Source organism: Chenopodium quinoa, unplaced genomic scaffold (genome assembly GCF_001683475.1).
Source record: "Chenopodium quinoa cultivar QQ74 unplaced genomic scaffold, ASM168347v1, whole genome shotgun sequence".
Taxonomy (NCBI): domain Eukaryota; kingdom Viridiplantae; phylum Streptophyta; class Magnoliopsida; order Caryophyllales; family Amaranthaceae; genus Chenopodium; species Chenopodium quinoa.
The window spans coordinates 15,366,765-15,432,089 of record NW_018742204.1 but is presented as its reverse complement, the minus strand read 5'-3'; the positions used below and the strand labels follow the sequence as shown (position 1 = coordinate 15,432,089).

Sequence of the window (65,325 nt, the reverse complement as noted above, 5' to 3'; positions counted from 1 at the left end):
ATATATTATAAGCCCAATTCCGATGAATATTGAGGAAGTTATGGCCAATTTACCAAACTGGGCCCGGTTTGAGCTTTATGTACGGCCCAATGATCTAGGGGAGGGCCTAGGGGTGGTAATCGAGTTGAGCAGTTCGCGAGCAACTCGAGATCGACTCGGTCAACGCTCGGTCAAAACTCGACTCAAGTTGACTCGACTCGAACTCGACTCGACTCGAAACCTTAACGAGCACGAGTCGAGCAAGGTCTTGCTCGACTCGATAAGCTCGCGAGCAGCTCGATAATATTTTATAATTAAAATATTTTTAAAAAAATTATAAAAAAAAAGTCCCATAAACAATTTTTACAAATATATATGTATACAATAAAAATTTAAAAAAAAAGAAAAAAAAAGGAGTAATATTCACCTTTCCATTAAACAAAAAAATGAAAATAATAATAATAATAACAATAATAATACACCTCCAGCCATTCCAAAGAAAACAAAAACCCTAGTCCTCTTCTAGCCGCTACTACACCGCACTCACCCTTCTAATTTTTTCTCAATTTTTTTTTAAATCTGAAGTAAAGCTCGCAGAGGATATGAATTATTGAGGAAGGAAGAAGAGATCAACATCAATTTGAAGGCAATTTTGACAAAGAAAAAGCTTTTAATATATGGCAGGTTTGTTTTATTACTCTCTTTTCTTGTAGATCTGTAGTTGTTCTTTTAGTTTTGTTATATATTGATAAAATTTATTCATATAGTTGGACAATTTTTAATGTTCTTGAGAATTTACGTGATTAATTTGGGGGATTTTTTGCCAAAGTTTTTAGTGATTAAATCCGTTTATCCAATTAATTTGGGCATTTTTAGTGTTTGCTTATTATGAAATCAAAATCAGTCCACCATTTTCACTAATGTCATTAATATTAAATATTTAAGTTACAATAATAATAAAAAACAACAAAAAAATTAAATTAAATGAGCTGAGTTATCGAGCTTAGCGAGTTACGACCTGAGCAATCGAGTTTTGAGTCAATGAGCTGATTCGAGCCATTGCACCTTAACGAGTAACGAGCATTTTCGAGCTCGAGTCGAGCTAAAAAAAAAAATTCGATCACGAGTCGAGCACGAACTTAACGAGCTTACAAGTCACGATCACGAGTCGAGCACGAGCTTCAGTTTTCGATCACGAGTCGAGCACCCCCTAACTTGTGATCGACTCGCTCGATAAGCACCCCTAGGAGGCCCTAATATGATTTATCATTCCTAATGTAATTAGAAATGTTTTAGTCTTCTAGAATCTTCTAGAAGGTTCTTTTCATTCCTAATTCCATTAGCATTGATAAATTGACTTTTGTTGACTTTTCAGAGTTTTAATCAAAATCAAATAGCATTTTCGAAGAAATTATATTATTTTATCCTCCAGTACGGTAAACTTATCGGATTTTCGAAAACGCGTTGGTATCAGGCTTGGCGCCTAATCCCAGGCCTTGGCGCCTGGCGCTAGCCATTGGCGCCTGGCGCTAAGGCTGGTGCCTGGTGCCAGCTAGCCAGGGTTGGCGCCAGCTCTGTTTCCTGAGCGTCAGACTCTGTTTTTCTCTATAATTATCTTTTTTGTTAAATTATCTTTTTTGGCTGATTTTCCCTATAAATATCGTATTTAAAACTCCGTTTTCATTCATCATATACATCTATCATTCACCAATTCTCACCATTAATCATCTACATCCATCATTCATCAACAATCATTAATTATTTAGCATTATCTAAATCATTCATCTCTCTTAAAACATTCGATTCTATCTTTTAAAACTTTGCTTTTTCATACAAAATTCCGCATTCACAAGATCTAGAAACACCTAGCCATATTCGAAGTTGCCTTCGCCCTAGATGTGAAAGGGTTTTAATTTCTGAGGGTTTGGTCCCAAATCTCTATTTCAATTATTTAATTTAATTGTTTGTTTATTATTTTCCTTGAAATTACTAACATGTGTATTTTGTTATTAGAAAGAGGTACGAGGCATCAAAGTAAGTACTTTAATGGTTTTAATTGATATTATGATGTAGATATCATGTTTATATTGTTATTATGATATTCCTAGTATCATGTATAGGGTAATTTTAATATTAAATATGATTCCTGCGATGCCTTTTATTTTCTTCCTAATATTTATGATTGTTAGTATCATGTTAGGGTTAAAGATTTGATTCTAATTGCTTAGTGACATGCTAGGGTTTGTTATTAATCTTGTTAGTATCATGCCTAGGATCTTGCTATTTTTATTATGCTTTAATATTAACATGATTATTATTATGGTTAATATGATTGTTATTATGATGATTATTTCATTGTTATAATTTTATGATCATGATTATATTTTATACTTTGATTATTATGTTGCTTGATTTATATTGTTATTGCTTGATCACCTTTTAGGCATGTTTAAAGGGAATCTATACTTGTAATCACGCTTAATAAGATATTTAATAATCTTGTTTAGGGTTAATTGTGATTATAATTCAAGTGATCGCCAATAATAGATTTATTTGTGCATTAATATTCAACCAACATAGATAAACAGGTTTAGGGTTAATCCTATTGATTGCATGTTAATTAAAAAGTGCACCTGAATACGATCAGAATAAAGTAGATGCCTATTATTAGGGCAGGTTCAATCTCTTTTAGGTTGGATTTGTACCTTCATCCCCGAACCCCCTATTTGGTTCAAGACCTTATGGAGTTGACGATCTCTTGGATCGTTAAGGGGTGTAACCTTCATCCTATGAACGGTTTACAAGTTCCTTAAAAAACTTGTTGGCGACTCTTTTGCTCTATCTTCTTCCCTTTTGGACGCCACCGTACTTTAGTGTATGATCACAGTGGGGTTCGAGCTAGTGGGATTTTAAAGGCTTGAAATTATTCCCTACACAAACCTTTGACACTTGTCACATTTTCTAACCATTTCCATGGCATCTGATTCAAGAGTTGTCCAGAAGTAATGCCATCTGGCTCTGACAGCTAAAGACCTACCGCCTATATGGGAGGCACAGAACCCCGCATGTAGGTCTTTGAGAATCTCCTTCCCCTTCTATGGGGTAACACACTTCAACAGAGGCTTAAGGAAACCAGCCTTGAAGAGTTCTCCGTTTCTCATCTCGAAGGTTGCAGCTCGCTTTTTCAGGATGGCCGCCTCCTGGGGTGAATCCGGAAGCGTTCCATCAGTAAGGTAAGCCCGAATGCCATCCATCCAGGTGGAACTTCGGTCAAGAATTCCAATGGGCTCTTCATGTATACTTCTTTTTTCTAGGACTTCCTAAAAGACTGACCGAGGTGTGTCACAGCAGGCGGAGGAGGCTAACTTGGACAATGCATCCGCCTGATTGTTGTCTGACCTAGGAACTTGACTCAAGTGGAATTCTTCAAGTGTCCCGGCCTCTTCTTTGACCACTTGAAGATATTTGATCATAGCCGGATGAGTTGCTTCACAGATTCCCTCATACTGGCTAAAAACCAATTGCGAATCAGAGTAGGCGTCAATTTTCGTTGCCCCAGCCGCCTTACACATACGGATTCCGGCTAGTAGGGCCTCATACTCCGCCTCATTGTTTGAGGCCTGAAACTTAAATTGTAGTGCATACTCAAATTTATCTCCTTCAGGAGACTCATAGATGACGCCTGCACCACAACCATTTTTCTTAGGGTTCCCATCTACATACACTTTCCAAACCTGATTGGGATTATCCGGGGGAACCGGACGTGTCATTTCAACAATGAAGTCGGCGAACACCTGACCCTTCACTGCCTTCCTTGGTTCGTAAGTGATTTCAAGACTTTGCATTTCAATAGCCCATTTTAACATTCTACCGGATGACTCCAAGGTAGACATTGGCCGCTTGAGAGGTTGATCTGTATATATAACAACCGGATGTGCCAAGAAGTAGGGTTTCAACTTCTTGGATTCCATATAAAGAGCAAGGCCAAAATTTTCAACCATGGGGTACCGAAGCTCAGCATTCCTAAGAACATGGCTAACGAAATAGACAGGGAACTGGATGTCGTCTCTTTCAGCAAGGAGAACGGCGCTGAGGGCATGATCAGAGACAGTTAGATACATGAATAACATCTCTTTGGGCAGAGGGCTGACTAGCCTTGGCAAAGAGTGCAAGTGTTCTTTCAATTTCTGGAAGGCCGCCTCAGCATCATCTTCCCATTCAAACCTAGTCTTCTTCTTGATTGCTTGGAAGAAGTAAAGGCATTTGTCACCTGACCGGCTGAGAAATCTTCCTAAGGCCGCCAGGCAACCAGTTAACTTCTGAACCTCTTTAACAGTGCGGGGTGACTTCATGTCGATTACCGCCTGTATCTTCTCAGGGTTAGCCTCTATTCCCCTTTGATCAATTAAAAATCCAAGAAACTTCCCAGACTCAACACCAAAAACACATTTCTTGGGATTTAACATAACCCTATGCCGCCTGACTGTGGTGAAGGTTTCTCGGAGATCAGCAAGGTGATCCGCCTGGAGCTTTGATTTGACTATCATATCATCAATGTACGCCTCTACATTCCTTCTAATTTGATTTATGAAAACCGTTTTAATCATTCGTTGGAAAGTAACAGGCACATTTTTCAAACACACTGGCATCACCGTATAACAGAATAACCCCTGATCAGTGACGAAAGCCGTCTTCTCTTGATCTTTTTTCCACAGGGGGATCTGGTGGAAACCTGAGTATGAATCCATGAAACTTATCAAGGCATGGCCGGCTGTAGAGTCAACAAGGTTGTCGATCTTTGGAAGAGGGTAGCTGTCCTTTGGACATGCCTTATTGAGATTTGTATAGTCAACACACATGCACCAGGTACAATTCGGATTCTTCACAAGCATAACATTCGCAACCCAATCAGGGAAGTTACATGGCCGAATAAACCCAGCGTCTAACAATTTTTTGACTTCGGCGCCTGCCGCCTGACTTCTTTCTTCGCTGTGGTTTCTTTTCTTCTGTCGGATTGGCTTTCTCTTTGGATCTACGGTGAGCTTGTGGACAGCGAGATCCGGACTGACGTCTGGCATCTCTTCCACTTCAAAGGCAAAGACGTCTTTGAATTATTTCAACAGAAGGTGTAAGTCTACACCTAACTTAGCATAAGCAGCCGTCCCAACCTTTACAATTCGATCCGGATGACTTTCATCCAGAGCGAGATCAATATGCTCACCAGCCGGCTGCGGATGGAGCTCATCTGACCGCTCTCCGGTCAGTGATTGCTATTTCTTTTCTTTCTTCACCTCCACCAGCTGAGCAACTTTTCTTTTCTTTCCGGATGCTGGTGGGGCTTGGCTGGTATCCTTGACATCTTCAAGGTCTATTGGTTCTTGCCCCTGACCATCTGGGGCCACTGTATCCTTGACATCCGAGAGATAGCACTCCCGGGCCGTCTTCTGATCTCCGTTCAAAGAACCAACAGAGCCATCATCCTTTTCATACTTGATCAGCATGAGTGAAGGGATAATTACCGCCTTGTCTTCGTTGAGGGTGGGCCGACCTAAAATAATGTTATAGGCGGTCAACTCTTCAACGACCAAGAACTTGACGACCAGATGTCGTCCCTCTCCTTTTTCTCCCAGCCGGATGGGTAAGTCAATTCGACCGGCTGGGTACACCATTCCACCCCCAAAACCAACCCGGGGGTGGGATACCGGGTGCATGCTGATGGGCTTGTACTTCAGCTTTTGCAAGCACTTGTAACTGATGATATCTGAGGAGCTGCCGGTGTCTATAAGTATTCGTCCGACCAGCTGGTGGGCGACTTTACATTCAATGACGACTGGATCGTCGTGCGGGCGGTGGACCTGCCCCTGTCCTTCTCAGTAATTAGGACATCAGGGAAGGTGCTGCTAGCAGACGCCTGCTCCTCATCAACAGCCGAGTCCATCTACCTCAAATGGCTCTTGGTGCCCCGAATAGTAGGGCCTCCACAGGAGAATCCACCTGCTATGGTGTAGACCGTATCTTTATCAGTGTCCGTGCTACTAGTAGGCCGGACGATCTTTGACGACTGTCCAGGATTCTTCCCTTTGGACTTGGAGATGTAAGACTTCAACATCCGCTTGTCCGCTAAACGATCCAACGCCCTTTGAAGACAAAAGCAGTCGTTGGTATCATGGCAAACTTCTTCGTGAAATTGGCAAAAATTTGTTCTTGTTCCTCTTCTGGAGGGAACTCTTCATAGGATTCGGCTTCTCAAGGGTTAGCCGATCCTTAATCTCCATAAAAATGGAGTTGAAATCTTTGTTAAACTCGTACTTGGGGACGTACGGCTTAAACTCCTTCTTTTTCTTCCGGGACGGTTGATCAGAGTCATCCACCGCCCAGACTTCCTTTCTCTTCTTGTTCTCTTCCTTCTTTTTTTTTGGCTGGTTAGGCCGGCTGTCTTTTGGTTTGTCGGACTTCTTAGAGTCCGACATATTGCCAGACGAGCAAAGGTCGGTCGCCTGTATAAAGCTTTCGGCCTCCCTCAATGCTGCCTGTAGGGTGAATGCCCTTTTCCTGACCAGGTCGAACTTAAACGTTGACCCGTCTTTCAGACCTTTGAAAAAGTCTGTGAAAGCTACATCGTCAGACAACCCCTGGATTTGAATCCGGTTCAGGTTAAACCGCCTGACGTACGAGCGAAGGCCCTCTTTCTCACCCTGCTTAATGGTGCTCAAGTCAAGACTTGTTTTCTTTGCAGGGATGTTCATTGAGAAGTTGGAAGAGAACTAGAAGGCTAGCTTCCTGAAGCTATCAATGGATCCGGCTGGCAGACTGCCAAACCATTGCTGGGAAATGCCCTTCAATGTGGCCGGGAAACAATGGCACCAAGTGGCATTGTCCAACCCCTGCAAATACATGAGGTTGGTGTACGCCATGAGGTGGTCTTCTGGGTTGGCAGTACCATCATAAGTACCCACCAACACATTCTTAACCTTAGCAGGTTGAACCGCCTCGGTTATCTCCCTAGTGAACGCAGAAGGTTGATCACCAAGTCTAAGAAGACGGAGCTGCAACTCCAGAGGCTGGACGTATGCCGCCTAACCTCCAAAGAGGGTCGTCTGCATGAACTGAAGGTCATACTGACCATACTGCGCCCGAGACGCATGCGGGGCGCGTCCGATCAGTTGGGGACCAAGCTGAGCGGACTTGCCACCGGTTCCACTCTCATGTAAGGACAGGAGGATCTTAGTCCAGTCAAGTGAAGTCGTGCGGCTACCTTCTCCCTTGGATGGGGAGTTGGCTGCCTATCCTTGACTGACTTCTTCTTCGCAGGGGGAGAAGCCTTTCTAGCCGCTTGGCTCTTGCCAGAACCAACCTTGTGCTTGCTGATCATTTCTTTGATTTCACCCTTGAAGGAGTTCATGAACTTCATGAGCTCATCCCGAGTGACTGGGGTGTCTCCCCTGCTTTTAGGGGCTTTCCCTCCTGACCTTCCAGGGGGCCTTTTGCTTAGACCCGCCTGGTCGGTGTTCCGTTCCAGCTGGTCTCTAGAACGTCTGTACTTGGAGATGAAGGAGCCGTCCTTGGCTACATACGTCTCCACATCATCATCATCATTATCATCAGTTTCATCCTCAGTGACGACCTCTGGCTGAGGACGGCTGATTGGTTGAGGAATACCAAAGCTTCCCGGTCGAGGATTTTCCTGAGTTACCGGCTGGATAACCGGTGGTAAATTGGTAGGATCAGGTTGTGGTATAGACTCTTGAACCATCTTGAGGTACTCTCTCCATAGACGGCGCCAAATGTTTTGGGTGTTTTTGGTCCCTCGGGAGAGTTACAACTCGAAGATTGGTCCGGTGCGGCCTGTACCTGCAAAACAACGGAGACTCCTGTTGGTTGGAGTTCCGCCTCCGACGATCAAGTTAGAACGTGTAGGAGTGAGTAAAAAGTGCGGAAAAAGATAAAGATAAGATCTTTACAGATCCCGAGATCAGGTGCTTTCTCTGATGTGAGAGAAATGCAGGTGATGTAATAAAAATGATTCCAATTCTCCCTCATAATGGGGAATCTCTCTCTATTTATAAGGTCATGGGAAAATGTGCCCTTATTCTAGGTCATGTGACCTAGATTTGGTAGGCTATGACAAGTTATGGGGAATCAGGCCTGAAAGTTGCCATTCCATGACATGGCAGTGGGGTCCACGTGTCAGTATTCGGTTGGTTGGGCAGACAAGTGTCCTAATGCTGGGCGGACACGTGTCGTATTCTCAGGCCGCCACGTGGCAAGGTAATTTTACCCAAAACAATATCGATCTTAACTACTATGAAATTCGACCCCTTTTTTGAGTTTATAAGATGCATTAGTTCATGGCTCAGAAGGATGTTGTCCTCCATGTATCTTCCTAGGATGAAGGCATGCTGATTCTCCATGATCAAATTCGGGAGAATTACCTTTAGCCTATTTCCCAGACATTTAGAGATGCACTTATAGATTGTGTTGCATAGGTTGATCGGTCTGAATTGGTTAGCAAGCTCCGGGACCTTGACTTTTGGAATAAGAACCATGAGAGATTGGTTCCATTCTTTGAGCATGTTTCCAGACCTTAGGAACTTATGTACACTTTCCAGCACTAGTTGTCCCACCTCCTTCCAGTAGGCATGGAAGAAATCAGCAGTGAACCCATCCGGCCCCGGGGATTTGGAGCTATGGATGTTAAACAAAGCCTTTTTAATTTCCTGGTCTGTGAAGGGCTTGTCAAGCCATTCCCTATCCGGACCTGAGAGGTTAGGAATATGCAAATCCCTAAGAGTAAGTCAATATTCTCACCGTGGTTGTCATGAGAAGTTGACTTATAAATGCCTTTAATTGAGGTGAGGATCATTTCTTCCACCTCCTTTTGCCCTTCCACCCAAGTATCATTCTTATTTCTCAGGGTCACTATTTTGTTGTGCAGTTGACACTGTTTTACTTTCCTGTACATTGTAGGGGTGGGGAAGTCACCATACTTGATCCGGTTTGACTTCATACGTTGCTTCCAAAAGTCAAAGCTAAGCTGGTTCTCTGGGATTAACTGATTTATGAGTTGGATGTATCCCTCCCCTTCTTGAACTGAGTTAATATTCATGTATGTGTCATGTAGATCTTTGGTGACTTTTCTCCAATTTACACCCTGAAGTTTTTTGTTTTCGATGCACCAATATTGCATGCTAGTTAAAACATAGACGACCCATTGACTTCTACCTTCCATTCCCTTTCCACAATCTCCTTGATCTCTGTAAAGCGGAGGCACCAACTTTCAATTTGGTAAGGCCTATTAGAAGCATGGCTGTCTCTCTATGATATGTAAGTGATAGCTGCATGATCAGAACAGACAATAGGTTCATGAACTACTATTCCATCCGGGGAACGAAGAAACCATTCCTCCGTGATGTAAGCCCGATCCAATCTTTCCAGAATAAGATCATTCCCCTCTCTTTTGTTGCTCCAAGTAAACCTTGGTCTTGAGAATGGAACTTTCGTGATATTGCTACTAAATCTCCAATCGAGGAAGAAATTAATCCCTCTTATTTGATTCGAACCTCCCACTTTGTCGCTTCCACTTTCTACTTGGTTAAAATCCCCCATTACTAACACATTTTTGAACTCCTACAATATCCATTGAAGTTGTTCCCAAACAATTTTCCTATTTTCTACTTGAGGCTCGCCATAAATAAACAAGACGTACTTAAAACTTCCATTAGCTTCATAGCTTTTACAAAAGATAATTTTTTAGTGGCATACAAACAATCCACTACATTACTAGACCAACCTAGAACTAGGAGCCCCCCACTACTTTCTTCCGAATTGCAACCAAAAATTGAAGTAGGATTCAACATACATAACTTACTAGACGCACTAACAAAGTCCATTTTTGTTTCCAAAATAAACAAAGGTAATTTCGAACGGTAGAGCCGCACTAGATAAGGAATTGCAAGGGAGTGTGAGTCATTTAAGCCCCTGCAATTCCACGCCACAACTCTCATATTCCACTTGGGAGCTGTTCCGGTGCAGCCGCCTCACCATTTGAAGAGATCTTTACTGATTCAAAGATAGAAATTTGCAAGTCAATGTCCATGTCATCCATAACCACCCTTAGAGCCGAAGTCACCTCTTCCCTCTTTTGCCTTTTGAATGACTCTGAAGATGAAGATGAGAACTCTTGTTGCCTTTTGTTCTTTGCCCTTTTATGAATATCCTTATCTATCTCAACCCCTAGCTCCCGAGCCATATCCGGATCTGAAAGGGCCTTTGAGGCAAATTTCCCCTTTCTCGGACCACCTATGAAGCCTTTTGATTCTCTTTCGATCACCCCAAGTTTTGTCCGACTCACTATATCGGAATGAATCATCATCACAAGAATGCGGAAGGTGCCCTATTGCTTCCCTTATCCTTTTCTTTGTTGTTAGCACTATCATCATAGTTAAACAGATCAGTGAAATTGAAAGAGCTAAGATGAGATACCGGAGAGTTTTGTGGATCATATTATGTGAGGGGGAGGTTTGGCAACCCTCCTAGATCTTCCGGTGAGAGTTGCAAGAAAGGGTGCATAGTAGCTCTTCACACGTGATGTAATTCCCGAATTTCTTCCCTTCTAGCATTTCGGATAACCAAAGCAAGAGCTTCCATAATATTAGCATATTCCTCATCCAAAATTTTTCCTTCAACATTTCTCCTAGTCGACACAATGGTCGAATTAGAGAAGCTAAAATGCTCGCCAAAGTTAGTTCCGTGAGCATCACTTATGCGAACGCAGCCCCTATACCCAACTGCATCCACCTGCTGACGATCAACCCAAACCGGCGAAGCGGCCCATTTTGAAATCCGAAGAGTATGAAAGATGGTTCCCGGCCCACCACCTTGATCCCTTCGCTGTTGTGTGGATGAAGACTCCCCCACCTCATAAGTTGAGCCCACAAAGTTGGGCCTCGGTGGGGGTGGTGGGCTGTGCAATGGTGACGGAGGCAGCCACCCCCCCGTAGCCCGAGGGGGGCGCCAGACAACATAGCTGTCGTCAGGCGCTACAATCCATAGTGTGGCGCTACAGCTCAGACCTTGGCGCCAATATTGGAGCTTCGGTCCGAGACTATTTTCGGTGTTATTAGTCAACTGTAGGGAATAATTCCAAGCCTTAAATCCCACTAGCTTGAAACTCACTGTGATCATACACTAAAGTACGGTGGCGTCCAAAAGGGAAGAAGATAGAGAAAAAGAGTCGCCAACAAGTTTTTTAGGAATTTGTAAACCATTCACAGGGTGAAGGTTACACCCCTTAACGATCCAAGAGATCGTCAACTCCATAAGGTCATGAACCAAATAAGGGTTCGGGGATGAAGGTACAAATCCAACCTAAAAGAGATTGAACCTGCCCTAATAATAGGCCTCTACTTTATTCTGATCGTATTCATGTGCGCTATCTGATTAACATGCAATCAATAGGATTAACCCTAAACCTGTTTATCTATGTTGGTTGAATATTAATGCACAAACAAATCTATTATTGGCGATCACTTGAATTATAATCACAATTAACCCTAAACAAGATTATTAATTATCTTATTAAGCGTGATTACAAGTACCAATTCCCTTTAACATGCATAAAAGGTGTGGTCAAGCAACAAATATAATATCAAGGAACATAATAAATAATCAACATCATGAATAATAGTTATAATAATTATAATAATAATAATATCATCATAAATCATAACAATTATAATCATAATCATATTCATGTTAATATTAAAGCATAATAATAATAGCAAGATCCTAGGCATGATACTAACAAGATTAATAACAAACCCTAGCATGTCACTAAGCAATAAAAATCAAATATTTAGCCCTAACATGATACTAACAGGAATAAATATTAGGAAGAATATAGGAAGCATCGTAACAATCATATTAAATATTAAAATTACCCTAGACATGATACTAGGAATATCATAATAACAATATAAACATGATTTTTACATCATAACATCAATTAATTAAAGTACTTACTTTGATGCTTCGTATCTCTTTCTAATAACAAAATACACACGTTAGTAACTTCAAGAAAAATATAAACAAAACAATTAAAAAAAATAATTGAAAGAGAGATTTGGGACCAAACCCTCAGAAATTAAACCTTTCACGTCTAGGGCGAAGGAAACTTCGAATATGGCTAGGTGTTTCTAGATCTTGTGAATGCGGAATTTTGTATGAAAAAGCAAAGTAAGAAGAAAGAATTGAAAGATTAAGAGAATGCTAATTAAAACCAATTGTAAGTGAATGATGGATGTAGATGATGAGAATCGGTGAATGATTAGTGACAATAGGTCAATGAAAACGGAGTTTTTAATACGATATTTATAGAGAAATCAGCCAAAAAAGATAAATTAAACTAACAAAACTGAGTCTGACGCGAAGAAAACAGAGCTGGCGCCAACCCTGGCTAGCTGGCGCCAGGCACCAACACTAGCGCCAATGGCTAGCGCCAGGCGCCAATGGCTAGCGCCAGGCCTGGTTCCAGGCGCCAAGCCTGATTTTAACGCGTTTTCGAAAATCAGATAAGTTTGCCGTACTGGAGGATAAAATCATATAATTTCCTCAAAAATGCTATTTGATTTTGATTAAAACTCTGAAAAGTCAACAAAAGTCAATTTATCAATGCTAATTGAATTAGGAATGAAAAGAACCTTCTAGAAGAATCTAGAAAACTAAAACCATTCCTAATTGCATTAGGAATGATAAATCATATTAGGCCCTCCCCTAGATCATTAGGCCGTATATAAAGCTCAAACCGGGCCCACTTTAGTAAATTGGCCATAACTTCCTCAATATTCATCGGAATTGGGCTTATAATATATCGTTGGAAAGATCTTTGCAAGCCCCATCCAACTACACCACTATTGGACCCATATCATGGAGCAACCAAACTGGATTGGCTGTGTCCTTAAAATAAGTTTTCAAAAATAGAGAGAAGAGAAAAGAATTAAAACTTTCCGCAACACTAGACTTTCCACACTTTCGCTTCATTCGATTATGATTCGACGTGAAAGGTACTCATCACTGGGTTTGGTTTTGGGGATACACAAATGGGTGTCTACACTAAGCAACATACATTGTCAACAAAATACCGTCTTAGCATCACGGCCTAAGTGCATTCGTTGATTGTGTCAGATGATGTAATATTCCTTAGCCTCCTGGCCTAAAAACATTCATCATGAATACATTATTTTCAAGATGAGCAATTCAATATGACAAGAAGAAAATCCATGTGATTCATTTCGCTTTGCTCAACGAGGAAGTTCAAAACTTCTTCCTATTTTCATGTCTCTTCTTTTGGGGAAGTTCAAAAACAAAAACTTTTTCAAAATATTTATCGAGGAAATTTAAAAAACTCTCACTTCATTTTTCACTTCTTTCTTTTTCGGCAAAAAGTCAGTACCCTCAACTCTTGACAAAAAATGATGGAAATTTTTTCTTTTGCATTTTCATTTCCTTGTGTCTGCACACACTTTCAAACTATACACACACAATCACAAGTCATACACATGTCATGTCAAGTCAAGCTTGGTCTAGTCAGTTGGTCAAGTCAATCACAATTTATGCGAGTCCTTTGACAAATCCCATTGCGCAGGTCTCATGTTCAGCCCACATTCGAGGAAAAGCATACCATCTACAGCCTATGGTCGAGGATAAGCGAACCATCAACGGCCCACGCTCGGGATAAGCAAACCATTTACAGCCCACGTTCGGGGATAAGCGAACCATCATCATCCCACGTTCGGAGATAAGCGAACCATCTACATCCCACGTTCGGGGAAAAATGAACCATTATGTAATACCCCGTATTTTCATACGTATTTTCTAATTAATTAATTAGGAATTATTTTATAAAAAGGGTATTTTAGTAAATTTATTATTTGGAGCCAAAATGATATTGAATTTTGGCGCCAAAAGTATTTTGAAATCTAACTATTATTTTAGATAAGATTTATTATGCATTTATCTTATTTTAAAAAATCGGATTATTTATATATTTCGGATATTTTAATTAAAGAAAAATTATATTTTAGTAATTATATTAAATGGCTGAAAACTCCCATTTATTTAGCTAGGAAATTCAGATTTTCCATGTATAGAAAATCTAATTTTTTTAGGGAAAAATTGAAAAGAATAATCCCACCTTTGCTCCATCTACTCAAAACAGGCCAACCTTTGCATATTCTGGGAACAATCCCACCTTTCACCCATATTTTCTCAAAACAAGCCTTTTTACCTATAACTTGCTTAACAGGTTAAATTTTTATTTATTTTTTAAACCTCTCTCTAAAAAATAAAATAAAAATAAATAAAGTTAAAAACAAAAAACCACCTTATCTCTCCTCCCCCTTCCCTCCCTGGTTCCCCACCATGGCCACCAGCCACCACTCTCTCACCTTACCCCACCTCCGTATCCCCATCTCCCCGCTTCCCCTTCCCCAAAAAACAGCAAGTCACACCACTGACCCACCACCTAAACTACCTCCATCCATTTCACCACAAACCCACCACCAACGACACCTCTTATCAACCACGAAACCCCACCCCCTTAAACCCACAAGCACCACTGCATCACAACCGCTACGTACACCACTATTGTCTTCCACCTCAAAACACCAACCACAACCTTGGCCCCGAAACCCCACCCGACGCCTCATATTCGGCATACCACCCTTCTTTGATGCGTACTCCACCAACCTCACATTATCATTCCTATTAATGGCAAGCAAGGAAGATTGTAGCTTTTATCCACAATTCTAACACACAATACCCAAAAATATTCAATTACAAACTTAAATTAAACAATAAAGGAACAATAAAATCCTCAAATTTTTCAATTACCCACAAAAATTCACATCTACCCGATTTCACAATCAACAAAAATAAATCAAATGTTGGGTAATAAATTAACCATGAACAACAATAATTATCAAGGGAAGGGGAAGATGAGGGTGGTCGTTCAGGTGGCGGGCTTGTTTTAGACCGAAAGGTGAGGCTAGGCCGCGGACGGTGGTAGTCGTTCAAGCAAAGGCGGCTCAGTGGTTGGAATAGGTGTCGTTCAAGGGCTGGGCTGAAGTTGGGGAAAATATTATTTTTTAATTTGCTTTTTTTTTTATTTTTTATTATTAAAAAATATTAGGCCAATTAGTTAGTGACACGTGGCATATCACTTACTAAAACCGGTTAACAATATAAAAAACAAATCAAGGGCTTGTTTTGAGAAAATAAGGGTGAAAGGTGGGATTGTTCCCAGAACACGCAAAGGTTGGCCTGTTTTGAGCAGATGGAGAAAAGGTGGGATTATTCTTTTCAGTTTTTCCTTTTTTTAGTTATTTATTGGTGAATAACTGGTATTTAATTAATTAATTAGTCTATATTATTTACTGTAGGGAATAATTTCAAGCCTTTAAAATCCCACTAGCTTGAACCCCACTGTGATCATACACTAAAGTACGGTGGCGTCCAAAAGGGAAGAAGATAGAGCAAAAGAGTCGCCAACAAGTTTTTAAGGAACTTGTAAACCGTTCACGAGGTGAAGGTTACACCCCTTAACGATCCAAGAGATCAACAACTCCATAAGGTCGTGAACCAAATAAGGGTCCGGGGATGAAGGTACAAATCCAACCTAAAAGAGATTGAACCTGCCCTAATAATAGGCCTCTACTTTATTCTGATCGTATTCATGTGCGCTTTCTGATTAACATACAATCAATAGATTAACCCTAAACCTGTTTAATCTATGTTGGTTGAATATTAATGCACAAATAAACTATTATTGGCGATTACTTGAATTTATAATCACAATTAACCCTAAACAAGATTATTAATTATCTTATTAAGCGTGATTACAAGTACCAATTCTCTTTAAACATGTAATAAAAGGTGTGATCAAGCAATAAAGAATAAATAATGTAACAAGCAACATAATCAATAATAATCATGAAGAATAATAATAATCATAATCATAAATAAAATAATCATCATCAAAATAATAATAAATTATATCAATTATAATCATAATCATGTTCATGTTAATATTAAAGCATAATAAAAATATCAAGATCCTAGGCATGATACTAACAAGATTAATAACAAACCCTAGCATGTCACTAAGCAATAAAAATCAAATCTTTAACCCTAACATGATACTAACATGAATAAATATTAGGAAGAACATAGAAGGCATCATAGGAATCATATTTAATATTAAAAATAACCTAGACATGATACTAGGAATTTCATAATAACAATATAAACATGATATCTACATCATTAATCAATTAATCAATTAAAGTACTTACTTTGATGCCTCGTACCTCTTTCTAATAACAAAATACACACGTTAGTAACTTCAAGGAAAATAATGATCAAAACAATTAAATTAAATAATTGAAATAGAGATTTGCGACAAAACCCTCAGAAATTAAACCTTTCACGTCTAGGGCGAAGGGAACTTCGAATATGGATAGGTGTTTCTTGATCTTGAGAATGCGGAATTTTGTATGAAAACAAAGTAAGAAGAAAGATGAATGTTTTAAAAAATGCTAATTAAACTTGTGAATGAAGAGAATTGGTGAATGATAGATGTATATGATGAATGATTGTAGGTGAATGAGTTGTAGATGAAGAGAACTAGTTAATTGATGAATTGGTGAATGAAAACGGAGTTTTTGATACGATATTTATAAAGAAAATCATCCAAAAAAAGATAATTTAACAAAACAGAGTCTGACGATCGCAAAACAGGATTGGTGCCAACCCTGGCTAGCTGGCGCTAAGCACCAGTGGCTAGCGCCTGGCGCCAAGCCTGGTTCCAGGCGCCAAGGCCTGGGGTTGGACGCCAGTCTTGATTTCAACGCGTTTTCGAAAATCTGATAAGTTTACCGTACTGGAGGATAAAATAATATAATTTCTTCGAAAATGCTATTTGATCTTGATTAAAACTCTGAAAAGTCAACAAAGTGAACTTATCAATGCTAATTGAATTAGGAATGAAAAGAACCTTCTAGAAGATTCTAGACGATCAAAACCATTCCTAATCGCATTAGGAATGATAAATCATATTAGGCCCTCCCCTAGATCATTGGGCCGTACATAAAGCTCAAACCGGGCCCAGTTTGGTAAATTGGCCATAACTTCCTCAATATTCATCGGAATTGGGCTTATAATATATCGTTGGAAAGGTCTTTGCAAACCCCATCCAACTACACCACTATTGGACCCATATCATGGACCAACCAAACTGGATTGGCTGTTTTCTTAAAATAAAGTTTTCAAAAACAGAAAGAAGAGAAAAGAAACAAAAACTTTCCGCAACACTAGACCTTTCCACACTTTCGTTTCATTCGATTATGATTCGACGTGAAAAGTACTCATCACCGGGTTTGGTTTTGGGGAGACACAAATGGGTGTCTACAGAAGCCCCCACTTTGACTGAGTTTGGAGAAACGCAAGTTTCGAAAACAAAAGTCAAAGTAACGATAGGGATGGAGAATGATTCAGAACGTTCTGCGATCCTAAATCACTCTTGTAACGCCGATATCTGCAAAACTAGCATTAGTTAAACAGATAAAAGAGTTAAGAAACGCGTATCTTGCACCGTCGAGCACACGTCTCTGAAAGTAACCGATTGTTTTGATGACCTCCTGCAAGCTAGAGAATGCCATCCCGCTTGAAAACTGCTACGCCCGTAACTGCTTCCAAAAAATTTAGAAGATTGCTTCGCCTGAAACTATCCTCCTCCGCAATGATAATATTCCACGTCCAAGGGAATATCATCGAAGACTATTTCTCTCGAAACAACCTCCATCCGCATTGATAATATTCCGCGTCCAAGGGAATACTATCGAAGATTGCTTCTCTTGAAACAATCTTCAGCTGTTTGTGACAACTCTCCACAATCCAGGGAACGCCACCTTATTGTTTCGATGTTCACTCGTCTCTGAACAAAGAGCTTCTTTTTGATATGTTCACGCGTCTCTGAACGAAGAGCTTGATAATAGGATGCCCACGCGTCTCTGAGCAAAAGAGCTTGTAGGAAATGTTCACGCGTCTCTGAACAAAAGAGCTTGATAATATGCCCACGCGTCTCTGGAGCAAAGAGCTTTTATGGAGATGTTCACGCGTCTCTGAACAAAAGAGCTTTGATTGATATGCCCACGCGTCTCTGGAGCAATAGAGCTTGAAAGAAATGTCCACGCGTCTCTGAACAAAAGAGCTTGAAAAGGATTGTCCACGCGTCTCTGAACAAAAGAGCTTGAATGAAATGTCCACGCGTCTCTGAACAAAAGAGCTTTAGATGGAAATGTTCACGCGTCTCTAAACAATAGAGCTTCGGTGCTTGAATGTTTGTTGCGATAATGTTCTGAAGAAAAATTTCCGAAGACCAACGTTTGTCGATCTCTAAGGATTTCCTGAACTTTATTCCGCTAAAACCAGTATGTCGGTGTCTCCGTGATTAGGCGCTTTAAGCTAAGTGAGACGATCTTTCATCAAGTCGATCACTTATTGCAATTGTAATCAAACTGACTACTTAATCATGTAAAAATTGCTTATAGGGGCTAACTAGCGTACCAAGGAACCCGAAATTGCTGTATGAAGTCAAAATCACCTTTCTGAGAGGCTTCGAGCTCTGTCGTTGCTGAAATATTTCTGGCGCCAGGCGCTGGAGTAAGGTCTTCCCTGTTCTGCTGCACCTGTATTTATTTTTTACTATAGAACTTTGCCAATTTCTTTAATTATCTTAGGGTTGACCTAAGGCTTAATGTAGCTTGACTCATCGACTTGACACGACTTAAGGTATAAACTTGACTCGCTGATTGACTGACTCGAGGTTGAATCGACTCGAAGTGTAATGACACATGTGTTAGAATCAAATCAAAGTGATATGGAACGAAATGACTTGTGTGTGCATTGTAATGTAATCGTGCGACTCAAAAATGCAGAAAAGCAAAAAAATTTCCGTCATTTTTGTGGAGGGTACCGACTTTTTCCCGGAAAAGAAAGACGTGAAAAAGAAGAAGCGAAGTTTGAAGGTGCATGTTGAATGAGCTTAGTCAAATGTCATTTGATACTATCTCTCAAGGTGCAAGGATTAATCCATCCTAGGCTATCTCAATGGTTGACTCAATGATGAAAGTATTTGGGTATCTTAGGCACGGAGGCTAAGTACTTCATGCTTCGTGATGCAATGACAATTATGGTTGATGTTGATATGATAAGGTATGCTTCAACGTTGTGTTAAGATTTCATGACAAAGGGTTCCTAAAGGGAAGTATATTTGGTCATGTATCTGTGCAGTGTGTGGTAGTGACACTAAAGCTAGGCCACAAGAGCTAAGTGTGTGGAAAAACATATTGTTAGAAGAGCCAAATAATGGTGACTCTTAGGCTAGGTAATCTAATGATGTAAGGACCAAGCCCCCAAGTCTAGCTCTAAGTGAAAAGGGATGAGCATTGGAGATTCCTTGATATGATCATAGTGCAAGTGTGTGAATGTGAATATGAATGCATGTTTATTACGGCCGCACCTCGATGTGAGGTTGCCTACGTATCCGTTAGGAATCAGGCCGAACGTAGCTCTAGCCGAACCTCGCACAAGTGTGTATACCTCAAAAAGGTCTTTTAAGGGTTATAACATGGTTAGGCTAAAGGTTATAGAAGAAGAAGGGGATAAAGGCTCAAGACCCTAGATAAGCCCCCAGGGTGTGCAACTTCGCTTTTGAATCTTTGTATTTTCATGCTTGAATTTCTATTCTTTTTTAGCTCTTTTTTGCTTTAGCATTTATTTTACTTTTGCAAGTGTGGGCAATCTCGATCATGCGGTCTATCACTCACTTGGCATTCATATTTCTCAGGCACGGTACCGAGCACTCGATAAGAGACGCAATCTGAGACATGTTCTTATCAAAGATACTTTCATATCAAAGACATTGGAACACTTGCCCTTTTGTACACTTTTATTTATTATTATTATTTTTTTTGCTTATTTTTGCTATTTTGATTTTCTGAAATCACTCAAGCTTTGTTCTTTGAAAATTGCATGAGTTGCACACCATCCCATCCCAAGGTTAGTAGATGTAGGTTGAAAAAAGAAGGGTTTATCGTTAGACGAGGCTCAAAGTGGTTATGAAGAAAGGATTGTATAATTAGAAAGGCGAAAGGAGATATGATGTGGCTACAAGGGTGCCTCAAATCATTAGTATACCTTGTGCTTAAGTCGACTTGGATTTTTTTTTTTTGTTGTGATGATCATATGCAAGGAAATAAATGCTCATTTTATTAAAAAAGAAAAAGAAAAAAATCCTATAAAATTAATCTAAAAGAAAAGAAAAGGTGCCTATGCTAGACTTATTGGGGAAAGGAAAAAATGAAAAAGAAATAGAAAAAGGGGTCACGAAATCTTGTCGTTGAAGCTCGCCTCTTGTCTTGTGTTGTTTCATCATTACCCTCATTTTTTTTTCGTAAATCACATGACTCAAACTCAATTCAACACACATGGATGGAAGAAGTGAAGAAAAATTGGAATAGAATGTGAAGAAAAGTGATGGAGGGATATGAAGGATTAGGAGTAGAATGTACTCCCCAACTCAAATGACGGAAAAGACCGACTTGTGCATGAACCTAAGACATGGTCATGGTGATGTATACTCAAAGTGTGTGCTAAGATCAGTGAGTGTATGTGACATGTTAAGACTCGTGTCATGACCATGTGGCTAGACTATGTGACCAAGACTCGATTAATGACTTGACAAGGTGTTATTGACAGCGGAAATTAACCGAATTAAACAGAAAACTGATTAATTAGACATTAGGTGATGACTCGACAAATAATCCAAACTGTCGGCCAAGCGACAGGACTGGCGCCGCAGTATGGTGGTTGGCGCCAGACAATTTAATAAATGTCTGGCGCTACACACTATAATGTGGCGCTACAGCTCAAACTTTGGCGCCAATATTGGAGCTTCGGTCTGGGACTGTTTTTGGTATTATTAGTCAACCGGGGTATGCCTAAAGTCGTACTAGGTCAATTCTGATTAAAAAAACTTTATTGACTCAAATTAATTAATTAATTGATTACATAGGCAAAGTTCTTTAAGTCATTAATTTTAGTCTCAACACAAATCAACAAACGGTTAAGAGAAACATAGAATATATATGCACAACAAATAATGCACAATTAGTCAAGTAGGCACAATATGATGCAATGCGTTCGCAACCTAACCATGGCTCTAGTTCTCTAAAGTTCGGGATATGGTTTAGTCAATAGAGGGTCCATAATTAATTGTCCGGATGCACCGCGCGAAAGCCTAACCGTGAAGGGTTGGCGCGAGTGGATGGGACACCGCGAGTTTTAGAAAAAACTCACTTCCATGGTTTGGTGAATTCAACATCTCGGATGTACCCTTTGTTGCCAGGAGCGTTCAATCGGGTAGATGGAGCATGAATTCCCAGAGGGTTATGTCCATATGTAGAACACATATGGGTTTCAGAAAAGTGAGAAAAAATTCAATCAGGAAGTAGGATCGAGCAAACAATACGAAAAACCGGTCGAAATTAGAACGCATATTTCTGGCTCGGTATTGGGGGAAATTGGCGCCAGCAAACAGAGACTGGCGCCAACTTTTAACTGTAGCGCCTGGCGCCAATACTGGCGTCTGGCGCTACGGCTAAAAGTGTTGCGCCAAGCTCTGGCCCCTGACGCTACTTCCCACATGCCTCAGCAGCTTTCTGTGCTCAATAAAATCTTCCAGTTTCGCGCGGTGTTATTTCAGTCCTAGTTGTGAAAGACGTTTCTCAAATTTCCTACGTGTAAAATCCTATATTTTTGACTCATTACGGATGGTCTTTCCAATGAGAACCTTTTTATGCATATGAAAATAATGTTAATCAGAATTACGCACATGAAATACTTAGAACTTTTCGAGTCTCATCCACTCATTCTAAATCATTGCCGAAACAAATTCAGGAATTAAAATAGAAATCCTCCCCAGTGGAGTCGCTAAAAACTATAGGGAATAGTTTCAAGCCTTTAAAATCCCACTAGCTTGAACCCCACTGTGATCATACACTAAAGTACGGTGGCGTCCAAAAGGGAAGAAGATAGAGCAAAAGAGTCGCCAACAAGTTTTTAAGGAACTTGTAAACCGTTCACGAGGTGAAGGTTACACCCCTTAACAATCCAAGAGATCAACAACTCCATAAGGTCATGAACCAAATAAGGGTCCGGGGATGAAGGTACAAATCCAACCTAAAAGAGATTGAACCTGCCCTAATAATAGGCCTCTACTTTATTCTGATCGTATTCATGTGCGCTTTCTGATTAACATACAATCAATAGATTAACCCTAAACCTGTTTAATCTATGTTGGTTGAATATTAATGCACAAATAAACTATTATTTGCGATCACTTGAATTTATAATCACAATTAACCCTAAACAAGATTATTAATTATCTTATTAAGCGTGATTACAAGTACCAATTCCCTTTAAACATGTAATAAAAGGTGTGATCAAGCAATAAAGAATAAATAATGTATCAAGCAACATAATCAATAATAATCATGAAGAATAATAATAATCATAATCATAAATAAAATAATCATCATCAAAATAATAATAAATTATAGCAATTATAATCATAATCATGTTCATGTTAATATTAAAGCATAATAAAAATATCAAGATCCTAGGCATGATACTAACAAGATTAATAACAAACCCTAGCATGTCACTAAGCAATAAAAATCAAATCTTTAACCCTAACATGATACTAACATGAATAAATATTAGGAAGAACATAGAAGGCATCATAGGAATCATATTTAATATTAAAAATAACCTAGACATGATACTAGGAATATCATAATAACAATATAAACATGATATCTACATCATAAATCAATTAATCAATTAAAGTACTTACTTTGATGCCTCGTACCTCTTTCTAATAACAAAATACACACGTTAGTAAATTCAAGGAAAATAATAATCAAAACAATTAAATTAAATAATTGAAATAGTGATTTGGGACCAAACCCTCAGAAATTAAACCTTTCACGTCTAGGGCGAAGGCAACTTCGAATATGGCTAGGTGTTTCTTGATCTTGAGAATGCAGAATTTTGTATGAAGACAAAGTAAGAAGAAAGATGAATGTTTTAAAGAATGCTAATTAAACTTGTGAATGAAGTGAATTGGTGAATGATAGATGTAGATGATGAATGATTGTAGGTGAATGAATTGTAGATGAAGAGAACTAGTTAATTGATGAATTGGTGAATGAAAATGGAGTTTTTGATACGATATTTATAGAGAAAATCAGCCAAAAAAAGATAATTTAACAAAACAGAGTTTGACGATCGCAAAACAGGATTGGCGCCAACCCTGGCTAGCTAGCGCCAAGCACCAGTGGCTAGCGCCAGGCGCCAATGGCTAGCGCCTGGCGCCAAGGCCTGGGGTTGGACGCCAGTCTTGATTTCAATGCGTTTTCGAAAATCTGATAAGTTTACCGTACTGGAGGATAAAATAATATAATTTCTTCGAAAATGCTATTTGATCTTGATTAAAACTCTGAAAAGTCAACAAAGTGAACTTATCAATGCTAATTGAATTAGGAATGAAAAGAACCTTCTAGAAGATTCTAGAATATCAAAACCATTCCTAATCGCATTAGGAATGATAAATCATATTAGGCCCTCCCCTAGATCATTGGGCCGTACATAAAGCTCAAACCGGGCCCAGTTTGGTAAATTGGCCATAACTTCCTCAATATTCATCGGAATTGGGCTTATAATATATCGTTGGAAAGGTCTTTGCAAACCCCATCCAACTACACCACTATTGGACCCATATCATGGACCAACCAAACTGGATTGGCTGTTTTCTTAAAATAAAGTTTTCAAAAACAGAAAGAATAGAAAAGAAACAAAAACTTTCCGCAACACTAGACCTTTCCACACTTTCGTTTCATTCGATTATGATTCGACGTGAAAGATACTCATCACCGGGTTTGGTTTTGGGGAGACACAAAAGGGTGTCTACATTTACACAATTATATTTATTCCTTAAACCGAGCAAAAATCTTCCTAAATACTACTAAGGGAATTCGAAAATCTGAGCTATGGAAAGCTCAAGATTTTCGGCCCTCTTGTATTATTTTGGGGAAAATTATTTTGGTAAATTGTAATTTTAATTATCTCCCAAAAATCTATTATTTTCCTTAATTTTATTTTTCCATCTTCTTAATATTTGATCAGAATATTTTCCTACCTTTTATTCCTCTTAATTACTCCCCAAGTAATTCCAATTTCCATATTATTTTTCATGACAAACATACGTACCTTCCATATTTCATTACACACAATCACCTTAATATTGAAACTTTCCATATTTCTTTCATTCACTTCTCCAAGTAATTCATAGACTCTACTTGCCATAATTCTTCATACATTTTCCTACCATAATTCATGCTCATTCTAGCCTATAAATACCCCTTTAATTCATGATCAAACACTCACTCTAATTCTCATAATTCTCTCTTATTTCTCTCTCAAATTCGTTTCTTATTTCTTTCTATTTGCTCCTCCTTGTGCACCACCTCCTCCGTGCACCACCACCTCTCCGGCACCACTTGCCGCCGCCCTCCACCCGACACCGTCTGCTGCCGCCGGTAGCCCCTTGCCGCCACCTCCTCTTTCTCTTCTTCTTGGTTTATTATCTTTTCTTCTTCTTTTCTCTTATTCAATTAATTATAATTATTATTATTATGGGGAATTTATAAAAATTATTATGAGTAGTTTTAATTATATAAAATTATTTTTTTTAATGATGTTTATGAGAAATTAATTTAAAAGGTTCATGTACATATAGTTGGGGGGTTTTAATTAACAATTGTGATTATTTTTTAACCTTATATTGATTAAGGTTGTATTTATTTGTAGGGTGTGTTCGATCAAGATTTTTGAGGTTCCTTTTGTGTGATTTTGCTAAGTAAGGATCAAGGTATGTTAGGTGGCTAGATACCTTGAAAGTGATTTGTTTAAATAAGCATGTTTGAATGATTTTATGATGATTGAATTAAATTATGATTTATGACATAAAAGTATGCTTAAATAATTGGTTTTAATGAGTAAATTTGAGTATTGATTTTATATCATGATTTGAATAATTAAAATTATTATTCATGTTTAAAAGGTTTGATTTTGAAAGCATGTGGAATTTAATAAAAAAGAGTTTGAATTATTATTAAAAGTTGGAATTATTGGATTTAAAGAGGATTTATTGAATTATTGTTATTAAAGCATTATAAGCATGTTAGTAATCCCACTATGCGGATTTGGTTTATTTGATAAGACTTTAGACTTTAGACTTTGTATGACCAAGTCTTTCCTCAAGAATAGCCTTGTAACATAAGGAAACTAGCTTAGGGGGTGTGCGCACTTGGGTGAGGAATTGGTTTTAAAGGAATTGGATTTTATTGAGAAATTGGTTTTATTGAATTGACTATTGATATTGGTTATTGAAATTGGTTTTGGAATTTTGAGTTGGAATTATTGGTTTAATTATTGGAAAGGATGGAATTGATTTCAAAAGCATGTTTGCTGCTAATAAATTGAGTTTAATTATCTTGCACTTATCGTACTTAACATAGTTTGCTAATCCGTATTTCTTATTTTGTTTTGGTTCGCCCTGTTTACCTTAATGGCAAGCAGTGTTGACTAATTTCAAGTAGAGTCAATAATTGAGCATATGGAGTCCCGGGAATAGTTTCACCTAGATTAGGAAATGTTGGTCTTTATGTTTATTTTTGAGTACTCATGACAATGGTTACTATTTATAGTCTATTATTAATAAAAGAAGAGTATTGTAGTTTTCCGCTGCAAAGTATTAGTTTTGTTTAGTAAGTTTGAGCATCCTTGCGTAATCACGCGCCGGTAATACGTTTAAATGTATCTTTACGGAATAATTATATGTATTATACTAGTATTTCCGTAGAGGGAGATTTTGGGGTATAACACATCATCATTCATCAAATACTCAATTATCATCATTCAATAGGCTGCGCAAGGCGGAGTATCTCACGATAGCTTTTCCTGAGGCGAGGAAGTTATTTTTATTCAATAGGCTGCTCAAGGTGGAGTAGCTCACGATAGCTTTTCCTGAGACAAGGAAGTTATCTTCATTCAATAGGCTGCTCGAGGCGGAAAAGCTCACAATAGCTTTTCCTGAGGCGATGAAGTTATCTTCATTAAATAGGCTGCTCAAGGCGGGGTAGCTCACGATAGTTTTTCCTGGGGCAAGGAAGCTATCTCTAATCAGACAAGTTTATCACCAGGCATAGAAAATTGTCGTTCATTTCCACCTCTTAAGCCGAAGAAGTCAGCGATAACAACATTTATGAGGCGGGAAAAAATCATCATCTAACAGCATTCTAGAGGCGTGGAATTTTTCATCTAATAGTGTTCCAGAGGCGTGGAATCATCATCTAACAGCGTTCCGGAGGCGTGGAATTATCATCTAACAACATTCCCGAGGCGGGGAAAAATCATCATTTTACAACGTTCTAGAGGTGTGGAATCATCATTCCCAAGGCGGGGAAAAATATCACAACAGTCTTCATCCGGTTGATTTCTTCAGGCGTAGAAAACTACCAAACATATTTGCCACCGATACATTGGTGTCAGATACGCATTCTATACTCTTCACTCTTTTATCTGTGGAACTAACATTTTTCAGCAGGTTTTGACATATATAGAGTAATTTAGGATGGAAGAACGTCTTAAATCATTCTCCGTCCCAATCGAATACTTTGACTATCGTTTTCAAAACTGACGTTTCCACAAACTCAGTCAAAGTTGGGGATTCTGTAGACCCCTAAAAATGTATCCCCAAAATCAAACCCGATGATGAACAACATTTCACCGCCATTATTGGTCAAGTTGATTATTTGATATTTGTAGTGCTTAAATCCATATTCAATCCCAATACATTTCATTAACCAACCCCATTCTTATTAGCCTATTTCCCCAAACCATAACTTATTTTCCTCTTTTCGTGTCACACATCACAAAATCGAGATTAACTGATTTTTTTGGCCCTATAATTTGATACAATTATTATTTTATTGGATAAGCTTTGAAATAAGATTTCCAACGATATATCATAAGCCCAATTCCGATTTAAAACGAAGAAGATATAAGCAAAACACTAAACTTAGCCCAAACCAACACCCTTTCACTAAAACGACCATATCTTAAAATCTACAAAAAAATTTTGACCTGGTTCTAATTGGGATGGAAATTAGACTTGATAATAATTCCAAATATATATTATATGCCTTATTCCTAGTAACGGATCAAAAGTTATCATAGTTTTAAAAATGCATGAAAATAGGAAAATACCGCCCCACTGTATTTATACCGTGTCACGACGTTTTTTGCCGTGTTGCGGCACACATGCCGTGAAACAGTGTTTTTTCTGGGCTTTTCTTTGAGGCGCCTTCCATTCTAGGGTTTCTTGTTTCACCCCTCATATTTTCTCTATAAATACAAGGTTTATTTCTCCAGCTTCGGGGCACCAAAAATCATTCTTTTTATCCTTACACCAACAATCATTCTCTTCTCTCTTTAGCCTAAACACTAGCCTCCCTATTCTTCTATAATACTTCTTCTAAGCACTCCAATGATTCCATACTTTACCCGAAGTTCTATACTTAAACCAAGGCATGAAAGATAGAATTAACTGAGGGTTTGGATCAAATCAACTCTACTTTTATTTAATTAAATTATTTTAATTTGATTTATATTTTTATTGAAATTACTAACAGTTAATTTATGATGTAACAATTCAAGAAAAACGCGAAAAGTGAGTAACTAATCACTTAATCACTAGTAGAAAATATGAATTAGGCACCGGTTCAAACCCCCAATTACCCACCGGTTTTGAACTGTTGAATATGTGGGGGATGAAAATTTCTCCAACATATGCCACCGGTTCATAACCGGTGGGAAAAATGGCTTTTGGCACCGGTTAACCGGTGGCCTTAATTATTTTTTCCACCGGTTAACCGGTGCAAAAAAGTGTTCCCGAATTTTTTTTCGGTTTACCACTTATTAGCACCGGTTAACCGGTGCCATTTATGCTTATTTTTTTGTCCTTTTTTTTGCAATAATATATAAAAAAAACCCTGTAATTCTAGCAATAATATTAACAAAAATAATTATAATTATTAATTATAATTATTATTATAATTATCAATAATAATATTATTAATAATTATAATAAGAATAATTTCAAAATTGTAATAAAAACAGCAATAAATATATAGATATAAATATTCTCAAATGCAATACAATAAAAGAAAGTGTTATACATATATATATATATATATATATATATATATATATATATATATATATATATATATATATATATATATATATATATATATATATATATACAAACAACACTAATTAAGTAATTAATGATTAATATAATAATATAGTTAAAAAGTTAAGAAAATATAAATTCACAATAAAAGTGACATTTACATGTTAAAAGTGATAAAAGATGCCAACATGTCTCTAACTTCATTAAGTTCCTTGATTGTCAACGGACCATCCTTTTGTACCTTGCAAAACTTGAAATAAAAAAAAATATTATGTTAAAATTAATTAATTAGGCTAAACATTATGCATTTTCTATTTGTTTCTCATAATATGTCTATTATACCTAGTCTAAGCTGTCTAAGGCTTAAAATCACATCAAAAGAGCATTTTATTAAGTTTTAAGATGCATTTTACTCAAATATGGCCCAAATATGGCCAATATGACTTCTACTTTGCCTATTTTCTACATTTCTTATCAAATGAACTATTTCTTTCTCATAACATGTCGATGTTAAATTAACTATTATTAGGTGTCTAAGGCTTGAAATCACATCAAAAGAGCATTTTATTAAGTTTTAAGATGCATTTTACTCAATGTGGCCCAAATATGGCCTATATAACTTCTACTTTGCCCATTTTCTACATTTCTTATCAAATGAACTATTTCTTTCTCATAACATGTCAATGTTACCTAGTATTAGGTGTCTAAGGCTTGAAATCATATCAATAGAGCATTTTATTAAGTTTTAAGATGCATTTTACTCAAAATGACCCAAATATGGCCTATATGACTTCTACCTTTCCCATTTTCTACATTTCTTATCAAATGAACTATTTCTTTCTCATAACATGTCAATGTTACCTAGTGTTAGATTTCTAAGGCTTAAAATTGAATCAAAAGAGCATTTTACCAAAAATTGCCCAATATGGCCTACATGCATGACTTCTATTTAGGCCATTTTCTACATTTCTTATCAAATGAACTACTTATTTCTCATAACATGTCAATATTATCTAGTTTTAGGTTTATAAAGTTTGAAATCACATCAAAAGAGAATATTAACAAAAAAAAATGGCACAAATATGGCTTATATGACTTCTATTTAGCCCATTTTCTACCTTTCCTATCAAATGAACTATTTCTTTCTCATAACATGTCAGTGTTGAAGGAATTGTGTCTTAGATAAGTGCAATTACTAGATATATCAAGGATCACTATTATGGAGATAATAAGTTTGTTCTATTGGGTCGTCATTGTTTGTTGCTAGATATGACAAATGATTTTTGGGCTAGTTAAATAGTCCAAAGCCCAATAGAATGGATCCTATGAGGTCACACAACAAGGGTATTGGGTTAAAAAAGTAAGAGGCCCATTAATGGGCCTCATGAGATTATGACATATCATGTAGTGTGTTGGGCTAGAGTAGTGTGTTTAGGATAAGGTGTTTGGGCTTGACATGGACTCTTATTTAGAGATGTGATCTATAAATAAGATCTATGCCTAGGGTTGAAGATAACAATAAACATTCAGTGGATTGTGAAACAAGAAACCAAGTCCCAAAACCCTAAACACTCTCCTCACCTCACAGCCTTCCCCTCTCCCTTCACGTCCGTGCGTCCGGCGCCCCCTTGTGGTGGCTCGTGGTGTTTGTCAGGGTGGTTCGTGGTTAGCTCGTGTCTCTCTTCTCCGTTGAAGGTTGATTGAAGCGTTCAATCACGAATAACTAGCATTAGTGGAGGTTTAACTTGTGCCCATGGACCTTCCGATTCCTTAGTTGTTTTCTTCATTCCCCAGTTCTTCATTCCCTCGTGTGTTTTTGCAAAATCTAGCCTTGAGAGCTTCTATAACACCATCGTAACCCAAAAAAATCAATTAAACGTACAAAATGTCAAATTTGCTAATTCTTTTTGAGAACCACTCATTCTAAATATCAGCAAGCTCAACGAGAAAATACGTTCCAAGCAAGTAAATATGGAGGTGATAGAGCAGCTTCTCCCCATTATAATTAACAAAAAGAAAAACTATGGAGGGAAAGGTGGTGGGAATGATGCTCTGGAGGGCATGATCTCAACCTTTAAAACTTAACGGTATTCCAAACCTTTGAAGAGCTTATACCAGTGCATAAGCTGCCGCTATACTTCGCACTGGTATGTGTATAGCGGCAGCTTATGCACTGGTATGTGTATGTCACAAGATCAAATACCATCCTTTTGCGATTTATGGATTCCAATTCATAGCAAACACTATCGTACGTTTGATTCCTTTGGTAGGTGAAGAAGGAAAAAGAGTAACTGCGATTAATGTTTGTCATATGAAGACATCTTCATGGGGCTCGAACTCTATCATCTTCAAATTCCAACTCATCAATACCAAACCAGGTACTCCCGTCTGTCATTTCTTAGCTATTGATAATATTACTTGGATTGCCAAGTGATCGATTGTAGTTTTTTTTTTCTTGTTTGAATTATGTTCCTTCTGTTCTAATTGTTCAATCCTTCTGCTAATGCAATGGAATTGTTCATGTCAAAAAATGTAATGTTTGAATGATGTTCCTTTTGTTCAAAGAAGATTTGATGGGAGATTAAATAAAAAGGAACCTATTCTAACCTTTTAGTAGTGATTTTTTTAAAAAAATATAATGCAATATGTAATTTTAACTAATCTATCAAAGGGATTATAATTTATGTACTGGTAATGCGGTTTCCCAAAAAAAAATTTTAAAAGTACTAGTGATAAGTAAATTTTTCCTACACAAGTTCAGTAAAACAAAAAAACAAAAAAAAAGTAACTAAAGGTTGTAATCATTATAAAAATTTTGTCAAAATATTAGAAATATAAAAAAAAATTATATAAACGCTCATAAAGACTTAAAAATCCACATAAAGATATAACATATAATATATTACATATTTTATATTATATAATATATTACAGATTTATTATATGCATATATACTTGGCACATAAAAATATGTGTGCTTTATATTGATATTATTATTCGAATTTTCATATCGAATTTTTCATATTAAATAATTTAATTTAAATTAGTTCCACCCTTAATAAAATTGGTTGTTTTCAAGGAAAAAAAATTATCCACAATTCCACATCTCTCTTCTTTGTTTACCCACATGTGTGTTTTATAAGACTTGGGAAAATAATAACTACAAATGTGTTTTACGAGATTAATTGAATAGGGGATTTTGTGATAATAAGTCATTGCCTTTTTAAATTCAACTTTCTTGTCGATCAAGATTAATGTTTGTTTTCGTCAAAAAAACATTAATAATGCTTGTTGTAATATAATATTACTAACATTATTGTGAATTTGGTGATACGAAGTACTGCTTTTGATGAAGAAGTTTTCATGTGATAAACATAATCTGGTTCCATCCTCGACTACTAAAAGAACTAGCTAAATGTACTATGTTGTTTGCAATGAAATGGCATCCATAAATCGCCGAAAGACAAAGATTTCATTTGTGACATACACACCTTATTATCATTGTTTTTTCGCAATTCGGCAACAGCTGTATATTGTTGTCATCTTAAGCTGGGTTGAGAATAGGCTTGACAAATTGCCTTTTGTCTTGTTCATAAACTTGAATTGGACATATCCTCTAGAGACGCAACACACTTGTACATCTCCCTCAAAAGAGATGAATCACATGAGGTTGCACTTGCATTGGCTAATAGACTAGAGACTTCTTCAACAACTTTGATTATATAGAATCCTCTTTAGAGAAGTATATGGGCAGCTTGTTCCATTCCAGGCTTAAGCTCTTCATATGTATGGAATACTATCAGGTTCAAAAGGTGGAGATCAATGCCCTTGAGGGCATCTTTATTTCCCTCCACCATAGTAAATTTGTGTTGTCAATGATGATGGGGAGTTGCCCTATCATCTCTATATTTACTTGTTCGGAATGTATCTGCTTGTTAAGTTGGATGATATCTAGAGTTTTTTCTCGAAAACGAACATATTTGGCTTGTATGTTTAAATTATTTTGTTGGCTTATTATGATGATGTTATAGAAGTTGCGTTGTCAAGGTTAGCTTAGGCAAAAACACATACGAGACTTAAAAAGAGAGGAATGAAGTAAAATACTATAGTTAAGGAAGGCATGTTTATCAATTGTCATCATTTCTAAATTCTACATTAGCTATTTGGTAGTAATCAATGACGGGTGTATTTACACTATTTTGTTTTACAGTGCGGTGAAACTTGTAAGATAGAGTTACATGAGTGTGTGCGTGCACGCAAAATAATTCTTAATATGTTTACATGAGTGTGTGCGTGCACGCAATTTAATTCTTGTTGTTAAACACATACTGAATGTGCATATATTTTTGAACAAAATGTGCAAACAAAAGTTTTAATACAAATTTGATGTACATAATATACATAGTAACAGTCATAATTACTATACTTTATTTATAGAGGTTTATACTTCATAATTTTGAAATATAAGAATTGAATATATTTATGAATTCCAAATATATATAATTCCATAAATCTGCATTTTTTATAATTATTATAAGAAGACATTTCAAACGAGTCGATTGAGTCAAGTATAGATTGATTAATACAAATTTTCCAATTTGATTTCATTTGAAGTATTTACCAACTCCTACTTGGCTTTGAAGATATACGCATAACTAAATGACAAATGAGATCAAGTTAGGTTTGCACTTGTATGTCTCACTTTTCAAAATCAAATTGCTTTTCAAACAAGGCATATGCTACATCACTGTGGTTACACAACAAACCTGCAACTTCGGTTCAGCACCAACCTATTCTGTTTTCTAACCATGCTGCAGTTGTTCTTTGTGACTCTTTACCTGCTGGTAGATGTAAAAGGCCTTAAAGGATCGAGAATTGGTGTCTTCATGCTTCAGAGGTGGAAGACATGGTCCAGTTTATTTTTATGACGTATATTCCGGGCTCTCATATGTTCTCTTTATCTAAGAAACTATGTCTTCTGCGACATCGCTTATTGGCTTGGTGTGTTTCTCATAAGAAGTTGAAGGGTATTGATTGGAAAGCGTTGGTGGCTGAGGTTTCTCAAGCGGCGACTGTTTTAGATTCTCGTTACAGTCGAACGGTGTCTTTTTAATTCTTTGAGGATCGAGAAAGTTACCGAGGCTCAGGCTGCTTTTCTCTTCTAGAAACAAAGAGCTAAAGTGAAGTGGGAAGCATTTGGGGATGAACACACCCGTTTACTTTTTTCTGCTGTCCAAGCTAGAAAGCGATGCAATTCTATAATTGGCCTCCAGGATAGCGTTGGAGTTTGGGTAATGGATGTTGGGAGTATTCGTACCTTAGCTTTGGATTTTTTCAAATCTCTTTATAAGGGGAACTCAGAATCTTCTTCCGAGATCCGATCCTCAATTTCTTAGTTTCATTGGGAATCTCTTCACTTGCCTTCGTTATCTGAGACTCAGCGTCAGACATTGTTGGCTCCTTTTTTTGATGAGGATATAAAACATGCTATGTTTAGTATTGGAGATGAGAAATCTCCGGGACCAGATGGCTTTCCTTCGGCTTTTTTTAAAACTCATTGGGATAGGGTGGGTGATCAGGTTATAAAGGCGCTTTAGTTTTTCTTTGCTCATGGGTATTTTCTTAACGACTGGAATCGTACCTTTTTTGTTTTACTCCCGGAAATTGATCATCCTGAACTCATTTCTCAATTTCGCCCAATTGGTCTATGAAATGTTGTTTACAAATGCATTACGAAGTGTTTGTCTCATCGGTTGCGAGGGGTGCATCCGAGTGTAATTTCGGAGTTCCAGAATGCTTTTGTTCTTGGTCGAATTATGTCTGATAATTGTTTGATGGTTCATGATTTGATATCGTTCATGAATACTTCCAAAGCAAGGAAACGCTTCTATACTGCTTTGAAACTGGATATGAACAAGGCTTATGATAGGGTGGCCTAGGATTTTCTAGCTAGTGCTCTTCAGGTGTTTAGTTTCCCTCCGTAATGGATTATGACTGTCTCGTACCAAGTCTTAGTTAATTGTGCTCCGACTGAGAGTTTTAGGCCTCGTTGTGGATTATGTCATGGGGATCCTCTACCACCTTATTTGTTTGTCATGTGCATGAAAGTTCTTTCTGCTATGTTGCATAAGGCAGAATCTGAGGGTCTCTTTCAGGGAATTAAAGTTGCAAGAGGAGCTCCGGCCATCTCTCATTTATTTTTTGCCGATGATTCCTTAGGTATCGCCCTCTTCTTGTGATCAGATGATGCATGTGCTTTCTGGTTTTTGTGATATTTCAGGTCAAATGCTTAATATGCGAAAATCGTTTGTTAAATTTAGTCCTAATACGCCGGAGGATTATCGTAATTGTAGGCGTCGCTCGAAGTGCGCCTACGTTAAAGCATGTGTGAATATGCTTGGCACTCATAGGAAGTGAGAATTGACATATATGATTAGGGACAAGGAAAGTAGGGAGCCGCCAACAAGTTTTTAAGGAACTTGTAAACCGTTCACGGATCATAAAAGGCAATCACGATAAAGGGACAACGATAGGCAACAATGATTGACCCGTGAAGGTTACACCCCATTCATAATCCATGAGATTACTAACTCCATATGGTTCGGAACCACGAAAGGAGGATCGGGGATGATGGTACGAAGTGAGTCATGGAGTCACATTCGCCCGTATTGGCCTCTACTCGATTCTTATAATGAAAAGTGATTCCTGCAATCTCAAAGGCATGCAAACAAAGTATTCAATTTGCTCCAAACTATTATTATGCTAAATTGGCTGAATATTAATGCAACACATAATTCTAAAATATTGTGACCACTTGAATTAACAACAAGATTAAAAAAGGAACCTAAACCGGTTGTCCAAATTATCTTATTAGGCGTGATTTTCAATTACATATTCCCTTTAAACATTCAATATGGTGATCAAAAGAATAATAGAATAAACATTAATATTGAAAGAAATTTAACAATAAATTGTTAGTCAAATCAAATATAAAATAACCTAATCATGATACTAGCAATAAGAAAATAAAATAAGAGTAATTGCCACCATTTTTGCAGCGGAAGAAAGATGAAAAGACGCAAAACCCTCAAGTCGTTTAACCACCTTATCTAAAAGAAAATTAAATTTCGAGCATTTACTTTGCCCCAGATCAACTGGGAGCCCTAAATAAGATCCAAACCGAGACTCCGATCGCAATCTCAAACAATGAGAAAGATGATTACTGTAGACACCTAAAAATGTCTCCCCAAAACCAAACCCGTTGATGAACACCTTTCACCGCCATTATTGGTCGAGTTGAGTATTTAATCTTTGGAGTTCTTAAATCCATGTTCTATCCAATATATTTCATGAACCAATCCAATTTCTAGCTCATTTCCCTAAACCATAACCTATTTTCCACTTTTCGTGTCCACGTCGCAAAACTTAGAGAAACTAATTTTATAGCTATACAATTTTGATCCAATTATTATTTTGTTGTATAGGCCTTTAAATAAGATTTCCAACCATATATCATAAGCCCAATTCCGAGCTATAATGAAAAATATATGAGCAAAACACTAAACTCGGCCTAAAACCGACACCCTTCCACTAAAACAGCCATATCTCAAAATCTATATATCATTTTGACTTGATTCCAATTGGGTTGGAAATTAGACTTGATAAGATTTCCAATGATATATTATATGCCTTAAATTGTTAGTATTAAATTATATCAACTCTAATTTTAATTTAATTTAATGTTCCATTTACTTTATATTTTTATTGAAGTTACTAACAATTTATTCATGATGTAGAAATTTAAAGGAACGCATGGAATGTAGAGTAATTAAGTTATATCATTGGACAGCTTATCAAGTCTAATTTCCAACCCAATTGGAATCAAGTCAAAATGATATATAGATTTTGAGATATGGCTGTTTTAGTGGAAGGGTGTCGGTTTTAGGCCGAGTTTAGTGTTTTGCTCATATATTTTTCATTATAGCTCGGAATTGGGCTTATGATATATGGTTGGAAATCTTATTTAAAGGCCTATACAACAAAATAATAATTGGATCAAAATTGTATAGCTATAAAATTAGTTTCTCTCAGTTTTGCGACGTGGACACGAAAAGTGGAAAATAGGTTATGGTTTAGGGAAATGAGCTAGAAATTGGATTGGTTCATGAAATATATTGGATAGAACATGGATTTAAGCACTCCAAAGATTAAATACTCAACTCGACCAATAATGGCGGTGAAAGGTGTTCATCAACGGGTTTGGTTTTGGGGAGACATTTTTAGGTGTCTACAGTAATCATCTTTCTCATTGTTTGAGATTGCGATCGGAGTCTCGGTTTGGATCTTATTTAGGGCTCCCAGTTGATCTGGGGCAAAGTAAATACTCGAAATTTAATTTTCTTTTAGATAAGGTGGTTAAACGACTTGAGGGTTTTGCGTCTTTTCATCTCTCTTCCGCTGCAAAATTGGTTGTAATTAATTTTGTGTTAGTAGCTTCGTTTAATCACATACTATCTGTGTTTAAAATTCCTAAGACTATTTGCTCCAAGGTGGATAACTTGTTAGCTAGGTTCTGGTGGAAATCTTCTCATTCAAGTCTAGGAATGGCTATCAAGTCTCCCGCATTGCTTCATCTCCCAAAGGGCTTGGGAGGTTTGGGAATTCGTAGTGTTGCTCCTTTCAATTCTGCTTTGCTAGCTAACAAAGCTGACGCCTTATTCAGTCCCCTCAGTTGCTGGTTTCTCATCTACTGTTCGCAAAATATCCTTCTTTGAGGAATATGGAGGCTACTTTGGTGTCTCGTCCGTCATGGGGTTGTAGGGGTTTGCTCTCAGGTTTTTCAGTGTTATCTAGAGGTTAGTTTGGAAGGTCAGTTCGGGGACTAGTGTTTGAATTCTGGAGGATTCTTGGGTTCCAGGTGGGCCGTTCCAATTTAAGGAACAACCATGGAAGGCGGCTAGGCCGTCTCTTGTTTCTTCTCTATTTAATTTGCGTTCTTATGCGTGGGATGTTTCGGTTGTTCACAACCTGTTTGATTCTCATTCTGCGATGAGGAATATGTTGTCGGTGGATGGATCATCCGAAGCGGATGATGGATGATCTTGTTTATTGGAAGTTCACTAGGGACGATATTTTTTCTACAAAATCAGCTTATGCCCTTCAATGTCAGTCTGACATTACACTGGGTACAGGTTGTCAACTATCTCCACCCTGGTGGCGGAAATTTTGGAGGCTACCTATTCTGCCTCGTTGGAAATGTTTTGGTTGGAAGTTGCTGCAAGACGCTCTTCCACTCTCTGCCCTCCTTTCTTCACGAGGTTGTCCAGTTGATCCGCTTTGTGCTTTTTGCCATGTTGAGTTGGAGGTGGCGGCACACACTTTCAGAGACTGTCCGTATGGACGCCCGTTGTGGGAGTCGGGGGTGTTGGGGTTCCCTGGGTGTTTTCACAGTCTTCACCTTTTGGGTTTTGGTTGGCTTATTCAATTTCTCATTACTCTTCGTCTGGTTCTGAAAACAAGGTCATGGCTTTATTTGCTATTCTCTAGGCTATTTGGCATTCTAGGAACCAGCTGAGGTTTAGGCAAGAAATCTGGTCACCTAGTACAATTGAGAGCTTGGCTAAGGATTGGTATTATCGGTGTGTTCAGGCTCAGGATCTGAAGAACTCTTCGGTTCGTTCTCATTCGGTTGTTGGTCCGGGTTTGTCGGATGTCCCATGGCTTTGCTTGCAAGGGTTACCTAATATTTTCCCAACAACTTGTTTGATTGTGGATGGGGCTTGGGATAGTTCTACTTATAGAACAAGGGCAGGCTGGGTTATCCGTGACATTTTCTCGTCGGACGTCCTGCGTGGAGGGAGTCGGGCTTTTATGACGAGTTCTGCTTTGCAATCTGAGTTACAAGTCTGTTTATGGGGGGTTCAGTTTGTGGTGCACATGTGTTGTCCTTTCTTTTCTCTCATCTCGAGGGTCTTTAGATATTTCTGTTTGGTGGCTCATTTAAAACTTGCGATCCGCCATTCGGTCCCTGTTGGTGTGTTAGATTTGAAAGTTCCTCGGGCTTGGGTTTTACCAGCTCACTGGTTGGCTGGGTGTGCTCGTCGTTGGCAATTGTTGTATTTTCAGTATTAGTTTTTTCCTAGCCCTTTTGTCAAAAAAAAAAAATAAAAATAATAAAATAAAAATAAAAATAAAAATAAAAATTGCTTTTCAAAAATATTAAGGCTAACTAGCTAAGACAAATCTATACAGCATTGTTTTCGATCAGGCTAATTTAAACTCTTTTTTGGCCATTAGTATATAATTAAAATGTTACACAGTTATTGAATTTATTGTAGTAATATGAAATCAGCTAATAATCGAACAATTGAAATAAACAGAAGTAGAACAATAATGACCCAACATAGATTGCAAAAATAACTACTTATCAACTTATTATTTATACATAGGTATTGAGTCAATGATACAGCATCATGACCAAATGTACATGTTACAAATGTCCGAAAGAATCAAGTTGATGTAAATTCCAAAATTAACCCCAAGGCCCAAATTATCTAGCATAGTTGTTCTGTTCTATCTGTTGAATCCATTCTGCTTCAACAAATATAGAGGAGATAACTCGAAGTAAAGCATAAAATATCACTTGTACTAGAAAATGCGATTTTTCTTTATTTTTGTACTGCTTACCATTTATATATGCATCTGTAATTCACATGAAGGCCAAACTGAAATACTTACAAAAAATGGCTCGTCGTCAGTATGTAAATGAATATTCATTCTGTTGTCATTTTGGTTATTAGCAAAATCTCAACAGCTGCTTCAATAAATCACTAGTAAGTTGACCGCTGTTAACAACATCAACTCAAGCAGGCGAGTACCAGCGACCCAGAGTCCTTAAATAATGATAGTGTTGATTTCAACTAGCCAAGCTGCATCAAAAACTCAGTTGACTGGCAGCGAATACTTCACAATCAAACCCAGACCTCAATTTTTGAGCTGAAAGCACATAACCAACTTCTTCCACAAACCAGTGCTCTCGTTATTAGCTGGAAGCTCAGTTGGTTCTTTGAAATGTGCACTCTCACTAAGCTCCTCAAATGCATCCACCAAGTATCCAAGCCTTGCAACAAATTCTACCAAAAGAGAAGCAAAAGTTGCTAATGACAAGGAACTAGCACTTTCATAAGTTTGTGCTTCCTTTTCATTGATGGTGAAGTCAGGAAGAATTGAAATACGTGAAGGCCAATGAGTCCTGCCAGCCATGCTGTCAGTGGAGCACATCCCTTGCATTGAAGATCCACCACCAAACATAGAAATCTTTGAATTTGTGATATCAATGTTTGATTGCATATGCTCAGGTTCCATGCTAAGCACACTGAGGGAATTTATCACAAGCTGACTGCCACCACAATCCTTCATTTGGGCAACATGATCAGGATCTTCAAATTCCTTGGGCCGTTTTCCTTCCTCCCAAGACTCAAAACTAACCAGAAGATAAGACTTTTCATCTATCTTTGTTTGCAGCTGCTCTGCTGCTGCATGAACTTCAGCCAGTATATCATCATCATTTAGTTTCTCCATTTTCTCAACTTTGCTCCCAAGGTCACGTAATAGTTTAGCCCCAGCAGTACCAACCCTACGAAGTTCATTAACGAAAACCTGTCTTTTTTCTGCTGGTGCCTATGCATATTAACAGACAGATTCAATCAAATGATTTACTCAACATAAAAAAGAAGGTAGTAGAAGCTAAGCCCAAGAGTGCAAAGAAATAATTTTCTTCCATTTTTTTTTTATTTTTTTTATTGTAACCATAAAACCCCCTAAATTAGGATATTCACATGTCCCTACACTAGGTATCTATAGGAAAAGAACCGCATAAACCTTTGCCAGACTAGAAGGCCTCAGCCTTGAGCCCTTGAACAAATAAATCAAACCATAACCATAACCATAACTAATCATGACAAACTAACGAATTCACAAAACCTTTCATAATTAATAAGGGTTTTGCAATGATCCCTTTTGGGGGAAAAAAAAAATCTCATTCATGAATCTTTTTTGGGAGTATTTCAAATTTTTAAGTAGAATCAAGGACTTTCTAAGATGCCAGAGGTGAGATATGGGAGATTTGTGAGGTAGTTTAGCATAACATAAATGAGCAAACTAGATAGTGGTTGAGTTTATATTTGATGCTATATTTAGAAACCAATCTTTGGTTGATGTTTAAAATTTTTATACGTGGCTAGCTAAAGTGATTGCTCCCGGAGTCCGGGCACACATTTTTCGGGAGAGCTTTTCCCCATCAGGGCTTCACTCATCTCAAAACCAGATCAGTCAAAGTCTGGTATAAAAAGCTATGGGCAAACAATGAGTAATATTATAGACTTGGCAAAAACTGACCAACTCAAAAACCAACCTGAACCCTACCCGCTTAAAAAATAGACAAGAGTAAATTGAAATTTTGATAACACTAGGGTGGATATAAGTAGCCTTGTTCAAGATTCTCTTTCAATTTGGTTTCATATTACAACCTTAATTTTAAAAGGTATGATTATCCAAACACTATTTATAAGAGTTATCTCTAACTTTCTAAATGGTAGGAAAGAAAAGGCCAAAAAAAAAAAAAACCAAAAATAGCTACGCAGGTTAAAAAAAAAAAGAAAAAAAAGGGAAACAAATGTCACACATGTGATTTGCATGCAAAAATGGGGGTATTTATGTAAATAGACATTTTAAGGGAAACAAATGTCACACATGTGATTTGCATTCATAAGTGTGGTTAAACTTTTACGGAGTAATAAGGTAGGGATGTGAAAGTGGTTATTCATATAATGCACTTCAGACTTGAAAATTGAGACTCTGACTGACTACATTGAGTCTTGCTCTTTACTTATTGTGCTGTTTGTTCCATTGTCAATCACGCTCATAAGTGATAGCTTAATTAAAAAAAACACCCTACAGGTTACAACTCTATGATAAGGAATATGATTTACAAATCAAAAAAATTATACTCGTATAAGTTAACATATGTAACTTTGATAATTACAGAATTAAATTGGTCTTAGGTCTTGTTTTAATTTATATCTAGTATACAAATTAATAATTAGTGAAATTTATTGTAAAAGCTTTACTGGATTCTGTCTACAAATTGCAAGTATTTTATCAACACAAACTCTAAAATAAAGAGGTCTCTTAAATTTGTACAAATATCACCTCCTCTATTTTTTAATAAATGCAACTTGTTCTCATCACCTTTGCACAGATTTTGAGGAAGAGAATAGTGAAGGTAAATGGATAAATTATTTGAAATAACCTAAACACCGGTAAGACAAAAGGGTTGACTTACCTATATTTAACACTATAACTTATATTACCATAATTGTCAATTTATCTTCTCTAATCTCTTCCCTTAAATGTGTGTCAAAGAAACATGTTACTATTATTAAAAAAACGAAGGAAGTATATTAAAATAGATAAGGAGTATGAAGTTAACTACTTCCTCCGTTCCCCTAATATTGCAACAATTACCATTTAAAAAAGTTTCACAAGTATTACAACATTACCATATATGCACATGCTTTCTCACTCTCTCTCTCTCTCTCTCTCTCTCTCTCTCTCTCTCTCTCCTCATCACATGAGTCTCTATCTTTATTTCTTTCTATCTCTCTCTCCATCTAAAATCATGTATCTTCCCCCTTGTTGCAATATTAAGGGAACGGAAGAAGTATAATATTATAACATGATAACCCATGTATAGTTACTGTATATGATATGATGGATGGATCTAGTTTTGAAATACTTCTCAAAACGATTCTAGTGATATGATTAGTACAAATAAGTGATTAAAAGCTATCATTCAAACATGATTTTTATGCAAAGTGCTACTATATTAGTAATCCAAAACACTAATAAATACTAAGAAAATATAAGGGGACATCATGAGGAAGTAATGCAGCATTGTTATGTATTTGTTGTTAGATAATACGCAAATTCGTAAATATTTTGAAAGTTGACAATTGTACCACTGGGTTTTAGAATGCACCATTGATAGTGGAATGGTACTATAAGTGGTTATAATGATACTCCTTCATCATAGGTTGTGAAACTACCAGGTAACAACATTTGGTATTTAATAAGGCTTTCGATTGTAGTAGTCTCATGTTGCTTAATACATTTTTGTGTGTATATATATATATAATTTTCACCCTACATCACTGTGATTCACTGGTATGACCATGAAAGATCATAAGCAACTAAAAGCAGTAAAGCACCTAACTAGGTTATAGAAAGAACAGTTAAAACGAGAAGCAGTGACACACACACACACACCTGTATTTCTGAAAGAATGCATCCATGCATTGCCATGACCATGAAAGCACAATGTCTCAGAGCACCACTGACTTTAACATAGTTTTCCCATGGATAATTAAATGACTTGTAAGGGCCATGTGGAGGCTCCCATGTCGCAAAACCTAGCTGAAACAGAATGTATTTTTGTGGTTAAAGCAAACCATTCTGACATATTAAAAATAAAAAAAAAAAGTAAATAGTGAAAGCTCTAAAAATCAAAATACCAAAGATTCCTCTTGGCTTGTAGACTGGAGAGCTGCTCTGTAACCACCATACATAGGATCATCATAAACTTGGTATGTAAGAATTTTTGAAGGGATTTTATCATATGCAACACAGCGCAAGTACCCGTCAACACAGCCTACAAAAGAGTATGATCTTGTTTCAGGAGCAGCTCAAATCACAGGAACTAATCAGACACTTGTTTTTACTTTTTACTCCACCCACCCCCCCCCCCCCGGGGGACCCAAAAAAAAAAGAAAGATAGTGAATTGTGGTCATACCTTCCAATGAAGTAGCAACACCTTTGAAATTTTTAACAACCAGCTTGTGAAGATCCTCACCCGCCCAGATAGGGTAAATACAGATGTTGACGAGAGAAGCCATGCCAGCCCCAATTGCAATAAGTAATAACCGAAAATATGCTGTCCGGAGAAAGTTTGATGTTTTATTTCCAGTCACCAGTACTAAACAAAAAGTCAATAGAAATACCCTGAACCCATACTCGTAAGGTTTCAACTTGGGGTATAATTTAACATAAGTCACACAAAATCCTGAACATCAAAAGATCATAACAGCCAGGTTAGTATGAAATTAATCATGAAAAAGACAGGCATTAAATTAGTCATATTACAATCAAGAGTGGACGGACACAGATAATAGCAATAAGAAGGAAACAGAATTTCATCTTTGGTAAGCTCTAATTAAATTTACAATTATATGAAGTTAAACTAAAATGCTGACCTCCAACAAATAGAGTAGCTATGATGAATGCTTCTTTAAATTCTCCAACATGAATGGCTACTTCTGCTATCCCTAAAGCAATTGCACCAGCAGACAGAGTTCCAATAGCACGGTTACAACCTTTACTGAGAGATGCTCCTACAGAAAAATAAATAAACTGTCATATAGAGTAAAAGATGAGTACAGCAAAAACAAAAAAAAAAAACATGTAAAGAACCCTGCTTCACACATCAAAGAAACTTAAACCCTAAACTAGAAATTTTCGAATCATCGCAAACAACAATCATAGGTCCATACATTTGATCAATAATAAACCTGAGCTCATTTCACAAAAATATACAAATAAAGTACAGGCTAAGATCTCTTTGTTGAAAAAGAAATATAACAGTTCATTCCATCGCTTTCATTGTTTTTGTTCAGTTTTATCTATATACAGCCTGAGAATTGAAATGGACCAAAAAATAATACTAATTTCGAGTGACCAATACTCTCTAGTCTCTCCATTCCACAATAAGTATTTTTTTGCGATAGTGTGTACAAAACTACAAACCAAGATGGTTAGTATTGCATAGATTTGCATTCTATTTCCGAATTCACCAGTAACATTGCATTAAAATTTAAATCTAACTTTGATAAGCATTAACATTCAAAATAGACTAGCACAGTTACAGTAAAAATCACCAAATCAACCAGCGCAGTACGACACTAAAATCAAAATATCAACCACAAATGCACACAGCTACACTACATTCAAAACAAACTAGCATAATTAAATAGCCCCAATCAAACGGAACAACATGCCACTGAAATAAATAAACGGTGACATGTCTACATTACATTAGAAACAGACTAGCACAGTTAAAATCGCCAAATCATACAGAACAACATGCCACAAAAATAAGCAAATTACTGCATACCTACACTAAGCACACTCACACAATTAAAATTGCTCACATTAAACAGAACAGCATACCACTGAAATACTACATACCTGCACTATGATCAAAACATACTAGCACAGTTAAAATCACTCAAATTTAACAAAACAACATACCAGTGAAAGCCGAAATTAATCAAAATCCGACATAACTACACTATATTCGAAACAGACTATCACAGTTGAAATCGCCCACATACAAAGTATTAAACAAAACAACATACCACTAACAAAATGTATAATCAACGACATACTTACACTACATTTAAAACACAGTTAAAATCATCCTAATCAAACAGAACAACATACAACTGAATTACATAAATAAACAACATACCTACACTATATTCAAAGTATTAAACAAAATAACATACCACTAACAAAACGTATAATCAACGACATACTTACACTACATTCGAAACACAGTTAAAATTGTCCAAATCAAACACCTCCATTATTTGTGAGATAGAAAAAAATTCAAAATTGCACGTATGTAACGGAGGTAGTACATAAATTAACAACATACCTACACTATATTCGAAACAAACGACAACGGTTAAAATCGCCCAAATTGCATATTGACTAACATCTTTTAGAGGTCCCGTCAAAAAAATGAGCAAAGAAACCAAAACCAAACACAACCCCATTTTCGCCGAGAAGAAGACTTTTCGAGGGTCTGATCTTCCCATTTCATATAAATTAACCCAGAAATCTTTGAACCCATTAACAAAACCCGAAAACCCATCACAAATACACCGATAAAACCCGATTTTGGCCCGATTACAAATTGATCGGAAACACCCAGAATCGTTTAGGTCAGTTTCTGCATCCGAAGTCGAAAACCCGAATTCATTATACCCTTTTCGAGAGAGCAATCTCTCTTTACTTCTCTCCATGAAACTCTGCCTCAATGATCCGAATTTTGCCGCCATTTTAAAGGGTAATTTGTGAAACCTAAATTGTCCTTTGAATAGTCGTGATAATGAAATTGAACAAAAGGAAGATGATTGAGATGATAAATTGGAGATTAAGCATTACCAAGAGACAAATTACAAATTAATTTGAATTTTAAACAATTTTAATGGGATTAAATTCAAAAAAATCGGACTTTGTAAAAAAAATGAAGGGGTCGTGAAGAAGACGTGCTGAATTTAGGGAGGAGAGAGATGATAAATTGATGATGAAAGAGTTGAGGAAGGAGGGAGTTTCAAAGTTAATTATGCCAGAAATTTATAATTATTGATTAATAATTTGATGTGAGAGAGAAATTTCAATCAGAGATCTCATCAGATATTACAGCACTTTGATGACTGATTTGTTTGTTTTTGTCTTTTATGTTGGTATTTATTTTTAAATAATGGATGGAAAGAGTACGAGTACTAAAAGGTTGAAACTTGGAAGAAGAAGTTAGAAGAGGAGGTAAATTAGTTATGGACTTTTGGCTTTGGGGTCGGATTGAAATTTTCAGTTTGGATTTGATATGGACAAGGAGTTTTTCCTTTGGACTTGTTACGAAATTACGATGTCGGCCAAATTAAGTTTCGATAAGGTACTTTTGAATTCGGTTTAACTTGATTAAGTTCATGCGATGCACATTTTGTTTGAATTTTTTAAAATAGTTATATATATATATATATATATATTTATTTATTTATGTGTTAAAATTTGTTATATATATACATAAAATTCCTGATATCAAAAGATAATATCTTATATTTAATTTAAACTGGAAAATTTCATTCGTCAATATTGTTTACATGTCATTTAAATTATTTAATTATAAAAGAAATTAATAATTTCGTATTTAATTGACTACCACTATTATTTATTATCCTACGTGGCGTGCTGGAAAATTAAATCGAGGGTGGCTCTCTAAAAACTCCGGTTGAAACTCCCCTTTACATATATACTAGTTTTGTGCCCCGTGCGATGCCCGGGTTGTTTATGGAATTTTAAAATAAAATTATATTATAATTCAATTTAATTGATTGAAAATAGAATTCTAAATTAACTTTTTTTTTCTACAAAGTCTATCTATATTTATCCAACGTGGTACGACACTTGGCGAAAAGTTAAAATGCTATACGATGTTGTCTTAATTATAAGTTTATTATTTGGTATTTTATCGAAAATAAAACTCTAAACTAATTATCTTATTCTAAAATTCTATCCTAATTTGATTGAAAAAATAATTTTTAACTAACTTTTTTACAAAAACACTTGCGTGGACATGGTCCACAATAATATTATTGTGGACCCGAGGTCTATACACACGCAACTGACATTATATTGAATATAGTGACCATTATTTTTAACATAGTAACCTTATTTTTAACATAGTAACCTTTATTAAAACTACTACAACGTTTAATAATATTGTGAACATGAAATACGACGCTATTACCCTAATTTTAGCATAGTGGCCTTTATTATTCATATTGATTAGTATATAAAATATTTCATTACAAAAATATCCACTTAGGCCTATATATTACCAAAATAATTTTTATTTCAACATAGTGACCTTTTTTTAAAATTATAGTGACCCTTTTTTTTGTAATAAAACAACCATACTTTCTCTAATATTAGTGGTCCACAATAAATTAGTGTGAACCAAGTCCATTTAAGAATTTATAACTTTTTTATCTTATAAATCTATTTAAATCTATACAAGGTGGTGCGACACTTGGCGAAAAGTTAGAATGCCAAGTGTCACTATTTCGTGGCCTTGCTAAAAGTTTAGCTTTATATATTGCGATACTCGGCTTGTTTATTGACTTTTAAGATAAAATTATATTATGATTCAATTTAATTGAAAATAGAATTCTAAATTAACTTTTTTTGCTACAAAGTCTATCTATATTTATCCAACGTGGTACGACACTTGCTGCGTGAAAAATTAAAACGCTAAATGATGTTGTCTTGTGGCGTGCGATGCCCGGGTTGTTTATTGAATGTTAAGATATATTTTTAATCTATATGTCAAATTTTAAAACATATCATTGATACAAAATTAGGTAGGAATTGATGTGTTTTTGTGACGAATTAAACTTGTAGACATGTAATGACTAATAATAATAATAATATTAGTGAAAAATATTTCTTGACCCGTAACCTGAAATAATGACCCTGACTGAAATGACTCGTGATCCGACCTGATTAACAAGTCTACACACAGTAATAAAATTATATTAGATTGTGAAGTATATTATTTTAATTGATTATAATGTATTATAAACAATGGATGTGGTACATTTTGAGCTAATTCCTTCGCTCCAAAAAAATATTATGATATACTTCCTCCATTCTATTAATATTGCAACAACTAACTTTTTGCACTGTTCATCACTCTTGTTTGACCATATAATATAATTTATACGTTAAGCAAAATATAGTCAAGTGGGATCTTGTTGGATTCGTCTCATAAAATACTTTCACAATATCAACTTTTTATAATTTTTACTCTTACACAAATATAGATATTTAGCATATGAAATGTGTTTTGGGATGCATAATTTCCTTCTTGTTGCAATATTAAAAGAATGGAGGAAGTATAATATATTTTTACATCCTTTTTTTTCTAAAGTATATAGGCGCTATGTGCTATTACTTATTCTATTTTATCATTTGTTATAGTAGTTTTGCATTCATGTTCAAATACATAGCATGAACAATTGAGATGTTAAATTAACCAAAATATTTCTTGACCCGTAACCTGAAATAATGACCCTGTCTGAAATGACTCGTGATCCGACCCGATTGACAGATCTACACACAGCAATAAAATTATATTAGATTGTGAAGTATATTATTTTAATTGATTATAATGTATTATAAACAATGGATATAATACATTTTGAACTAATTCCTTCGCTCCAAAAAAATATTATGATACAATAAACAAATTTATATGATAATTTGTGAGAGTTATAATCTAATTATTTTTTGAATAAAATTATAATTCAATTTCTACATATGAAATATTGGTATTTAATAAAAAAATAAAACTCTAAATTAAAATTTTAATCCTAAAATTCTATCCAAATTTGATTGAAAATAAAATTCTAAACTAACTTTTTTATCCTACAAATTGAATTCTATATAACTCTATCCTACATGGCACGACACTTGGCGAAAAGTTGGAACGCCAAATGTCGTTGCCTCGTCGCCTAACTAAAAGTTTAGCTTTATATATTAGTTATATGATACTAGGTTAGGTCCCGTGTCACGCACGGTTATTGACAAAAAAAAAATTTATGTACGTATATACTTATCAATGATCATATATTGTAATATATCGTTTTTAGTCATTAACTTTTGTCTATCTCAATTGTATCCTTGAAGCGGATATTATGTTTGCCACATACAAACTTATAGTAGAAGATTGTATTTTTTAAAAATATTTACAAAAATTATATGTTGCTATTCTATTTTCCATATTAATTAGGTAATTGAATGTGAATATATAAAAAAAAAAAAAAAAGGTAAATGTCATTTCTATTTATATAGTAATTAAATTTTACAAACAATTTCCTTACATAAATTTTCTATTAAATATTTGGAAAATTTAGAAAATAACACCACAAATTTCTCAAAACTTAGATTATAACACCACGAAATCTCAAATTTTTATTATAACACCTCATAAAAACACAAAACTTTAATTTCACCACCACTTAACGGATTCTTGGATGGAATCCGTTTGTGGGTCTCACTTTGGACACGTGTCAATGCTATATTGGTTCAAAAAAATTAATTTTTTTTAAAAAAAACTTAAACCCTAACCCAGCCATACTCCTCCACCGTACCGCCAGCAGCCCTATCCTCCATCGTACCGTTGGCAGCCTTATCCTCCACTGTACTGCCGGCAGCCCTATCCTCCACCGCCGCCGAGACCTCATGCGTCACCGGTAGAACCACCCGAGCAACCCCTCCCTTTCTCCAAATTCACAAATCGATCCAACCTCTTTTCTACTCCCCGAAAACCACCACAACAGCCACCTCCACCCCTAAACAATCGAAATTGACAAACCCTAAAACTATAATTGTTGACAATTGAGCCCAGATTGCTTTCTTGAGTGCGCGAGGTTGCTAGGGAGGTGCGGTGCGCGAGGTGGTTACGTGGGTCGGCGTAGTGAGCGAGGTGGTAGTGTGGGTCGATGCAGTGCGCGAGGTAGTTGTGGGGGATGCTTTGCTTTGGTAGGTTGATTCGGTACCGGTTCGAGAGGTGGTTGTGGGGACAGGGGTGGTTTTCGGGAAGAAGGAAGGGGTTGATTCACCAGTTTTGGTGGGGGATGGGGGTGTCGGCGACTGGGTTTGTGTTGTCGGCGGCTAGGGCAGGTGGTGCCGGTGGAGGGGCTTGGTTGGGTTAGAGTTTAAGATTTTTTTTTCTTTTTTTTTAATTTTTTAATTTTAAACCAATAGATTATTGACACGTGTCGTTTGAGAGCCCTACTAACATTTCCATCCAAAAAATCGTTAATTGGTGGTAAAATCCACTTTTTGTGTTTTTTTTTTGTGGTGTTATATAGTCAAAGTTTATTTTTTGTTAGTGTTATAATCCATTTTTTGCAAAATTTACGGTGTTATTTTCTAGAAAAAACCAATATATTTTTTGTAAAAAAAAATACTAAGGACACACCAGAAATTGACATGTGTCATTGATGATGTGTCTTTTAGTATATACTTATTGATGAGGGAGTATATCAGAAAATAAAGTTTAACAGGTACAAAGTTTATACTCTACAGATTTCATCAAGTAGTATTCTCTTTGTCCATAATCAAAAGTTTATACTCTACAGATTTCATCAAGTAGTATTCTCTTTGTCCATAATCAAATGCTAAAATCATTAGTAATGTCGGTCAATAAAGCAATGACTACAAATCCGATTGGACGAATTAGTAAACCCAACTGGTCTTGTATGGACCCGGTTTACAAATTATTGTAGACCCAAAATTTGACACTTTCAAATAATATAATCACATTTTGGATGATATAATCACGTTTTTAGATGATATAATTATCTTTTTGTGAGTCATATTTTGAATTATATAATCTCATATTAAGCCATTTAATGAGATTATATAATTATCTTTAGGATGATAAAATTTAAAAATTATGTTTTCAATGATGTAATTTACTATTTGATACTTTTTATAATGATAAATTCACTTTTTGAGTTATACATTTACATAATAGTTTCAAAATGATATAATCACTTTTGTAGTAATATAATCACATCTCGTATGATAATCACGTTCGTATGGTATACAAGAAGGTTGGATCTACAATAAGTTATTGTAGACCGAGTCTATTCTAGCCTTTGTAATTAGTAAAAACCCAACAAAAAAGAGGTGGAAGTCAAGTAATTAAGGTAGATTTCTTAACACTTCTATCAGCCCGTCTTGTGTGCGGTCGGCTACAGTATACCGTGTGGCCACTTAAAGTAACCCCTGTAATACCGATCGAGTAACTCCTATAACACTGACCGAGTAACCCTAAACAATGATAAAGTTACCCCTTTAACACTGACCAAGTAACCCCCATTAAACTAGCGAAATAATCCTTATAATGGTTGGTCACACGATGTGACCAGTCACATATAAGACTTTGTGCAATTCTATATATCTAGACTATAAAGTGAGGCGTTTACTAAAGCAAAGTCTACCAATAATTTGGTGCAATTTTTTCACCCAGATATTGGTGTTCGAGTCGTTCCAATTTTTCCAAAACTTATTAGCTCGTCAACCAAATTGGATTTCCATTTTGTAACAATTCTATGTAGTGAACTTTTGGTGTAGTTCAACCTTCAACCTAAACTTGCTTAATTTTCTTTAATCTCTAAAATTATACTTGTATTTGTTAGTATCAGTAAATATGCACTCGTTACAATACTATTATAATTTCCTTCACTCTTACGGGATTTAGTAATCACAATAGTAAGGGTCTGTTCACATTTACTTAATTTCAGTTCAGTTAAGCTCTAATCAGTTCAGTTCAGTTCAATTCAGCTCCAATCAGTTCAGTTCAGTTCAGCTCCTAATTTCCCTCTCTCATAAAATATTCATTTCAGCTCAATTCAATTCAGTTCAGCTCCAATCAGTTCAGTTCAACTTAGTTTAATAAATGTGAACAGGCTCTAAGAGTGTAAAACTCTTACCTGTATAATTTAAACTCGTGCGTAATTTACAATTCTTTTCATGTAACATTTTGCACTACATTCATTTTTTTTTTTAAATGGTAATTTAAATAAACCTTTTTTTTTGGTATTCTACTTTTACTTACATATACATAAATCTTAGGAAAAGTTAACTTATTATTTAGTCTCTTAAGTTTTTAATTAATTGATTAATTCTAGTTTCGGATAAACACTTACAATATCTTGATTAAATTGCTTTGGATAAACACTTATAATATCTTGATTAAATTGCTTTAAGAAAAGGTTTTTTTTTTATTTATTTATATAATTTAGAGTTGCGACCTCACAATTATATTACTTACTAGGTGACTTAAAAATAAAACAAATTGTATAAACCTTTTACAAAATAACGTGTGTACAGTGGTAGTAGATAAACACCGTAGAATGTTGATTGTAATACAGTAACTCTTGGAGGTAGCAATATATTGCAAAGTTTATTAGGCAAATATTGTCAAAAAAATATTAGTATCCATGCACGTTAAAAATAAACCAAACTTTTGCATACACCCAATTTACAATAATTTTAATGTACATTGAGCAATGTTTGGGTAACTTTTAACTAATTTTTTTCCTAATAAAATTAAATAAATAAATACTTTTAACTAATTTTGGGTAAATTTTAGCCCTTTTGGGAACTTTAAAATTTATGCAGTTTTAAGATAAATAGTCACCCGGATAAGTTTTATAAGAGTAATATAATTACTTTTTTTTTTTTTTTGCGTAAATATAATTTAATTTCAACTATTGTGATGTGATTTTAAGTTATGTGTAATTTTATCTAAATAAAACATATGTAACTTTTAATATTAGGGTAACTTTTATTCATTTTCACGATAACTTTGGATCATTAATTCATTATAGAGAAACTTTACAATGGGTGTACAATAAATTTATTGTGCACCCGATTTTTTAAAAAGTTTGTCTTAAAATTTTAAAATATAATCATCAATTAATCACTTAGCGCTAGAGATAAATATAGGTTTATTTTTATTTTTATTTTTTATCATATCTTATCCAAGAAAAAATAATGTTACTCTATTATTTAAATTTGATAGAACACGGAAAAGAATGAGATAAAAAAGGTGACCTATATATCTATGATTAGAATCTAATGAAAATTTATCAAATCATCTAGATTAAAAATTATCCATCCATAATCGTAAATTGTGTTTGTATGCTTACGAAATAGCTACTAGTATCCAACATCTATAAATTAAAGATTCAAACTCCAAATTTTCACGTATTCTTTCTCTTAAAAATTAAACAGTCCTAATACAATTTTACGTATTCTTTCTCTTAAAAATTAAACAGTCCCAACACAATTTCACCTATTCTTTCTCTTAATAACTATAGTCGCTTTTTGTTACATAATAAAAACTATGAAGGTCGTAATTGAAACATTGTCAATAATTTTGGTGATCCTAAACCTAAATTTTGTTAACGCATCCTACAACTACTATGACATAGTGTTACTTGGGGCTAAACCCGACTCAAACTTCGACTCTTCCAAGGCGTTGAAGGCGGCTTGTAATTTAGCTTGTGATTCATCAGGCGAGTCTACAATTCATATTCCTGAAGGAGAATTCTTTCTTAAAAAATCCCTTACCTTTTCGGGAAAGGGATGCCAAAGTAGTAAGATTAATTTCGTTGTGAACGGTACCATAGTAGCCCCTAGTGATTTTCGGGTGCTTCAAAATTCAAAAACATGGGTGTTATTTGATCACGTCAATGGTGTTACGCTTTCTGGTGGAGTGTTTGACGGTGCATGAGCTAAACTATGGAATTGTAAGCGATTTGGAAAAGGAGCATGCCCTCGTGGTGTCGAAGTAAGTTATTTATTTTCTATGCGTAAAATTTAATATATATGCGATTTATATATTGACATGCATATTTTGTTATTTTTGCATCTAGACATAATATGACAAATCAATCCTCTAATTTAACTAGGATCTACTTTTATTTATTGTTAGATTTTAAGTTTTACACTAAGGAACTGTAAGTTATTTGATCTCAATTTTAAGTTATTTGATCTCAAATATATAGAGTAAAATTTAATATACATTATAATCATTTTAATATATTTATTGATTGATAATTGAATATATTCGTATTTAATACTTAAAGTTTTCTACATTTTCAAAACAGTGAAATATACTTTATAATCGTGTTTAATAGCTAACTATTTAGGTTTTCTAAATTTCAAAAACAATAAAATTATGTATTCGTGTTTAATACTTAATTAACCTTTTTTTTTTATTAAGTCGCGGAATTTAGGTTTTCTAAATTCCCAAAACGTTGACATAAATGGATCACTCGAAAGTCAATTGTATCATATTGTTATCGATGGTTGTCAAAACGTGAAAGTGCAAGGGGTTACGATTTCTACTTCAGGTCATAGCCCAAATACTGATGGCATTCACGTACAATCATCAACTGATGTTACAATATTGAGCTCATCAAGTGCTACCGGTGATGATTGTATCTAAATTGGCCCGGGAACTAAAAATTTGTGAATTCAAGATATTGCTTGTGATCCCGATCATGACATAAGTATTGGGAGATTGGAAAAAACTTTACATGCAACGTCGGCTTTTACTAATAAGGAGAATGGAGTGAGAATCAAGTCATGGGGAAGGCCAAGTGATGGATTTGTAAGCCAGGTTGTATTTCAACATCTCACGATCGAGAATGCTCGAAATCCAATCATTATTGACCAAAAATATTGCCCCAATAACCAGAATGGTCCAGGAGAGGTATATTAAACTTTATTTTTATTATAAATTCGAGTTTTTATTTCAAATATTTGTAAAATCTTTTAACGATTTTTCTATCTTTATTTTGTGAATAGGTTTCCGGGGTGAAAATAAGTGACGTGACATATGACGATATTCATGGGTCATCAGCAATTGAGTTGCTGTGAAGTTTGATTGTAGCCCAATGCATCGTTGTTCGGGCATAAAGTTGAAGAATATAAATTTGACTCACGATAACAAACAAGCTTCTTCTTTTTGTAGCAATTGTAAGGGATCAACTTTTGGGAATATCCAACCTAAAAGTTATTTTGATTAATCAACTCCGTACATTCTTTTAGAAGAATGATTTTCTCTCTTAACCCCCAAACTTTGGTACACATATCATGTATTTATAGATGTCGGATCGGTTCATTACTCCACTATTTTTGGGACGTTTTCCCAAAGTAAGCTTAAGTAGCAAAATATATACGTAAATGGTTGCGTGGCAAAAGTATTTATCAAACTAAGCTTTCAGGGTAAAACGCTGTCTCGGACAGCGTTTTATGCCCTAGTTTTTTTAATAAAAAATTCAACTTAAAAACGCTGTCTCAGACAGCGTTTTACATGTTGACTTTTGTTTTTTAAATTTCGTAATTTTTGATATTAAAAAAAAAAAACATTACACTAAAACGCTGCCTGAGGCAGCGGTTTTAGTGTATAATTTTTTTTTTTTTTTTTTAAATTTCTAGTTTAAAAATAAAAAAAGAAAAAAAAATTATTAAAGTTGTTGTGTTCTTGAGCTGCCCCATTTTCCTAGCTTAATTAACCTTTTTTCTTCTTTGTTCTACACGTAATGTTCATGCACTATAGATTAGTGTCTCCTTCTAGGATTTTTTATATTTGGTTTTTACCAATTATTTGACCCTCTTCCTATTTTCACTCCTTTAATCAAAGTTTCTACTGTTCTTTTCTCCTTCACTTTCACTATACTCCTACCTTTAACCTTTTCTGTCCTCTGTTGTGGCTTTACTTGAGCAACACACCTTCGTTTTGGATGGTATGTAGAATTTGCTCATGAATTGATTTTGTTAAACACAAAACAATGACAGCAATCAAAGCATATGTATTTTCAGTATATTGCAATCATGTGAATATGGACTTAAATACAAAGAGGAGAAGAAGATAGGAAGCAACAATCGTATCCCAACCCCAACCGCAATACTCGAATACGATATGATAATTATCACATATTGATAATTATCCACCCAAATAATACAATCATTATCACATATTGATAATTATCCACCCCAAAGAATACAATCATTATCATAATAACGCAATGGTGTATAATATTTTATTTTTCTTTTTTTGTTTTTAAACTAGAAATTAAAAATAAAAAAAATAAAAAAAATTATACACTAAAACCGCTGCCTCAGGCAGCGTTTTAGTGTAATTTTTTTTTTTTTTTAATATCAAAAATTACGAAATTTAAAAAACAAAAGTCAACATGTAAAACGCTGTCTGAGACGGCGTTTTTAAGTTGAATTTTTTATAAAAAAAAAAAAACCAGGGCATAAAACGCTGTACGAGACAACGTTTTACCCTGGAAGCTTAGTTTGGTAAATACTTTTTCCACGCAACCATTTACGTATATATTTTGCTACTTAAGCTTACTTTGGGAAAACGTCCCTATTTTTGCATGTACTAGTTAGTTCTAGAATTGTCTACTTACGTTTTACATTTCTCTACTCTAATTTTCTCTTCGTACCTAGATTATTCTCTTTTGATCTAGTGTGGAGTAGTATTTTTTTTTTTGTATGTTATTTATTCGGACACCGTTTTGAGTACCAGTAAAATAAATTACCAAAGTAGATAAACATAAATTATACGTCGTATCACCATAAAACTTGAAAAAAAAAGGTAACTAAAATATTCCCATTGAAATTAAAATTTTATAATCTAATATATATATATATATATATAAGGAGTCTTTTCCCAAGTTTTTAGAGAGCCACTTAGGATTTAATTTTCTTAGCGCGCCATGTAGGATTATAAATTTAAGTTGTAGCCAATTAAATAACTCTTATAATCCCAATTTCAAGTTTAGAATTCATGAGGTATGAGCTCCATAAAATAGGATGCGCTGACACTGAATAATATAAGAGCTTAAGCATTTGAGGTGAGAGCTTCATTAGAATTGATTAATTGAATTACCCCTTCCTTATTCCATTATCTTCTTCCGTTTTTGCTATAGATACTCCTTTTAACCTTGATTTCTTCATTGGAAAACCCTTCTAATTATAATACTGGCTAAAAATCCTAATTTTATCTCTTTCTTTAACATTCTAAGCTAAACTCTTTCAAAAATACCTCCAAGTTACTACAAGTATTATTTTAAGCAAATTAATGGGTCGTTTAGTGATCACTTTGACCTTAGCAATCTAGGTACTATTTTTGGGACCTCATTTTTAAAACACATTAACTCTATTATAAAATCTTCCTTAATCAATGTTAATAGTTAAATATTTACACACTTAATTATTTATCTTAATCAATATAATTAACTAATCTAATATGTTTATCCATGTCCGATAACCCTCAAAGTAGGCTTGTAGGTGTCTTTCCGTCTAATATTGCTCAACCTTCACATGTTGTTAAGTTGCTTGGTGATCCCGCTAGTTTTGATCTCGATTTTGGAGTTGACCTTGTGATGAAGAAGGTGACCAAGACCACTGCTCTAATGGATAGGGTTGCTAAGCTCGATGATCCTCAGTGTGAGTAGTTGTTGCTTAGGGCATGCACCGGAGTTTCTAAACTCTACTTTGCTTTGCGTACTTGTCCTCCTAGTACTTTTGAGGTGGTTCAACGCACTTTCGACGAGGCTCTTCGATCATCCTTGGAGCGTATCGTTACTACTTCAGGGCCTGGGTTTGGCGATTGGCAGTGGCGGCTTGCCACCTTACCATTTGCGTTTGGCGGACTTGGTGTTTATTCAACAAGTGATGTTCGTCACTATGCCTTTCTTGTCTCTCGGTTACAGTCTGCTGGGTTGAAGACAAAACTTCTACGACATGCTGGCGTTGTTGGCCGGATGCGTTGCTTTCGTATAATGGAATGGTTTAGTCTGACATTTTGAGTAATCCTAGTGAGGTCACTGCCCCTAAACTCATGAAGAAATTAGCAGATATATATTTCACAAAGGTTAACGCATCTGCAGAATCCACCTTCTATTTATCTCCTCGTCAATTAGCATTGTGGAAATTGCAGCAAGGAGTTCACACCTCTACTTGGCTTCAGGCTATCCCTATTTATAGGTTGGGTCAAACGATGAACGCAAAGACATACTAATGTGTGATGTGCTACCGGATGGGTGTTCCATTGTTCTCTGCCTCAACGTCGTGCTCTGCTTGTTCTCGTGGTTTTACTGGTGATATTTTTAGCGACCACGTTGTGTCGTGTGCTGGTATTGTGGGTATTAAACATCGACATAATGTTGTTCGGGATACCAGGCCATTGTTGATATTTGCTACAGATCTGGGATTTCAGCAAGAAAGGAGGTTGACATAAGATTGTTTGGAAGGAATGACGGGGCCCTTAGACCTGCCGATGTGTTACTTTATTCATGGGATCGTGGTCGTGATGTATGTGTTGACTTCACAGGGTCTTCTCCTTTGACAAAGACAGGACTAGCTAACTTTGTTCCTGGACGGGTTGTGGTTGATGCGGCTCATCCGAAGCAGTTTAAGTATGAAGCTTGTTGTTGGGTGAATGGATATGGTTTCATTCCTTTCTCCTTTTCTTCACTTGGGGAATTAGAGAAGGAGGTTGTTGCATTGCTAAAGCAGGTTCAGAGGTTCTCGGCGACGCAAGACATCAGGGCTCGTGCGGGAGCTCATATCTTCACTTGGGTAGGCTTTGCTATACCTATGGCTTCCCACTAATTTATCGTAGGTTGTATGACTTTTGTTTTTGAGATGTAATAATAATAATAATAATAATAATAATAATAATAATAATAATAATAATAATAATAATAATAATAATAATAATAAAGGTTACCGCTTCTGCAGAATCCGCCTTTTCTTTGTCTCGTCAGTTGGCATTGTGGAAGTCGTAGCAGGGAGATCACACATGTGCTTGGCTTCGGGCAGTCCCTATTTCTAGTTTGGGTCAGACGATGAACGCAAAGACATACCGGTATGTGCTGGGCTACCGGATGGGTGTTCCGATCCAATGTTCTTTGTATCGACACCGTACTCTGCTTGCTCTCGGGTTTTTACTAGGGATATATTCGGTGACCACGTGGTGTCGTGTGCTGAAACTGTAGGTATTAAACATCGGCATAATGTTGTTCGGGATACATTTGTTGATATCTGCTACTAATCTGGGATTTCATCAAGAAAGGAGGTTAACATAGGATTGTCTAGAGGGAATGACGGGGCCCTTAGACCTGCCGATGTGTTACTTTATTCATGGGATCGTGGTCGTGATGTATGTGTTAACTTAACAAGGTCTTCTCCTTTGACACAAACAGGGTTATCTGACTTTGTTCCTGGACGGGTTGTGGCTTATGTGGCTCATCGGAAGCGGGTTAAGTATGAAACTCGTTGTCTGGCGATTGGATATGGTTTCATTCCCTTTCTCATTTTCTTCGCTTAGGGAATTAGAGAAGGAGGTTGTTGCGTTGCTGAAGCGGATTCAGAGGTTCTCGACGATGCAGGACATTGGGGCTCGTGCTACAACTCATATCTTCACTAGGGTAGACTCTGCTATAGCTAGAGGAGTGGGGGCCTAGATTATATCTCGGCTTCCCACTAATTTATTGTTGGTTGTATGACTTTTGTTTTTAAGTTATGATAATAATAATAATAATAATAATAATAATAATAATTAACAAAGTGATCAACTTTAGTTACAAATTTTGTACTCCAACCAGAAATGATATAAGTGTTTGAAATTATAATCAAACCTATAATGATAAGTAAATTAACAATCAATCAAAAGAATGATGTAACTATTAGTTAAACCAACCTAAAATGATTCTTATTTGCATTCTTTAGGGTTTATTTTAATCAATTTTATGTATTGTTATGAAATTGCAATTAATTGGTAGACTAGCCTCTCATGAATCATCCCTCTAGGCTTTCTCAATTTTTATCACTTAGATCCTCCTGGGCGCATAGGGCCTATTAATTTGGCTTATAAATAGGACAATTTGGGATTTAGTGGTACTTTTTTTTTTCTCTCTCTTAATGGTAAAATGGTATATTTTTGTATATTATTACGCATGTGTAATGTACCATCAAAGCATAAGTTGTTTGAATAGTTCTTTTAGTGTACTATTATGCATGTAGTAGTAAATTTTGCCATCATATTTTCAACCCTCATGTTCCCATTATTTACAACAATGACATCCTATATACATTGCTTGTAAATAGGCCCTTTGCGATAGGAGTTCTTCCGAGTCTAGTATCTCATTTTAGAATTACTACGTATAATGATTGTCTAATGGAAGCCTATGCATGGATTGTATTTCTTCCCAATACCTTTATAGATAGTTACTTTATTTTTACAAATATCCCTAAAAATATTTTTTGTTGCCTCAACATTAGATCTAAATATTTTTACAAATATCCCTAAATTTTTTTTTGTTGCACTATTTCCTACTTGTCCCTTTATAGATAGTTACTTTATGCACCAAACATATCCGTGTGTGCAATTCGCTTTCTCATAGCTTGATAGTTGCATATGAAAATAAATTTGTGTTTATATAATGTCTCAGACCAGGAATTTGAAGCTATCACATACTGCAATGTAATATCTCAATCATTCTTCAAAAAAAATGTAATATCTCAATCATAATAAATGGTCTTGAAGGTTGGTTGTTAAATATCAATTAGCTCATATTGTTGATTGGATTTATTCTAGTCCTAGTAATGGCAGATGGGCTGACCCAATTAGGCCCTTATTCCCATTTTCTTACCTCATGCATTGAAAAAAAAAACATATTTTTGTAAGTGCCTAATTGTCAAGGCAAAATTTGATCAATGATACTCCCTCCGTTACGAATTACTCGCAACAAAGGAGGGAATTGTGGACTCCTAAGCAAAAGATCATAAGCTTGATTAATGAAAAATAAGGGTATATTTATGTATTAACAAAAAAAAAAAGTCAAATTTAACAAACCATCACAATCCAACAATTCACGAAGCACCACCACCACCACCACTTCCACCTATCACCACCACCTAGCACGGTAGCACCACGCAACCACCCACCACCACCACCTATCACCACCACTTAACACAGTATTAGTAGCACCATGAAACCACCCGCAGTAGCACGAACACCACACCACCACCCACAACCTCAAAACCCACAACCCTCAAATCTAGAACCACAAATCGCAATTAACGAACCCAAAATTCAAAACCAAGAACCCAAAACCCACGACCCACAACCCAGAACTCGAACCCCGCACCCCTAAACCCACAACCCACGAACCCAAAATCTACAAATCGATGAACTTACTATCTACTAATGCCTTCTCCATCTTGAATTAAAGCTATAATTGGTCAAATTTAATCATCAAATTAAACTCTAGATCTAGAGTTTTCATGGTTAAATTTGACCATAAAACCTTAAAATTTGAGCTACAGCAGCAACGACGAGACAACAGGAAAAGGGAGAGAGAGAAAACGAAGGCGGCGACAAGCAAGAGGATGGCGTCACTGAATTTCGACGACGGTGGCGGTCTCCATAGATAATTGCGGGCGAATTGAGGGGAGATGAACAAAGATAGCTAGGGAATTTTCTGGGTTGATAAAGAGAGAATAGAGATTGGTGGTAGTGGTGGTGGTGGTGGAGGATACCAATGAAGGTGATAGTGAATTTAGATGGAAGGTGAATGATTTAGGTGGAAATGGTTAAGTTAATCAATGTTAGGGTTGAAGTTTAAGATAAAATCAATAGTTTAGCTGTTTAGTTAGGGTTGAATTTTAAGATAAAATCAATAGTTTAGTTAGGGTGTTTAAAAAAAAGTAAGGGTAATTTTGTAAAAGCACACAAAAAAAACTTACTAAAAAAAGAAAGAAAAAAGTTTGTTGCAAGTAATATGTACCGACCATTTTTAGTAATTGTTGTGAGTAATTCGTAACGTAGGGAATATCTTTTATTATCAATAAAAATATATGTAGTATAAAAATTATGTTTGGAAATTAAATAGTGATATAAGTAGAATAAGTACGTTATGTAAAATCCGATATCATTTTTGTTTCACAAGTTTGAGAAATGAAGTTTGGGAATGGACCTAAAATTAAATGCCTTCTATTTCCAATTAGATAATGTCATTAATGAATAATTAGGCGAAGAATTTTTTATTGAGGATATTTATGATAATTTATACTACCTCCGTCCCTGAAAGAACGACCCGTTTGGCCTAATTTAAGTCCAAAAAAGAATGACCCATTTGAAGGAGTTATGTCTTCGATAAGTGCAATTACTAGATATATCAAGGATCACTATTATGGAGATAATAAGTTCGTTCTCTTGGGGCGTCATCATCTGTTGCTAGACTATGAGAGATGATCTTTGGGCTAGTAAAATAGCCCAAAGCCCGCTAGAATGGATCCTATGAGGTCACACACAAAGGTATTGGATTAAGCAAGTAAGAGGCCCATTATTGGGCCTTGTGAGTATTTAACTGATCATGAATAAGATTGGGCTAGTGTAGTTTGATTGGGATTAGGAATTGGGCTTGGTCATGGACTCTTATTTATGAATATGATCTATAAATAAGATCCAAGCCTAGGGTTGCAAGAAGTGAGTCACAATCAACTTACAGTGAATTGTGAATCGAGGCAACCAAGATCCCAATACCCTCATCTCCCTCTCTCTCTCACGGCACCCCTCTCCCCCCCCCCTTGGACTTGCGGCCGTCCATCCTTGGTGGTGCTCGCGGTGGTTCGTGGTGGTTCGTGACTAGTTCGTTGCTCATACCTCTCCGTAGAAGGTCGATTGAAGAGTTCGATCGCGACTAACTAGCATTAGTGGAGGTCTTAATCTGTGCCTGTGGACCAAGTAGAGGAATCACGTTTGAGGTTCTTTGTCTCCCTTGTTCTTGCTCGATTGCTAGTGAAATCACGCTTCAAAGGTATTATTCTTACTCTTTATGTGTTATGCATGAGATCCTTGGTTAGGTGCTATATGAATATGATTCATGATTTTTCCGCTGCGTAGTACCTATATTTCCCTACAGTGGTATCAGTTAGCCTCTTGCAATTACATATATTGAGTATTAAACCTTTGTTAATCCACAATTTTAATTCAATTAGGAGGGAGAATAATTTAATTATGGGTCAATTATTATATTAAATGTGATTTAACAATATAGAATCATTAAAGTTGTTTATTTTGCTCCATATTAGCTCTAAATTGATCCGAAAATAGCCCTATAATATTCGAAAAATTCGAACCCCCCCCCCCTTAATATTTCGAAATTTTTGAAATCATTAACCCCAATTTATGAAATTTGTGTTTTTGATTTTGATTTAATTCGAAAGTTTTATGTTTAAAGAATTTAATCTAATTGATTTCATGATAAATTATAAATTTTTCATGATCAACCTATTTAATTTAAAAGTTAAATTGAATTGGGATTAAATTCATGAAGAACCCTAATTTTAAAATTGAATATGATTTAATTTTAAAATTGGATGGACCACATTAATTTTAATAATAAAAAAAATGTTTTGTTTTAAATTAAAAATCAATAAAAAAAGGGGAAAATGAGGGGATTGAGGTGCGGCAGCCGCGACTGGGTGGCGCAGCCACGGCGACTGCCGCACCGGTGGTGGTCCAGGAGGGAGGGTGGGCTGGGCACGGGTCAGTCAAGGGGGCAGCGCAGCAGTGCACCACCCCGATGTGTGTGCTGCTGCTGCTGTCCGCGCGTCGCTGCAGGGGCAGCGCACACCGCAAGGTGTGCGGCCACCGTGGCCGACTTCGGCTGGCCACACCACGGTGGCTGACGCAGCTTTTTCAAAAGAAAAAAAAATTCTTTTTATTTTATTTTGAATAAAATCAGTTTTCAAAATTAAAAATTAAAAGATAAGTTTTGATTTTGAAAGGATAATTAACAAAGTTAAAGTTGTTAATTTTGTTAAGATAGGATAATTATGGAGCAAAAGATTCTATTTGGATAATAATTGATTGAATAATGCGATTATCCCATAATTATTTTAGGATATTAATTGATTTAAAATATGTGATTGGCAAGTAATTAGGATAGAATCTCCTAATGTTAGGATAATCATGGAAAATAAATATGATTTATCTTCCATAATTAAAATAAGATTTGATTTTATCTCATACCTAAATTAAAATATATGATATTTTATAATTGGTTATGAATAATATATGATATTATCTAATTACAGTAATTAATTAAAATATGAGATATTTTAGGAGCCATGTTTCCTTTACTGTGAACATTCGATGTTGTAGTTTAGGAAAGCATGATGAGTGATTTATTATATGGCATTTTATAATATATGATGTTATATATTGATATATAGACTAGTATGACCCATAGATTCTAAATACGATCTGCGCATCGTTTCGTATATTTGTAATCTAAATACGGTCTACGTACCGTTAAGTATTTTTGCAATTTATTTTATTTTATTTAAGTAGTAGATAGAATAGAATAGTATTACAGGTTGCAGTTAATCCAAGAATCCATGGAGTGGAGGCCCAAAGGAGCAGATGGATGAGATCCATGAAGGTTCATGTGGGAGCTTTTGCTTTATTAGTTTTCTTAGGATTAAGGGGCCATACTATGTCATGTTTTATTTATGTATTAGTAGATTATGCATGTTAGATTTTATTTATGTTGTTTGATGATGCGCTAGAGTTCACTAAATAATCACAACATAATAATCTAGGTCCTAGTAATATTGAGGTTGCTTTTCCAATTAAAAACCCGATGAAACCTTCGATATTTATGGCAGGTCATGCCTGAGCTGGGTGTCATACTATATCTTAGGGGAGTGGGGGTAAATCACATTTTACACTTGTAATTGGTTATACTCAACAAGGTTACCTAAAGAGTTTAGAACCTTGAAGCTAAGGGTAATAATTAAACATGTGATGGGTAATTATTCAACCAAGAATTACAAAGAGTTGTAATCAGTAAAGAGTTTACTCACCTTAAAAATGCAATATTTGATGGTAGGGCCTCAGTCTGGTCAATTATTGCACAAATAAAGGATCTTGGAATCATTCTATTCAATAGGGATCAATTAAAGATTGAATGAATGTTTTAAAGTTACCAGTTTTATAATCGCTTATGGTACTTTAAAAGTTTATTAAACATAATTATTGAACTTTGCTTCGTTTATTTTTGTTTGTAGATGAATAACTTATACGACAACACAACTTTACCAATGAAACTTAACTTAAGGCTGAATCTCAGAAACTTCAGGGAATGGGAAAAGGAGTTGAGAAATGTTCTCACAAGCCATGGGCTTGAATCTCGTTTATACATTCCTGTTGAGAGCAAATACACGGAAAAGTATGGAGCTGAAAGGCATGCTGAAATTGTTTCAGCTGCAGAGAAAATCAGAGAGCTCATTTTAGAATCTATTCCAACTTGTTGGAAAAGAAGATTCAGGCACTATGAGCTAACCATATTGTACAAATGTCTTCGTGCCATCTGTCGAGGTGGCATAGAAGCAC

The 65,325-nt window shown here is 35.9% G+C and overlaps 2 protein-coding genes and 1 pseudogene across 2 annotated transcripts; 2 read left to right on the top strand and 1 right to left on the bottom strand.

Moving 5' to 3' along the window:
* Nucleotides 1-37,505: 37,505 nt before the first annotated feature.
* LOC110733597 lies at nt 37,506-38,545 on the top strand. The gene is made up of 2 exons (XM_021913692.1): nt 37,506-37,919; nt 37,961-38,545. Exons 1-2 carry the CDS (start codon nt 37,506-37,508, stop codon nt 38,543-38,545), a joined length of 999 nt encoding a protein of 332 aa, XP_021769384.1.
* A 251-nt stretch (nt 38,546-38,796) lies between these two features.
* Nucleotides 38,797-46,261, bottom strand: LOC110719664 (aluminum-activated malate transporter 4-like). The gene is made up of 6 exons (XM_021898645.1): nt 45,187-46,261; nt 43,724-43,861; nt 43,264-43,533; nt 42,985-43,121; nt 42,740-42,886; nt 38,797-40,093 (listed from the first exon to the last, which is right to left on the bottom strand). The coding sequence occupies exons 1-6, from the start codon at nt 45,590-45,592 to the stop codon at nt 39,398-39,400; spliced, it is 1,794 nt and encodes a 597-aa protein (XP_021754337.1). The 5' UTR covers nt 45,593-46,261; the 3' UTR covers nt 38,797-39,397.
* Nucleotides 46,262-53,238: 6,977 nt separating this feature from the next.
* LOC110733504 lies at nt 53,239-54,928 on the top strand (annotated as a pseudogene).
* Nucleotides 54,929-65,325: the final 10,397 nt, after the last annotated feature.

Coding starts and splice junctions, on each gene's coding strand:
- LOC110719664 (XM_021898645.1), bottom strand. CDS start 45,592: ATGGCGGCAAAATTCGGATCATTGAGGCAGAGTTTCATGGAGAGAAGT. Junction 43,862..45,186: donor TTGTTTCGAATATAGTGTAG/GTATGTTGTTAA, acceptor ATTTTTCTGTAG/GAGCATCTCTCAGTAAAGGT. Junction 43,534..43,723: donor AGCTACTCTATTTGTTGGAG/GTCAGCATTTTA, acceptor TTTGATGTTCAG/GATTTTGTGTGACTTATGTT.
- LOC110733597 (XM_021913692.1), top strand. CDS start 37,506: ATGGATGATCTTGTTTATTGGAAGTTCACTAGGGACGATATTTTTTCT. Junction 37,920..37,960: donor TTCTCATTACTCTTCGTCTG/GTTCTGAAAACA, acceptor GCTATTCTCTAG/GCTATTTGGCATTCTAGGAA.